We start from the raw sequence: 72,089 nt of genomic DNA, 5'->3' as shown, positions 1-72,089 counted from the left end.
AACAGCAAGCCACACACCCCCTTAGGAGAGGTTTTCAATGGGATATTATTCTAATCTGGACAGTTCCTGACACAGACAGAGGTGTCAGCAGAGAGCACTGTTGTCAGACAGAAAATAAATTTACAAATTTCTCTGTTTTATACAGCAGCTAATAAGTACTGGAAGGATTAAGATTTTTTAATACAAGAAATTTTCAAATTTGTTTAACTTTCAGGCACCAGTTGATTTGAAAACATTTGTTTTCTACTTGTTTCCACCGGAGTTCCCCTTTAACTCTTTCATGGTACAATTTCTGAAGAATGTTATCACAATTGCAGCTATAGTAATTATGACTTATTTACGTAAGTGTATATGATAGCAAATGAGTCATGTGATATTTACTATGTGGGGAGAACTACACGTACTTTATGGAGGAGAATTACCAAACATATTTATGACTTACAAAACCCATGTACCAGAAACCTACAAGGTACATCACATCATTTTATGCAGTGTCATTCTGGTCATTAAAATTTGTATACACGTTTTGATACAGTTTAGTCAGGTTTTGAGGAATTATTTTTTTTTAATCAAAATTATTACACCAACAAATAATACTCGTCTCGTCTACCAACAAAAAAGGACCAATTGTGTAAAAATATATAGCTTTATTCAACATATATCAAAAAGGACATACATTTAAAAGTAGAGAAAATGTTAAAATCAAGGCACATACAGCAACAGGGACAGGTGACTGGAGATGGTAGAGGAGGTACAGCATTACATGGAATACGGAAGAAGGACATATCAATTAATAAACTCTCTGGGCAAGTATTATAGTATCTGGATGCAGGGAAAGAAAACAGACTATATCAAGAGTCAGAGCTCATTGTAAACCGAAAATAGGTCCTACAGATACACAGGCTGTAAAAGAGGGAAAAAACAGCAATAACAGGAAACTATCCGTCATGGATGCTACCACCTACCAACTCCAACCCCAATGTACGTTTCGCGTTGTGCTTCGTCAGGGGGCGTCCCTCCGCACTAATCAGCAGTACTGGCTGGTATTGCGGGGGAAGCTGATCAGTTTGAGCCTTACCGTATCCGGATCCACTGCGCCGTTCTGTCGTAATCTTCTATTTTCGCTATATGCAAATGAGGTGCTAACTTGCAACGGCCGGGCTAACTGGCACTCTGATGTCAGCGTTTCTGGCAGCAGCGCTGTCCAGCTCATCAATATTCCTCCCCTCCCTCCACCTCTCTCTCTTCTCCCCGCTCTGTAATGAAGAGAGAGGGGAGGAATATTAATGAGCTGGGCGGCTCTCCGGCCAGAAACGCTGACGTCAGAATGCCAGTTAGCCCGGTTGGTACAAGTTAGCACCTCATTTGCATATAGAGAAAATAGAAAATTACGGCAGAAACAGCGGCGGATCCGGGCACGGTAAGGCACAAACTGATCAGCATACCCCGCACTACCAGCTAGTACTGCTGACAGTTTTCCTTTAAAATATAACATTAACGAAAACAAAAGCTTATTTAGGTGGTTCACCACCAATCACCTGTGTGTTTTCTTTTCTAGAATTGATGTTTTTTCAATAAAAAAAAACTAATTTGGATCATTGAACTCTCTTGTTGTGGTCTTTTAAAACAAAAGATGTTAATTAGTTATGGCAACTGTATGGGTTGTTTTTTCTAAACTTAAACCTCAGTGTTCTGATTTAATTGCTGTGCTGGCACTTTAAGGGGAAAAAAGTTGGCGTGGATTACGGTTTGGGCACTCGGGCTCAAAATGGTTCGCCATCACTGGTCTATAGCATGGTATGTTGAGTCTGGTTTCAAGTTACAATGGTCCAGAAAAGACCATTATATGTTGAAACTATTGTATGTAGAGGCCATTGGGGGATCACTGTATATGGTTATACAATTTAGCATCAATATTTAGACACATCCGAGATTGGATTCTAGGTTCTTATTGTTTCTCAAACTTCACATTAGAAGAGCAGTTAGCAGCCCCTTGGGACCTTTAAAGGGTTTATCCAAGAATTCAAAAACAGAGATAATTTCTCCAGGTTGGATGTGGTTCTGCAGCTCAGTTCCATTGAAGTGAATAGAGCCAAGTTGTAATACCACACCCAAAGTGGAGACAGACAGGAAGTGGTCTTTGAAAGAAAATAGGTCTGTTTTTCAATTCCTGGATAACCCATTTAAAGCATTACATCGTGCAAAATATTCTGAACTCCCATCACAACTTAAATATAGCTCTGTTGGTCAAGATACAGTCAGTACTTGGAAACACCTACGTAAACTGTACCAACTTCCATTCCGTATCTCACTCTATCTAATATTCTGGAACTCAGCTTCATTTCTTCACGGTAGACAAAATAAATAATTTTAAAGGCAATTAAAGGGCATTAAGACATTGTCTGACCTAATCTCACTGATACGAAATCCTTCCTGACATGGTCAAATATGCTATCACAATTTATTATTCCTCACACCGATTTCTTGGCTTAGCAACAATTAAAACATTTTTGCTTCTCTAGAGCCAATGATTTTAATAAATTATCCCATGAATCCTCTTTTATGAAAGTCTTTGGTTTTTCTGATTTCTGATGAAACACATATTTCCTCTCACAATTGTATCACACCCTAATAGAACACACCACTTTTAATATATCACAAACAATCTTAATGACTTTTTGGAAAGAGATCCAATCCTTAATAGACACAACCTAGGAGAGAAAAATACTTTTATTTAGCCTATCTAGGAGTGGCTTTAAAAAGGCATTTCAAGGTCCAGGAGTGGCCTAGCCAGTCTCCAGGTCTCAACCCTATAGAAAAACTTTGGAGGTAGCTGAAAGTCTGTGTTGCCCAGCGACAGCCCCAAAACATCACTGCTCTAGGGGAGATCTGCATGGAGGAATGGGCCAAAATACCAGCAACAGTGTGTGAAAACCATGCGAAGACTTACAGAAAATGTTTGACCTCTGTTATTGCCAACAAAGGGTATATAACAAAGTATTGAGATTAACTTTTGTTATTGTCCAAAACTTATTTTCCACCATAATTTGCAAATACATTCTTTAAATATCAGACAATGTGATTTTATGGATTTTTTTTTCGCATTATGTCTCTCATAGTTATACCATAGGTATACCTATGATGAATTACAGGCCTCTCTCATCTTTTTAAGTGGGTGAACTTGCATAATTGGTGGCTGACTAAATACTTTTTTGCCCCACTGTATGTAAGAAAAACTCAGGTTTTTAAATCTTCTGTGAATAACAAAAGTTACCATATTAAATTGTTCATAAATTGCGAGACATCGCATGTGGTATATTTAGCTACATGCAAATTATGTAATGTTCAATATGTGGAATGTACAATGTGCAAACTCAAAAAAAGCATATATGAACACATACATATTCCACAGATCTCCTTGACAACAACACACTCTGTATCGGGTCTAACAAAGCGCCTGAGAGATGTTCACGATGGTGGTGCGTCATGTCTGGAAATCACAGGCATAGAAAGAGTCCTTTCTCCCCGTAGGGGAGGGGATTGGTCACGGGCTCTTTTTATGCGAGAAGCATACAAAATTTTGCAGTGATGAAAGACGGGGAGAGAGGAGGAGGAGGCGAATAACCTAAGCTCTTCCCCATGGAGTGCAAGATGTCCATGGAGGAGGAGTATAGGCGGGGGGGTGTCAGCAGTTGAACCCAATTGGCGCAACCTTGGAGGTGTGACAACAATTTCCTGATCTTGTTGTGGTGGAGCCTTATTCTGCAGGATGTTGACCCAGTGGGCCATATAAGACATGTAATGCCCCTGGCCGTAGCTGCTACTCCACATATCAACCATGGCATGCACTGTTCTGCTCACAGACAAGTTCATAGAGTAGCCCACCCTCTCCATCACATGATTATGCAAAGCGGGGGTGGCTTTCTTTGCAAAATAATGGTGACTAGGTATGCTCCACCTGTGCTGGGCACACCCCATACATTGCCTGAAGGCCGTGGAGTCCACAAGATGTATGGGAGAGCCTGCACCACCAGCAACTTAGCCAGGTAGGAATTGAAGTGCACTGCAACAGGTTGACTCGGAGAATACTGTTGTCTGGAAGACATGGATTCCCCAATGGATAACTGACATAATCGGGGAGGAAGAGGGCATGACACAGATGAATCAAATCCCTAAAATGTGCTGTCTGTGGAAGAGACCTGGCTGTTAGACAGTTGGGAGGCATCTGGAGGATCATCAGTAGCAGCAGCGTTTTCCTCACGTTGTGGTGCATCTCAACTATCCCACGCAGCCTTGGAGTGACGCTCCATGTGCCTACGTAGAGACGTAGTTGCTACACTTGGACCCTGGCCATGGCTTATTTTCTGTTTGCAGAGACGACATATTGCCATGTTCTCTGCATCAGGTAAGGTGGAGAAGAAGTCATCCAAACTCATCAGACCAGCAGCCCTATGCCTGTTACATTTCACAGGTTTTCTTCCCTTAACTCGGCTACACTCTTCTTCACTGACACTACCACTTCCCTCCTGCTCTGAACACTTCAGCTCATACCCAGGTGGTTCCCACGTCCTGTCCAACACCACATCATCATCAACGTCAAACTCCTCAACCTCTGCATGGACTTCTTGGGCTCCTTGCTCTCCCTTAGCATAGCCACCTTACACTTTCCCAACCACACCTACCACCACCAGCCCCGCTTGTGCTGGGCTCAACCACTGATTCGACCTCCACCACCACGCCAACACACTCCAAAGCTTAACTGTCCTCACACAACTCCTCCTCGTGGCTAATGCTGTCCTTCTGCATAGCAGTAGGTGGGGAAGGCAAAGCCAGAGATGAGGAAGCACAGCATCTAGGATGGACCTTTCCACTTTCCCATGTAAGTGTAGACGTGAAGGAATACACTGACTGGTGGCTCACCATCATATTGTCAGAGTCTTGCTCCTCAGAAGTTGTATGACAGAAATATTCCAGTAACGCTGGATCATCCTGTGAAACCACATAACCTCTCTCAGGCAGGGAGAACTTGGGATTGCTGACACGGCTGCAACTAATACAAAACAACACCTGGCTGCTGTTGCCGCTACCTGTACTAGGACTGCCACAAACATTCTTACTGGGTGAGAACATGGAGGGGGTCTTCTGCCCTCTACCATGTCCACCAACTCTTTTTCCTGACATGTTTTTTCGGGTTACTCTTATCCTTTTTTGGGTGATTTTTCACCAACTTACTTGTGAAATCTAAGTTTCAATGCTTTTTGCATTGCACAGATGACAGCCCAATGAGTACTGATGGTGTTTGCGGAACAATATGAAATGCAACAGACTTGTATTAACACTACAGGCTACATATGTGTAACTTCAACACACATTTTGACTGACAGAGATTACAGCACAATGAGTACTGATGGTGTTTGCGGAACAATATGAAATGCAACAGACTTGTATTAACACTACAGGCTACATACGTGTAAATTCAACACGCTTGTTACGCCGAGCGCTCCGGGTCCCCGCTCCTCCCCGGAGCGCCCGCTACACTCTCCCCGCTGCAGCGCTCCGGTCAGATCCACTGACCCGGGGCGCTGCGATTCCGCTTCCAGCCGGGATGCGATTCGCGATGCGGGTAGCGCCCGCTCGCGATGCGCACCCCGGCTCCCGTACCTGACTCGCTCTCCCTCGGTCCTGTCCCGGCGCGCGCGGCCCCGCTCCCTAGGGCGCGCGCGCGCCGGGTCTTTGCGATTTAAAGGGCCACTGCACCGCTGATTGGCGCAGTGATTCCAATTAGTGTCTTCACCTGTGCACTTCCCTATATCACCTCACTTCCCCTGCACTTCCTTGCCGGATCTTGTTGCCATTGTGCCAGTGAAAGCGTTTCCTTGTGTGTTCCTAGCCTGTGTTCCAGACCTCCTGCCGTTGCCCCTGACTACGATCCTTGCTGCCTGCCCCGACCTTCTGCTACGTCCGACCTTGCTTCTGTCTACTCCCTTGTACCGCGCCTATCTTCAGCAGCCAGAGAGGTGAGCCGTTGCTAGTGGATACGACCTGGTCACTACCGCCGCAGCAAGACCATCCCGCTTTGCGGCGGGCTCTGGTGAAAACCAGTAGTGACTTAGAACCGATCCACTAGCACGGTCCACGCCAATCCCTCTCTGGCACAGAGGATCCACTACCTGCCAGCCGGCATCGTGACAGTAGATCCGGCCATGGATCCCGCTGAAGTTCCTCTGCCAGTTGTCGCTGACCTCACCACGGTGGTCGCCCAGCAGTCACAACAGATAGCGCAACAAGGCCAACAGCTGTCTCAACTGACCGTTATGCTACAGCAGTTACTACCACAGCTTCAGCAGTCATCTCCTCCGCCAGCTCCTGCACCTCCTCCGCAGCGAGTGGCCGCTCCTGGTCTACGCCTATCCTTGCCGGATAAATTTGATGGGGACTCTAAGTTTTGCCGTGGCTTTCTTTCCCAATGTTCCCTGCATCTGGAGATGATGTCGGACCTGTTTCCCACTGAAAGGTCTAAGGTGGCTTTCGTAGTCAGCCTTCTGTCTGGAAAAGCCCTGTCTTGGGCCACACCGCTCTGGGACCGCAATGACCCCGTCACTGCCTCTGTACACTCCTTCTTCTCGGAAATCCGAAGTGTCTTTGAGGAACCTGCCCGAGCCTCTTCTGCTGAGACTGCCCTGCTGAACCTGGTCCAGGGTAATTCTTCCGTTGGCGAGTATGCCGTACAATTCCGTACTCTTGCTTCAGAATTGTCCTGGAATAATGAGGCCCTCTGCGCGACCTTTAAAAAAGGCCTATCCAGCAACATTAAAGATGTTCTGGCCGCACGAGAAATTCCTGCTAATCTACATGAACTTATTCACCTAGCCACTCGCATTGACATGCGTTTTTCCGAAAGGCGTCAGGAGCTCCGCCAAGATATGGACTCTGTTCGCACGAGGCGTTTCTTCTCCTCGGCTCCTCTCTCCTCTGGTCCCCTGCAATCTGTTCCTGTGCCTCCCGCCGTGGAGGCTATGCAGGTCGACCGGTCTCGCCTGACACCTCAAGAGAGGACACGTCGCCGCATGGAGAACCTCTGCCTGTACTGTGCTAGTACCGAACACTTCCTGAGGGATTGTCCTATCCGTCCTCCCCGCCTGGAAAGACGTACGCTGACTCCGCACAAAGGTGAGACAGTCCTTGATGTCTACTCTGCTTCTCCACGTCTTACTGTGCCTGTGCGGATGTCTGCCTCTGCCTTCTCCTTCTCTACTGTGGCCTTCTTGGACTCTGGATCTGCAGGAAATTTTATTTTGGCCTCTCTCGTCAACAGGTTCAACATCCCAGTGACCAGTCTCGCCAGACCCCTTTACATCAATTGTGTAAACAATGAAAGATTGGACTGTACCATACGTTTCCGCACGGAGCCCCTTCTAATGAGCATCGGATCTCATCACGAGAGGATTGAACTTTTGGTCCTCCCCAATTGCACCTCGGAAATTCTCCTTGGACTTCCCTGGCTTCAACTTCATTCCCCAACCCTGGATTGGTCCACTGGGGAGATCAAGAGTTGGGGGCCCTCTTGTTCCAAGGACTGTCTAAAACCGGTTCCCAGTAACCTTTGCCGTGACTCTGTGGTTCCTCCAGTAACCGGTCTCCCTAAGGCCTATATGGACTTCGCGGATGTTTTCTGCAAAAAACAAGCTGAAACTCTACCTCCTCACAGGCCTTATAATTGTCCTATCGACCTCCTCCCGGGCACTACTCCACCCCGGGGCAGAATTTATCCTCTCTCTGCCCCAGAGACTCTTGCCATGTCTGAATACGTCCAGGAAAATTTAAAAAAGGGCTTTATCCGTAAATCCTCCTCTCCTGCCGGAGCCGGATTTTTCTTTGTGTCCAAAAAAGATGGCTCCCTACGTCCTTGCATTGACTACCGCGGTCTTAATAAAATCACGGTTAAGAACCGCTACCCCCTACCCCTCATCTCTGAACTTTTTGATCGCCTCCAAGGTGCCCACATCTTTACTAAATTGGACTTAAGAGGCGCCTATAACCTCATCCGCATCAGAGAGGGGGATGAGTGGAAAACGGCATTTAACACCAGAGATGGACACTTTGAGTATCTGGTCATGCCCTTTGGCCTGTGCAACGCCCCTGCTGTCTTCCAAGACTTTGTTAATGAAATTTTTCGTGATCTGTTATACTCCTGTGTTGTTGTATATCTGGACGATATCCTAATTTTTTCTGCCAATCTAGAAGAACACCGCCAGCATGTCCGTATGGTTCTTCAGAGACTTCGTGACAATCAACTCTATGCCAAAATTGAGAAATGTCTGTTTGAATGCCAATCTCTTCCTTTTCTAGGATATTTGGTCTCTGGCCAGGGACTACAAATGGATCCAGACAAACTCTCTGCCGTCTTAGATTGGCCACGCCCCTCCGGACTCCGTGCTATCCAACGCTTTTTGGGGTTCGCCAATTATTACAGGCAATTTATTCCACATTTTTCTACCATTGTGGCTCCTATCGTGGCTTTAACCAAAAAAAATGCCGATCCCAAGTCTTGGCCTCCTCAAGCGGAAGACGCCTTTAAACGACTCAAGTCTGCCTTTTCTTCGGCTCCCGTGCTCTCCAGACCTGACCCTTCCAAACCCTTCCTATTGGAGGTTGATGCCTCCTCAGTGGGAGCTGGAGCTGTTCTTCTACAAAAAAATTCTTCCGGGCATGCTGTCACTTGTGGTTTTTTTTCTAGGACCTTCTCTCCGGCGGAGAGGAACTACTCCATCGGGGATCGAGAGCTTCTAGCCATTAAATTAGCACTTGAGGAATGGAGGCATCTGCTGGAGGGATCAAGATTTCCAGTTATTATTTACACCGACCACAAGAACCTCTCCTACCTCCAGTCTGCCCAACGGCTGAATCCTCGCCAGGCCCGGTGGTCTCTGTTCTTTGCCCGATTTAATTTTGAGATTCACTTTCGTCCTGCCGATAAGAACATTAGGGCCGATGCTCTCTCTCGTTCCTCGGATGCCTCAGAAGTTGAACTCTCTCCGCAACACATCATTCCACCTGACTGCCTGATCTCCACTTCTCCTGCCTCCATCAGGCAAACTCCTCCAGGAAAGACCTTTGTTTCTCCACGTCAACGCCTCGGAATCCTCAAATGGGGTCACTCCTCCCATCTCGCAGGTCATGTGGGCATCAAGAAATCTGTGCAACTCATCTCCCGCTTCTATTGGTGGACGACTCTGGAGACGGATGTTGTGGACTTTGTGCGAGCCTGCACTATCTGTGCCCGGGATAAGACTCCTCGCCAGAAGCCCGCTGGTTTTCTTCATCCCCTGCCTGTCCCCGAACAGCCTTGGTCTCTGATTGGTATGGATTTTATTACTGATTTACCCCCTTCCCGTGGCAACACTGTTATTTGGGTGGTCGTTGATCGATTCTCCAAAATGGCACATTTCATCCCTCTTCCTGGTCTTCCTTCAGCGCCTCAGTTGGCTAAACAATTTTTTGTACACATTTTTCGTCTTCACGGGTTGCCTACGCAGATCGTCTCGGATAGAGGCGTCCAATTCGTGTCTAAATTCTGGAGGGCTCTCTGTAAACAACTCAAGATTAAATTAAATTTTTCTTCTGCATATCATCCCCAGTCCAATGGACAAGTAGAAAGAATTAACCAGGTCTTGGGTGATTATTTGCGACATTTTGTTTCCTCCCGCCAGGATGACTGGGCAGATCTCCTTCCATGGGCCGAATTCTCGTATAACTTCAGAGTCTCTGAATCTTCCTCCAAATCCCCATTTTTCGTGGTGTACGGCCGTCACCCTCTTCCCCCCCCTCCCTACCCCCTTGCCCTCTGGTCTGCCCGCTGTGGATGAAATTTCTCGTGACCTTTCCATCATATGGAGAGAGACCCAAAATTCTCTCTTACAGGCTTCATCACGCATGAAGAAGTTCGCGGATAAGAAAAGAAGAGCTCCTCCCGTTTTTTCCCCTGGAGACAAGGTATGGCTCTCCGCTAAATATGTCCGCTTCCGTGTCCCTAGCTACAAGTTGGGACCACGCTATCTTGGTCCTTTCAAAATTTTGTGTCAAATTAATCCTGTCTCTTACAAACTTCTTCTTCCTCCTTCTCTTCGTATCCCTAATGCCTTTCACGTCTCTCTTCTTAAACCACTCATCCTCAACCGTTTTTCTCCCAAATCTGTTCCTCCCACTCCTGTTTCCGGCTCCTCGGACATCTTCTCTGTCAAAGAGATCTTAGCTTCTAAAAAGGTCAGAGGGAAAACTTTTTTTTTAGTGGACTGGGAGGGTTGTGGTCCTGAAGAGAGATCCTGGGAACCTGAGGACAACATCCTAGACAAAAGTCTGCTCCTCAGGTTCTCAGGCTCTAAGAAGAGGGGGAGACCCAAGGGGGGGGGGTACTGTTACGCCGAGCGCTCCGGGTCCCCGCTCCTCCCCGGAGCGCCCGCTACACTCTCCCCGCTGCAGCGCTCCGGTCAGATCCACTGACCCGGGGCGCTGCGATTCCGCTTCCAGCCGGGATGCGATTCGCGATGCGGGTAGCGCCCGCTCGCGATGCGCACCCCGGCTCCCGTACCTGACTCGCTCTCCCTCGGTCCTGTCCCGGCGCGCGCGGCCCCGCTCCCTAGGGCGCGCGCGCGCCGGGTCTTTGCGATTTAAAGGGCCACTGCGCCGCTGATTGGCGCAGTGATTCCAATTAGTGTCTTCACCTGTGCACTTCCCTATATCACCTCACTTCCCCTGCACTTCCTTGCCGGATCTTGTTGCCATTGTGCCAGTGAAAGCGTTTCCTTGTGTGTTCCTAGCCTGTGTTCCAGACCTCCTGCCGTTGCCCCTGACTACGATCCTTGCTGCCTGCCCCGACCTTCTGCTACGTCCGACCTTGCTTCTGTCTACTCCCTTGTACCGCGCCTATCTTCAGCAGCCAGAGAGGTGAGCCGTTGCTAGTGGATACGACCTGGTCACTACCGCCGCAGCAAGACCATCCCGCTTTGCGGCGGGCTCTGGTGAAAACCAGTAGTGACTTAGAACCGATCCACTAGCACGGTCCACGCCAATCCCTCTCTGGCACAGAGGATCCACTACCTGCCAGCCGGCATCGTGACAACGCTTTTTGACCAGCAGAGATGACAGCACAATGAATACTTATGTGTTTTAACAATATGAAATGCACCAGAACTACAGATCACGGCACTGGCTACTGTAGCTGGTTGAGGAACACTATTCAGTTCAGGTATTTGCAGGTATGGATTTGGATTTGGATTTGTGGTAGCAATAGGCTTTGGATTTGTGGTAGCAATAGATGAGCCCTTTAGAGACTGTAAGAAGGATGTCCCCTTATCTGCTGTATAGGAGCCCCTATAGGTTTCTTGCATGGGAACTCCTGCTCAGACACACACAAGGGCTCTCTTTCTAATCTCTATCTATCTATCTATCTATCTATCTTTCTCTTTCTAATTAGTATCTCTTTCTTTCTAATCAGTAAATGTCCCTGGTTTTGTCTCTCTCTGCCACTATCTCCATATTGCTCTGGCAGTTCCTTTGGCTCTGTATGCAGTGGGTGGTGTCACTGCCCTCTTATCTGTGTAAAAATGCCCTCCCCCTTGCTTTGTTCTATTGGACTATGTGCTGATTGACACAGTAAGCAACAAATCACATTGTAGACCTGGGTTATCATGTGATATGCTGATGTCACTGATGTAATCTCACCGTCCCCTGCCTGCCCTGCTTCTTCCATCCGCCAAAAAACATGCTTTCTGTTTTTTCCGGTACATACCGAACCGGTAAAATCCCAAGTATTCACCAAGCCAGACAGACAGATTGTGAGGGTTCCCAGCGGCGGGACCCCCGCAATCATACATCTTATCCCCCAACACATTGAAGCACACAGGCTCCCTGTCAACACCTGACTAGTGATGTAATGTATTGGGTCGCACTGCAACCTAGGAAATTCACAACACTCATTATTTATACTGTTAAAAAAAATTGGAAGATCACATAAGAATTAAGAGAACATCCATCAAACACAGGTACAGGCACTATGAACTACACTAACTTTACAGCCTCAGTAGCATAGTCAAAAAGAATCCCAGAAAACCCCTTAAAGGGGTATTCCAGGCCAAAACTTTTTTTTATATATCAACTGGCTGTGGAAAGTTAAACAGATTTGTAAATTACTTCTATTAAAAAATCTTAATCCTTCCAATAGTTATTAGCTTCTGAAGTTGAGTTGCTGTTTTCTGTCTAACTGCTTTCTGATGACTCACGTCCCGGGAGCTGTGCAGTTCCTATGGGGATATTCTCCCATCATGCACAGCTCCTGGGACGTGACATCATCATTGAGCAGTTAGACAGAAAACTTCAGAAGCTAATAACTATTGGAAGGATTAAGATTCTTTAAGGAGTGAGCGTTTTAAAAATCATAACTCTTTCAATTCTCCATCTACAGACCCATATGAGGGCTTGTTTTTTGCGCCACCAATTGTACTTTGTAATGACATCAATAATTTCACCCAAATACTTATGGCAAAACCAGAAAAAAAATAATTGTGGGGCAAAATTGAAAAAAAAAATGCTATTTTGTAAATTTTGTGGGCTTCTCATTCCTTGCAGTGCATTTTTTGGTAAAAATGACACAATATATTTATTCTGTAGGTACATACAGTTACAATGATACCCAATTTATATAGTTTTTTTTATTTTATTTTACTACTTTAAACAAATTATATGTACATGCACCAAAATTAGTATGTTTAACATTGTCCTCTTCTGAACCCTATAACTTTTTTATTGTTCTGTAAACAGGTTAGTATGAAGGCTCATTTTTTGCGCCATAATCTGAAGTTTTCATTGGTACCATGATTGTTTTGATCTGACTTTTTGATCACTTTTTATACATTTTGTTTAGGGTAGACAAAGTGACCAAAAATACACAATTTTGGATTTTGGAATTTTTTTTCTACGTTTACGCCATTGATCGTGCAGTTTAATTAACATTTTATTTTTATATTTCAGACATTTACGCCCGCGGTGATACCACATATGTTTATTTTTATTTTTGTTTACATTTTTTTTAATGGGAAAAGGGGGGTGATTCAAACTTTTATTTAGGAATGGGTTAAACCACATTTATTCACTTTTTTTAAAGCTATTTTTACACTTTTTTTTTTAGCCTCCATAGGGGACTATTAGTTGCAATCTTTTGCATGCATACACTGTTCAGAGCATTGATCAGTGTAATCTGCGCTCGATTGCTCCAGCCTGGATTTCAGGCTTGGAGCAATCAAACAATGATTGGACAGGGAGAAGGTAGGTAAGGCACCTCCCGCTGTCCTCTCAGCTGTTCGGGATGCCGTGGCGGTCCCAAACAGCTCCGCTGAGCTAACCGGCATTGATTTCTAACATTTTAGATGCCGCAATCAACTTTGATCGCAGCGTCTAAAGGGTTAATACCGGACATCATCCCGATCGGCGATGTCTGGTATTAGCTGCAGGTCCCGGTTGCTGATAGCAACCGGGACTCAGCTGATAAGAAGCGCACCCAGCTTCTAAGCCCACTTCACATTATGGGAGCCGGCCACGCACGTAAATATACATCTGTGGTCATTAAGGGGTTAAAGTAAATGGGTTTACCATGGGCATGCTGTGGTGTACATCGGCTTACTTTTTTTCCCCGGTATCCTGTATTCTAGCGGAAGAGCCCAAGAATAATATCATGTCACACCACTCGCTTTTTTAGATCACTTTTTAAGATTCACTAAAAATGTTATTTTAAATTAGTCACTTTTTACCCTGCCTGTACTATTTGTAATAAATAGTACAGGAAGCCCATTCAGCTCCCACGTGTATATATACAGTGGATTTATTGAGAAATCATCTTTATTCAATAATGAACCTGACAGAATGTTTTTAATCAGAATTTTTTTGTGGGAAATTTGGACCCAAAAACTGCAGTGGGAATGGGTTCACGGTAAACCCATTCACCTGCATGTGAAACTTCATGCAGCGAAATGTTTAACTTCCCCGCTCTCCTGACCATCTTCGGCTGCTGCAAACAGGCCAGAGGAGCCGGAAAAAGTGGAAGTAAGGGGATAGGACAACCCATTTAATAGACTGCCACCATGTATACTATACTGAAACATCTTTTTTTAACCCTTTGCAGAGATATTACTGTTTATTATTGACATCAAGTCCGTGTTCCTGTGTAAGAAAAGTACAGTGACCTCACTGTGTGCATTGAGAAAAGGTATATGAGATGTAGATATTGCTGCTGATTCCCACCATAAAGCCAATAAAAAATACATTTCAACAAATCATGAATTTGTTTAGTATAATCCTTATTATTGCAGCATGCACCGCATTATTGTGTTATCTGTTTAGCACTGTTGGTTTTAGTATGCCTGTTGTTAAAACTCATTATGGCCTTTTAGAGGAATGACTTTTTTTCCCCTATAATTAGTACATAGTGAGCTACATAAAACGATTTTATATTGTAACGATATGCAATATATTATTGAAATTGGTCCCACATGAGACAAATGAAAAGGCAAAGCGTTGTTTCTACTACAGGCTTGTTTATCCACCAAAAGATCATTATGTTGAGTGGTGCAGCAAAACCTTCTGTGAATTACATAGTGCTAACAATGTTCCCAATATGAAGAGAAAATCATAGCATTATCCAGGTACAGTTGCTTTACAGGATTTTGCCTGAATGGTATTGCTTAATTACAAGCTCCCCTACGTTTTATTGATGATAGTCTGCACAGTGGAGACTTTCCTTGTATAATTAAGTTTCTATATGCTTAAAAACAAACATTTTGGAAAAATTTGACAAGTTGTTTGGGGTATTTTTCTAGCTTTCATGAAAAAAATATTCTGGTAAAACTAGAGGAAGATTATTATGAAATGTTTAATTCAGTGTTAACCCCTTTTTGATCCATGGTGTACAGCTACAGCATGGGTCAGGTAAAGAAGTATGGTGGGGGCTCAGGAGCCAAAACCACTCCGTACTCGATGGTAATGACCAAAATTGGAGATCACATCAATGCCAGTGATTTTAATGTTTAGATGCTGCAATCAATAGTGGTAGCAACATCTAAACAGTGGCCGTTAAAAACCACTACAATGTAATTGCAGAGTGCTGACCAGTTGTCAGACCGAGGCCTCTGCCAGGCCTTGGTGCTTGTCGAGACCGCTCTGATGATACTGTCTGCCTATGGCAGGCTGTACCAGCAGGGTGCCGATAACATAGATCAATGCAGTACATAGATCAATGCCACGTAAGCAAGCAAATTATTTCTTGTAAAAGATCCCTATGGAGGTTAAAAAAGTGTTACACAAGGTTCGGAAATAAAAAAAAGGTTTTTGAAAAATAAAAAATATTCATGACATTCATGTCTATTGGAGGGGCGTGCCGTGATGTCAAGACCACAGCCCCCAAATTCAGCTTTCTGAACATAATGTTCAGAACACCCGGTGTCTGCATAGAGACCGCAGAGGGTCCCGCAGCTGAATAGGGGATAAGATGTCTAGCAATGGAGTACCCCTTTAAGGCCAGTTTCTAATGCTTAATTTTGGGTCATGTGAACCCAGCGTTAACAAATCAGTTTTTCTAAGGCCGAGGAAAGGTTGTGAATTGATTAAAAATGTTAACAAATTCCCTACTTTGACAGGCAGAACAATGCTTGGGACAAGGATTTAAAATGATTCTTACTCTGATACATTAAATATTTTGTAGTGCTTAACCACTTCCCCACATTTGATGTATACAGTATGTACATCAAATGTCACATAGAGGTGTATGGAGCAGCCTCAGAAGCTAAGCCTGTTCCATACTTGGTGGGTGCCAGCTGCTTTCTGTAAGTCAAGTTGGATGATGGAAGTTTAAACCCCAGATAAAACAGTGACACAACAGTGGCGGATCCAGAGTCTAATCTCAGGAGGGGCAATATCAGGCTTTATTTGCAGGGGGGGATGTCAGCACTTGGAATAGTGGCAGGGAGAGCCCTCAGAGCCCTCCCCCCCTGATAGTAGAAATATACAGGATGCAGAGTAGCCAGTTGTAACGGCTCCCTGCCCTGCAGGTATCTCATTCCCCACTGGAGATTAAGCACACGGACCACCTAACTGTCTCCAGGACTGGCATAGGAAAAATCAGCCTGCATGCAGCCAGCATTAGTTGTACCTGCTGGATGACAGTGGTTCTTCTATTACTCATATATTCCCAACTTTATTTAACTGCTAGCTGAGTACCCGGCGTTGCCCGGTTTTTCCTTCCTAATCCTTGTTGGGGAGGAAAATAAACAAAGGAGGAAGCTTTTGACTTCATATCCCATCCTCATATATTGTTGTCATATCCCAACCCCATATCCTGTCCTCATATCCTGACCTCCTATCCCGTCATCATATCCCAACCTCATATCCCATCCTCACATCTCGTCCTCATATCCCGACCTCCTATCCCGAACTCTTATCCCAACCTCCTATCCCGTCCTCCTATCCTGACCTCCTATCCCATCCTCCTATCCCGACCTCCTATCCCGATCTCCTATCTCGACCTCCTATCCTGACCTCCTATCCCGTCCTCCTATCTCGACCTCCTATCCCCACCTCCTATCCCGACCTCCTATCCTGTCCTCCTATCCCGTCCTCCTATCCCGTCCTCCTATCTTGACCTCCTATCTCGACCTCCTATCCCATCCTCCTATCTCGACCTCCTATCCTGACCTCCTATCCTGACCTCCTATCTCGACCTCCTATCTCGACCTCCTATCCCGACCTCCTATCTCGACCTCCTATCCCGTCCTCCTATCCCGACCTCCTATCCCGTACTCCTATCTCAACCCCCTATCCCGTCCTCCTATCTATCACGATTCGGCTAGCTGGTTGTGGATCCTCTGTGTCAGCGAGGGATTGGCGTGGACCGTGCCGGTGGACCGGTACTAAGATGCTACTGGTATTCACCAGAGCCCGCCGCAAAGCGGGATGGTCTTGCTGCGGCAGTAGCAACCAGGTCGTATCCACTAGCAACGGCTCAACCTCGCTGACTGCTGAGAAGGCGTGGGACAGGAGGACTAGGCAGAGACAAGGTCAGACGTAGCAGAAGGTCTGGGCAGGCGGCAAGGTTCGTAGTCAATATGGCAATAGCAGGAGGTCAGGAACACAGTATGGACAAACACAGTAATAGCTTTCTCAAGGCACTAAGGCAACAAGATCCGGCAAGGGAGTGCAGGGGAAGTGAGCATAAGTAGGGCAAGGAACAGGTGCAGCTAATCAAGGTGATTGGGCCAGGCACCATCATTGGTGCACTGGCCCTTTAAATCTCAGAGCGCTGGCGCGCGCGCGCCCTAGAGAGCGGAGCCGCGCGCGCCAGAGCATGACAGCCGGGGACCGGGACAGGTAAGTGACCTGGGGTGCGATTCGCGGGCGGGCGCGTCCCGCTATGTGAATCGCATCTCCGCCGGCCATGTCAGTGCAGCGCTCCCGGTCAGCGGGTCTGACCGGGGCGCTGCAGGGAGAGAAACGCCGCGAGCGCTTCGGGGAGGAGCAGGGACCCGGAGCGCTCGGCGTAACAGTACCCCCCCCCCCCTTAGGTCTCCCCCTCTTTTTGTCGGGATGTCGCTCCACAGAGGACGAGGACATCGGGAGCGACTGTAGAGTCTCCCTCCGGGGGACAGCGAAGTCCTGGGTATGCCCATGCATGGCAGATAGTCCAGAAGGAGTGGGAATGGGGAGGGGGGGCAGAGGGTGAGGCTTGACACGGGGCAGAGTGTCACCAGGATGGGGACTATGAGGGGGCACGGCACGGTCCTGACAGGCCTTGGGGAGACCAGGCACAGGAGGGGACACTGAGGACCGACAGACGGGGCTGGGAGCAGACGTGAGGCACTCCTTGCGGCAAGCAGGACCCCAATTCTTGATCTCCCCGGTGGTCCAGTCAAGGGTGGGAGAATGGTGCTGGAGCCATGGCAGAACGAGGAGGATTTCAGAGGTACAGCCGGGCAAAACCAAAAATTCAATTTCCTCGAGATGCGGTCCAATGTTCATAAGCAGGGGCACTGTGCGATAACGCACAGTGCAATGCAGCTTGACCCCGTTGACCGAAGAAATATAGAGCGGCTTGATGAGACGGGTCACCGGGATGCAGTACGTATCAAGCAAAGAGGCCAGAATAAAATTTCCAGAAGAACCAGAGTCCAAGACGGCCACAGCAGAGAAGGAGGAGTTGGCAGAAGGAGAAATCCGTACGGGCACAGAGAGAGATGGAGAAGCAGACTCCGTACCCAGAGACGCCAGGCCCACATGAGCAGGTTGCGTGCGTGCATTTTCCAGACGTGGAGGACGAATAGGGCAATTCACCAAGAAATGTTCGGTACTAGCGCAGTACAGACATAGATTTTTATCCCTACGGCGAGACCTCTCTTCAATAGTCAGGCGAGACCGATCTACTTGCATAGGCTCCTCGGCGGGAGGCACAGGGGTAGATTGCAAGGGATACCGAGAGAGAGGTGCCCAGGGATTAAAGTCTTTTTCCTGGCGGAGTTCCTGGTGTCTTTCCGAAAAACGCATGTCAATGCGGGTGGCCAAATGGATAAGTTCATGCAGGTTGGCAGGAATCTCTCGTGCGGCCAGCACATCTTTGATGTTACTGGATAGGCCTTTTTTAAAGGTCGCGCAGAGAGCCTCGTTGTTCCAAGATAATTCGGAAGCGAGAGTACGAAATCGGATGGCGTACTCGCCTACTGAAGAATTACCCTGGACCAGGTTCAGCAGGGCAGTCTCGGCAGAAGAAGCTCGGGCTGGTTCCTCGAAGACACTGCGAACCTCAGAGAAGAAGGAGTGTACAGAGGTGGTGACAGGGTCATCGCAGTCCCCGCTATGCGAATCGCATCTCCGCCGGCCATGTCAGTGCAGCGCTCCCGGTCAGCGGGTCTGACCGGGGCGCTGCAGGGAGAGAAACGCTGCGAGCGCTTCGGGGAGGAGCAGGGACCCGGAGCGCTCGGCGTAACACTATCTCAACCTCTTATCCCGACCTCCTATCCCGACCTCCTATCTCAACCTCCTATCCCGTCTTCCTATCCCGTCCTCCTATCCCGACCTCCTATCCCGACCTCCTATCTCGACCTCTTATCCCGTCCTCCTATCCCATCCTCCTATCTCCACCTCATATCCGGTTATCATCTCCCGACCTCCTAACTCGACCTCCTATCCTGACCATCCCATCCTCCTATCTTGACCTCCTATCTTGACCTCCTATCTCGACCTCCCATCCCGTCCTCATGTTCCGACCTGTAATATGTGTACCAGGTATTGAAATATCTCCAGAAGTTATGTGAGAACATACATTTCCCATTGATTTGCATGGGACTTTAAAAAAAAAAAACCCGACCCTCACAAATGGGGGTAGTTAAGGGTTAAATTAACTATCCTATATTTTAAGTGGACATATAAGTAACATGTGACCAAGTATTATCGAAATATCTCCAGCCATTTGGTAGTTATGCAGTAACATATATTTCCCTTAGACTTGTATAGGACTTTAACCTCCCTAGCGGTACGATTCCGTCTGGAAATTTGTACCAAAAGCGGTACAATTTTTTGCATTGAAATTCCACATCTCCCCCCGTCACATTCCCCCTCCCTTGTCACATTTCCCCCCCCCCATATCACATTCCCCCCCTGTCACATTCTCCCCCCTTGTTACACTCTCCCCCCGTCACATTCATCCCCCCTGTCACATTCCCCCCTTGTTACATTCTCCCCCCCCCCTTGTTACCTTCTCCCCTCTCCATGTTACATTCCACTCCCCCCCTGTCACATCCCCCCTTTGTCACATTCCTCCCCCCTGTCACATCCCCCCCCCCCTTGTCACATTCTCCCCTCTGTCACATTCCCCCCTATGTCACATTCCCCCCTATGTCACATTCCCCCCCCCCTTGTCACATTCCCCCCCCCTTGTTACATTCCCCCCTATGTCACATTCCCCCCCCCCCTTGTCACATTCCCCCCCCCCCTTGTCACATTCCCCCCTATGTCACATTCCCCCCCCCTTGTCACATTCCCCCCCCCCTTGTTACATTCCCCCCTATGTCACATTCCCCCCCCCCCTTGTCACATTCCCCCCCCCCCTTGTTACATTCTCCCCTGTGTCACATTCCCCCCTTGTTTCATTCTCCCCTGTGTCACATTCCCCCCTTGTTTCATTCTCCCCTGTGTCACATTCCCCCCTTGTTTCATTCTCCCCTGTGTCACATTCCCCCCTTGTTTCATTCTCCCCTGTGTCACATTCCCCCCTTGTTACATTCTCCCCTGTGTCACATTCCCCCCTTGTTTCATTCTCCCCTGTGTCACATTCCCCCCTTGTTACATTCTCCCCTGTGTCACATTCCCCCCTTGTCACCTTGTCACCTTCTTGTCCTGCAGCAGAATACACTAGGTTTGCCGGGCAGATTTCAAACCTAGTGTATTTGCTGCAGAACAAGTCCTTTCCCCTTCAGCCAATCACAGGCTTTACACCACTGCGGCCTGTGATTGGCTGAAAAGGGAAAGGTCCTGTAAGATGAATAGAGCAGTGACCAGAGCGCACGGAGGGGAACGACATCTGCAGGGACCGGGACTAGGTGAGCAAAAGGTTTTTTTATTTTCTTCCTTCTTACTTTTACACTTAGTTCAGGGTTTTCTACCAGGGGGCCTCCAGCTGTTGTGAAACTACTGCTCCCAGCATGCCCGGACAGCCTTTGGCTGTCCGGGCATGCTGAGAGTTGTAGTTTTGCAACATCTGGAGGCCCCCTGGTAGGGAAACACTGACTTTTAGTATATGTCTTTACCTGCTCTGGCCGGCCCCCGCAACGGGAGCCGACCCGAGCAGATAATCACATATTTTCCCGGGGGCTGCATCACTACATCGCAAAAAGCAAAAATCGCGATTTGATTGCTTTTGCGATATACTGTGCAGCCCGCACAGCAACTCTGCAATTCTACCCCGAGCGTGACTCGGGGTTACCGCTTCTAGCAGCGAAAATTAACCCCGAGTCACGCTCGGGAATACCGCTGGGCTGGTTAAACATAAACCCCGTCCCTGGCAAATGGGGGTAAGTAAGGGTTAAATCACCTAGCCTATGTTTGTTGTTGACATATAAGTAACATGTGTGCCAAACTTCATGTTAATATCTTTAGCCGTTTGGAAGTTTTTGTGGAACATACATACACACACACTCACACACGTTGAGTTTTATATATATATATATATATATATATATATAGATCTAATGCTATGTTTGACCAAATTCTCTCCATACAATTTGGAAAGTAGGGCACTAGGTCATAATTGTTCAATCAGACTATCTTTGACCTACTAATGATATATGAGAACATAGTATTTCTGACTCTTAACCTTGTTTGCTGTCTGTACTGGATATTTGCATACTCCCTAAGGATGTCACGGAATGTGACAGAAATGCGCTAGGAGTGATGCACGATATTAGTAGTCACATGCAAATAGTTGCTATGTTAGGAATACCTATTTAAATGGGCACTGTCAGATACAAAAACTTTTGATATGTTGTAAAGCATGTATAACCAATAGGTTTTGCAATTGCTTTCATTAGAAAATTTTCATACTGAAAATGCCAGTCAAACTAATGCCCCCTTGCCTGCTTGGACACATACTAGTCCTGCTGTGTCCATGCATCATCACCTATGTCATGGACACACTTCCTTGATTGACAGATGTGAGTGCAGGGCTCACAGCTGGAGGAAAAATCCTCCCACTGTCAGCTTGTGTCCCGCTACTGTCAGTGAGGACAATCTGGGAGTTGTAGTTTTGCTAATGCTAGGAGAGATGTGAGCAGACAGCATACTGAGGGAGGGGGCGGAGACCTGCACAGTGAGGCCACGCCCCCTCCACTTGAGAGGAATTCAGACTAGTGAGCTAAATTAAAAGTGTAATAAAAAAGAAATAAAGGTGCTAGACACATAAAAATTAGATGTACATGGTCAGGATTAGGTACTGAGTGATATATTTAAAAAATGTCGGGTACGCTTTAAGCCTAATATGGATTGATAATTTTTTTAAATTACATTTTATTACATTTTCTTCTTGGTAGAGAGACCACACCTGTGACTGTGGTAAGTTTTAAATTCTGAAACTGCCAAAAGTTTTAGGCACCGCCCCTGTAGGATTACCTTGATAATAAGCTTCATCAAAAAGAAATATTTTTAGAACAGCAGTAGAGTCATAGCTTATATAAAATGCTACTATAAATGAGACTTGAAAGGGTCTTCCCATCTCATAAAATGAGAGCATATCTCTCAGATATCTTATCAATTTATGATTAGTAGGGTCCAACTTTTGGGTTCCCCACCGATTGTGATATTGAAGGGGATGCTGGAAGCTCTGCTGTACAGGAATATACTCAGAAGCTACACTGCATATCCATTCATTCTCATGATTAGTGAGGGTCTCAAAAGCTGATGGCATATCACAGACATATGCCATCGCTTTAGGAAATGTTGAAACATATTTAAAGTTTTCAGACCCTTTCACCTTTTTCTCATTTTATGTTGAGGCATTGTGCTTTAAATATGTTTTTACATCTTGATCTGAGTCCATCTGTGGTAAATTCTGTTATTTTGGACATTATATGGAATAAACCATATATATTTCCATGGTCTATGCATATTAGAGCAAAAAACAAGTCATCCTATACTCTTTATGGGGTATTGAGTACAGAATGATGGGGGAAGACATTTTTTTATTTAGCACAAGTCAGCAACAAAACAAAATGTTAAAAATGCATGCTTCAGCTGTAAATAGTTCTAGAACTGTTCATATAAGCACAGGGCGCAACATAAGAAAATTTGAGAAAAATGAATACTTCTGAAGACTTTCCAAATGCACTTTACCTAGTTTCACGTTCATCTAAAAGGAAAGAGCAGGGTAGTTGGCCAGTGACTGACACGTGTAAAATAAACATGACTGTATCTATATTTAGTCTAGATCGGATTCACAGCTGTGAATTTACTCAACATTGAAAAGCAGAGGTAGAGGGTATAGTTAGAATAGAGCACACATGCCCACAGCTGTGCACGATACTAAATACATTTCTAATAATACATTTTAGGTACAGATTCTATTCGGAGAACATCCAAGTTATGTAGCTTTGCAAGTACATTGCTCTGTTTTGAGATACATTCGGGGAGATTTATCAAATCCTATGTCGAGGAAGAGTGGTGCAGTTGTCCATAGCAACCAATCAGATCGCTTCTTTCATTTTTAACCTCTTAAAGGGGTACTCAGGTGAAAACCTTTTTTCTATTAAATCAACTGGTGGCAGAAAGTTAAACATATTTGTAAATTACTTCTATTAAAAAATATTAATCCTTCCTGTACTTATTAGCTGCTGAATACTACAGAGGAAATTATAAAAATATATTGTTAATTAAACCGCAAGGTCAATGGCGTACGTGCAAAAAAATTCCAAAGTCCAAAATTCCAAAGTCCTATAGTATTTTTGGTCCGATCAATACAATAATGGTACCAATAAAAACTTCAGAACACAGCGCAAAAAATGAGCCCTCATACCGGACTGTACGCAGAAAAATAAAAAAGTTATAGGGTTCAGAAGATGAGAATTTTTAACATATATATACCGTATTTATCGGGGTATACCACGCACCGGCCTATAACACGCACCCTCATTTTACCAAGGATATTTGGGTAAAAAAAGTTTTTTACCCAAATATCCATGGTAAAATGAGGGTGCGTGTGTGCCCGTGTATACCCCGATATACCCCCAGGAAAGGCAGGGGGAGAGAGGCCGTCGCTGCCCGCTTCTCTCCCCCTGCCTTTCCTGGGGTCTAGAGCGCTGCTGTCGGCCCTTTTCACCCCCTGGTTATCGGCGGCGCTGCCCGTTCTGTCCCCCTGACTATCGGTGCCGGCGCCAATAGCCAGGGAGAGAGAAGCGGTGCCGACAGCCAGGGGGAGAGAAGGGGCAGCGGCACCCATTGCCGGCGCCGCTGCCCCGTTGCCTCCCCCCATCCCCGGTGGCATAATTACCTGAGTCGGGTCCACGCTGCTCCAGGCCTCCGTCGTGCGTCCCCAGCGTCGTTGCTATGCACGGCGAGGCGCTCTGACGTCATGCGCCGCACCGTTCAGCGCATAGCAACGACGCCGGGGACGCACGACGGAGGCCTGGAGCAGCGCGGACCCGACTCAGGTAATTATGCCACCGGGGATGGGGGGAGGCAATGGGGCAGCGGCGCCGGCAATGGGTGCCGCTGCCCCTTCTCTCCCCCTGGCTGTAGGCGCCGCTTCTCTCTCCCTGGCTATCGGTGCCGGCACCGATAGTCAGGGGGACAGAACGGGCAGCGGCGCCGATAACCAGGGGGTGAAAAGGGCCGACAGCAGCGCTCTAGACCCCAGGAAAGGCAGGGGGAGAGAAGCGGGCAGCGACGGCCTCTCTCCCCCTGCCTTTCCTGGGGGTGTATCGGCGTATAACACGCACACAGACTTTAGGCTAAAAATTTTAGCCTAAAAAGTGCGTATTATACGCCGATAAATACGGTATATATATATATATATATATTTATATATTTAAGGTATTTACCTGCATGTAGTTATGATTTTTTTCAGAAGTACGACAAAATCAAACCTATATAAGTAGGGAATCATTTTAACCGTATGGACATACAGAATAAAGATAAGGTGTAATTTTTACCGAAAAATGAACTGCGTAGAAACGGAAGCCCCCAAAAGTTACAAAATGAATTTTTTTCTTCAATTTTGTCGCACAATTAATTTTTTTTCCGTTTCGCGTGGATTTTTTGGTAAAATGACTAATGCCACTGCAAAGTAGAATTGGTGGCGCAAAAAATAAGCCATCAAGCGTTATGATTTTTAGAAGGTGATGAGGAAAAAATGAAAATGAAAAAACGCTGAGTCCTTAAGGGGTTAAAGAGGCATTGTAAAAATGAATGAAGCAATCTGGTTGCTATGGGCAACGGCACCACTCTTCCTTTTAGACAGGTTTTGATAAATCTCCCCCATTGTATGTTATAACCTAGCGCCAAGCTAAGACTTGATGACTTCTACTGAAAGCAGTTGGCAGATTCCTGTCAGGCCCACCTGGAATAGCTTGGCTAAATGCCTTTAATTCATTGAACTATACCGAACTGCATTCTGGATTTGTTTATTTTTCTTACAGGTTTTTCTGGAATAATGGAAATCACTATTGGAAACTCTCTGCCAATGGATCCCTACCTTTTACCATAAGGGGACCACTGGAATACACCAGGGGAACCCCTGACAACAGATACATTGGCAACACAAACATATAACCTAATTGTATAAGGTAACAGTAGCGCTAGAAAAAGGGATGTGGTACCATCTGAATAGGCCCAACTAAGCTGCTTTGCTGAAAGTTCCCGTATCTCATACAATATTATAGAGTATACTTCTTATATATAACAGTAAGCACTACATGGGAATTTTATAATGTATAACTTGATTTTACATATGTGCATACCTGTGCGACTGCTGTGATGTAAAAAATGAACGTATTCACAGGAACAGTATATGAAATTTAAATAAGGACTGTAAGAGATAAAAATATATCATAAAAGTTGCGTGCCTAATAAATGTTAAGTATACATCTATATATATATGAAATTCAATCATTGGCCCACATTTATCAAACTGTGTGAGAGAAAAAGTGGAGTGATTTTCCCACAACATCCAATCACAGCTCAGCAAATGAACTTTGGTAAAGTGAAAGCTGAGCTGGGATTGGTTGCTGTGGGAAAATCACTCCACTTTTACTCTCACACAGTTTGATAAATCTGGGCCTATGTATGTGTGTATATGTGTATGTTACAGCATCACTTCCAAAAGGCTAAAGATATTAATATGAAACTTGGCACACATGTTACTTATATGTCAACAACAAACATAGTATAGGTGATTTAACCCTTGCTCACCCCCATTTGCCCGGTTCGGGGTTTTTGTTTAAAGTCCCATACAAGTCTATGGGAAATATATGTTAGTGCTTGGTCACATGATAATACTTGGTCACATACTACTTATATGTTCACTTAAAATATAGGATAGTTAATTTAACCCTTAACTAACCCCATTTGTGAGGGTCGGGGTTTTTGTTTAAAGTCCCATGCAAATCTATTGGAAATGTATGTTCCCACATAACTTCCATACGGCTGAAGATATTTCAATAATACCTGGTACACATATTACTTATATGTCAAATAAAGATATATGATAGTTAAATTAACCCTTACATACCCCCTTATATAAAAGATGGGTTTTTGTTTCAAGTCCCATGCAAGTTTATGGGACTTCCAGTACCTTACTCCACAAGCTCCACTCTGCATCTCCTGGTGAATGTGTCAGTCCGGCTTGCAAGCCACACCCCATCTCACAAAGACATGCCCACTGTTTAAGCCCCACCCCTTTTATGCTCTACCCTTTTTGTGCATCAGTCTGCCTTGCAAATAACGCCCAGTCCCACAAAGCCATGTCCCCTTCTATTTTCAGCTTACAATATCTTCATCACAAATCAGTCCCACCTGAGGACAGGTTATGAGGATGGGACATAAGGACAGGATATGAGGACGGGATATGAGGTCGGATTATGAGGACAGGATATGAGATTGGGATATGAGGACGGGATATGAGGTCGGGATATGAGGACGGGACATGAGGTTGAAACATGAGGATGGGATATGAGGTCGAGATAGGAGGACGGGATATGAGGGCGGACTATGAGGTCAGAATATGAGGACGGGATATGAGGTCGAGATTTAAGGATGGGATGTGAGGACAGGATATGAGGATGGGATATGGGGACGGGATATGGGGTTGGGATATGAGGTCGGGATATGAGGACGGGATATGAGGTCGGGATCTGAGAACGGGATATATGGATGGGATATGAGGTCGAGATAGGAGGACAGGGTAGGAGGTCGGGATATAAGGACAGGATATGAGGACGGGATATGAGGTTGAGATAGGAGGTCGGTATATGAGGACGGGATATGAGGACGGGATAGAAGGTCGGGATATGAGGTTGAGATATGAGGACGGGATATGAAGTCAGGATATGAGGACAGGATATGAGGTTGGGATATGGGTTTGGGATATGACAACAATATATGAGGATGGGATATGAAGTCAAAAGCTTCCTCCTTTGCTGATTTTCCTCCTCAACAAGGATTTGGACGGAAAAACTTGGCAACGCTGGGTACTCAGCTAGTATGTGATTAAAAAACTGTACAATATACCTTTCCTAGATATCGGATAGAGCGCCCTTAGTTAATTAAAATACAGTTTCCAAATGGTTCCCAAACAGGAAGATGAGCTATGAAAAGCAAAAATCCTATATGTTATATATGCCGCTATAGTCAATACTTGCCGCAGGTACAATTATACCGAGATAGGAATGGCAAAATAATTATTGACTATAGTGGCATATATAACATATAGGATTTTTGCTTTTCATAGCTTATCTTCCCGTTTGGAACCTGTATTTTAATCAACTAAGGGCGCTATAACCGATATTTAGGGCAGGTCTATTTTACAGTTTTTAATCACATATTCATATTTAATATTTATTAGGCACACAATTTTTATGATATATTTCTATCTCTTTTTTTCTCAAGTATCTTTTTATTAGTTTTCATGGAAATAACAATACAACAAGGCCTAACATGGCCTGGAAAATACAAGTATATAAGGCATAAAGTAGTGGGTATCAAATATGAATAACAACAATAAACAAAGTACAGATGCACATGAAAGTATACAATTGTTGGGGAGGGGGGGGGAGTAGAGGGGGGTGGAGGGATAAGGGGGGAAGTAAAGGGTAAGAGGCGGGGAAATATGGTAGGTGTGAGTGGGTAGTCATACATATCTAAAAAAAAAAGAGGGAGTATCGTTCTTCAGGCGTCTATCAATTTCTATCCTTACAGTACTTACAGGAACTTATCATGCGTTCTGAGTGTTCTATGATGCATCTCCTCAAATCTACATATCTGGTAGATTTTCATGAGCTAGTTTTTAACAGTGGGAGGTTCAGTTTGCAACCAGTGAAGAGGAATGATGGATTTAGCAGTGGCTAGCATATGTGTGACAAGAGAATGTGTCCCCGGCGAGTACCCTAGGCATGGAAGCCCTAAAGAACTGCAGCCGGAGAGAGCGGAATTCATTTACCCATAATACTTTCAATAATTTTGTTAACTTCTTTCCAGAACGTCTGTATGACCGGGCAGGTCCACCAGATATGGGATCCCACTTGCGTTTTACACTTGCCAACACAAATTAGTGTCGGACAGCTTATGTGTGTAGAGAAACTCAGGAGTCTTATACTATCTAATCACAACTTTAAAGTGTGATTCCTGTAGTCTCACACACCTTGAAAAACCATGTGAGTGGCTAAGTAGGAGGCCAATATCTGATGCAAGATGTCATGACTGTTTAACTCTATGTAATAAATGTCTGTTTTGTTTATGTTTTGAAAAACCCAATAAAAAGATTGTAAAACAAAATGAGGAGGCGATCCAGTTCCCTCACATGTGAGGAAGGATAAACACCTAGAGAGCTTTCTTTGCTCGGGACGAGTATCCAATAGTAATTCCTCAAATTTCGTCAGTTTTCTCAGAGGGCCATATTTATTCAAGAATTCAGAGCAGCAAGATATGAAATGGTTAGCATGCAGAAAAGAGTACCTATGCTGTGGTATAAGTTCCACCAGTGTCTCAGAAGTCGGCGACTCTCCATATCTGAATAGTTGAGAAACTGTGATGTGATGTAGTTTATCCCACATAGATTGGTAAGTGGGAGACTGTCTTCCCACGGCCGCTGGCAAAAGGCTGGCAGAAAGTAGGGGGGAAATAGGAGGAGAGAGAAGAGGGGAAAGTTCTGACCAGGTAGCAAAAACTCCCTGAAATAGTAGCTTAGAGGCGTCTGGTTTGTACCGTACCTTATGGGGTATCCAAACCTCTCTCAGGAGGCTTGAGTCGAGTGTCTCAGTGTCCCCATAGAGGGCTGTCAGGAGCCCCGGTGTTGGAGCTATGAGGTCCATCCATTTCTGTAACTGGAAAGCCTTATATAACCTTTTAACATCCGGCAGTCGCATGCCTCCCTCCCTTGGTCTCCTAACCAAGAGGCTATGAGCTATTCTTGGCCTCTGTTTTCTCCAGACATATTTGGAGAAGAGGGACCTAATCTGTTTAAAAAATTATTGGGGTAACCCTATTGGCAGCATTCTCAGAATATACAGAATTTTTGGAAGGACATAATTTAGTAATTTTTTCCGTTCGAACCAAGAAATCACATGGAGATCATATTCCTCCAGCAATACACTCACAGTTTTCAGCAAGGGCTTATAGTTGAGATCGTAGATCTCAGCTATATGTTTTGGAATACGTACACCCAGGTATGTAAGCAAGATTTTTGCCCATGGGAATGGTACCAAGTCCGATATTTTAGTCTCGTCACGTTTACTTTGAAATTCGAGACCATCCCAAAGTTATCAAAAATTCCAGCTAAATGTGGAAGACTCTGCAGGGGGTCACTCAACAGGAACAGCAAGTTATCCGCAAACGCTAAGAATTTCAGTTCCCCTCCCGGGATCGCCATACACCTGATTCCCTGCATTTGTCTAACTTTTTGTAAAAGAGTCTCTATTACTAAAACGAACAGTGTGGTGGACAAGGGACACCCTTGATGGGTCCTGTTTCCTATAGAAAACGGTGGAGAGATGGCCTCATTTACAAGGATAGAAGCTGTGGGTCTTGAATATAGGGAGAGGATAGCACTTATGACCGAATCTGGTACTCCAAATTTAAGTAAAACCGCCTTCATATAGCCCCAGCCAACTCTGTCGAACACCTTCTCGGCATCAACACCGAGAAGGACCAAGGGGGATTTTTGAGTGGATGCGACATGCATTCCTGTCAATAGCTTCCATGTATTCATACAAACCTCTCTCCCAGGTATGAATCCAGATTGTTCGTAACCTATTAAATGGGTAAGGTATTTTTTCAAATGGACGGATAAGAGTTTTGTCCATATTTTAAGATCGAGATTTAATAGTGAAATCGGCCTGTAACTGCTACAGTCAACTGGGTCTTTCCCTTTTTTCCCTTTTGCTAACAAGGTTATATGCGCCTCTTGTGTATGACTGGGCAACGACTGTCCCCTAAAAACAGCTGCACAGAACTTGGTCAATCTAGGGGTCAGTATGTATTTGTACTTTTTATAGTACGAGAGAGGAAGACTGTCGGGTCCCGGGCTCTTCCCCGGCGGAAAGGAGAACATAACTTTTTCTACCTCTTCCACTATAATGGGTCGTGCGATCTCCTGATCAAGAGATGGAAGATGTAAGTCTTGTAGGAAGGCGTTCATAAAATGCTGCCTCTCCTCAAGAATTGTCTCAGAGTCAAGGAATGGTAAGGAATGGTAAACTCTCAGGTTATTCAAGGAATGGTAATAATCTTTAAAGGCAAGAGGCATATTACTGGACAGCCGCTGGACCTCTCCCTTTGAGTTTTTAACAGCATGGACATGATTTTTCGCCCTAGCTTTTTTCACAAGTGAGGACATAAGCTTACCCCCCTTGTCCCCATGTGCGTATATTTTGTGCCGAAAATGGAGGTAGGATGTAGCCTATTTTTGCTGAAGGAAAGTTAGCAATTTTTCTCTAAGAGCGAGTAAGGCCTGCTGCCTTTGAGTGTTTGTGCATCCTCTCTAGCTTGGAGATATCCGAGAGGAGAGAGTTAATGGTGTGTTTACATTATTTTTTCATCTTGGAACCCCATGCTATGAAAATGCCTCTGATATAAGATTTGTGCGCCTCCCATACTATAGGTACTCGAGGGCCCGAGACCGAATTGACCTTAAAGTATAATTTCAAATGAGAGTCTATATCACTGCTGGCTCTTTTGTCTTCTAACACACTTTCATTTAATCTCCATCTTAGTGGGGAGGGAGAAGGGGGGGGGGGGGGGTAAGTGACAGAGAAAGATGGACAGGAGCATGATCAGAAACCGTAAATGAATCTATGCCAGCAGCCGTGAGAAGAGGTAGGAGCGAGGAGTGAACTAACAGATAGTCTAACCTTTGGTATGAGTTGTGGACTGTTGAAAAATAGGAAAAGTCCTTATCCGCAGGATGGAGATGTTGTCAGGCATCTAGAAGAGATAAGTCGGTTAATTTAGAATGCAGTTTTGCTATTCCCCGCTGAGAAATGTGGGATCTACCAGTGGTAGAATCCATAATTGGATTCAGTGTGATATTCAGGTACCCTCCCAAGACAATTGGTCCCTCAGCATACAAAGACAATTTATCTAGAGCATCCAGTAACCATGCTACCTGTCCCGGGTTTGGGGCATACATGTTAGCTATCGTGAAAATGTGTGTCTGGGATTGTACTACCAGATAAAGAAACCTTCCCTCTGCATCTCTGAGAGTGTCTAATACCTTCAAGTTCAGAGACTGATGTAAGGCAATAGACACACCTCTCGAGGCCGCCCCTGGGTTGCAAGAATGGAACCACCTATCAAAGTGACGAGTGGGTAGCCTGGGCACTCTGCCGTCTTTAAAATGTGTTTCTTGTAGAAGTAACACAGTCGCACTTAGATGTTTAATTACCTCAAGTATCGTCTTTTGTTAGGGGTATTAAAGGCCCTCATGTTAAAAGACAAAAATGTCACATCCGTCATAATGTACAATAATAGTAATGTTGCAGGAAGTATACTATCTGATGTAACCTTGAATAACTTGGGTGTGGATATACCCCTCCAAGAGGAAGGCGTAGGGGGTAGGGTATAGGAAAGGGGAAGGAACGTAGGTGGGTGGGAATGGAGAAAGGTAGGTAACCAATTAAAGTGTACTCAAACTAAAGCAAGGAACATAAACAATTTGTGTTCCACAGGAAACCTGAAAAGAAGCAAAACAAGATGTAAAATAGCGAGGATAATCAGAGGATGGAGAGTCAGTTCATTTCCAACTGAATCCTAGCCCGTGAGACACGGTCCCAACACCTATCTAGTAGGGCCAATGATAAGAAACATTTGACAAAGATTTAAGTCGGTATAAAATATACGTTTTCAAGAGAATGCCTAAAAGGGAATAGAGAATATCCATTGCAATGGACCATTGTTAAAAGGAAAAGGAAGGAAGTGAAGCGAACTAGGAGAAAGATATATTGGAAGGCACCAGAGGGATCCAAAGTCAATGAGGAGAGTATAGTACAACATGGAAGAGGGAAGAAAAGGAGTGGATAAAGTGAAAGGGAGGGCAAGAGGAGTGTGAAGGGTCTGAATTAGTGCGAAAGAGAAAAGAAGAGAGGAGGAGGGTGAAGGAGGGAGATTCAAAGGAGGGAAGGTGAGAGCACATGGTGAAGTTGAGGAGGTAAAAAGGGCAAACCAAGTTGTAGTTATCTGATAGCCTAAAGAAAGGGTGTCTACCAATAAACTCAGCATATAAGACATCAGAGGGAAAACAATCTTAACACTGACTAGGTATAGAGGAGGTGTTCGTGAATTATCAGGAATGCGCAGGTAGAAGGGAAACATTGCACATAGCATATACCTAGATAGCCCCTCTCTGTATTAAGCTCTAGAGTGTAACGCAGAGTAAGCGTGAGTGATAAATACAACCCCATATATCAGATACATTCTGTAAAGAATAAAACATCATAACTGTGAATCTAACACTAAGCTGCAATCCCACTAGCAGAGCGATCTGGGACATGTATAGAAGTGCAACCCCCTACTCACAGCTGTAACATCTATTATACCCGTAGTTGCGCCATCATTACACCTCAATGTTAAGTCTCTAACTCTAGAAAATCAAGTAGTTGGTCCCATAAAGAAGTGAATACTTAAGTCCATCTTCTGGCCAACTCGAACATCCCTCTTCTCACTACCGTGGCGGCGTCAACGAGGAGGTGGCAGTCCCTTAGTCAGTGTCTTCTTTGCTTTATTCGATCTGTGTCTGGACGATTGCCTTCATTCATCCTGTCTTGGAAGTACCGGTAGTACTGGAAGATCTGATATGGGTAGGCAGTTAGGAATTTCAAGCGGCTCAACATCCAAAGTTGCACACACTGCTGCAAGGTCCTCCGGAGACCGAACTGTGAGTTTCTTGCCATGCAGCAAATGGAAACAGCCAGGCATATGTGACATTCCTCTCTCTCAGCTTCTCCAGCAGCAGTCTTATCAGCCTCCTCTTAGCCAAAGTAGTAGGGGAGATGTCTTGACAGAGAGAAATTTTGTCCTCACCTAGGACAAGGGGTTTGTGGTCCCTTGATGCCTGTAGAATAGCAGCATTGTCCACATAAGACAGAAGTCCACATATGATGTCCCTGGGGGGCTCCAGGGGACGGGGCTTGGGGCGCAACGCTAGGTGTATTCTCTCTATGGTAATGGTCGCAGCCCTTTCTGGGCCTAGCAGACTTGTAAAGGTTTCCATGGCCGCATCTCTTAATGCCTCGGGTGCCCAGGCTTCAGGTATGACTTTGAATCTTATATTCTTCCTATGGCTTCTATTTTCTTGATCTTCAATTTGCGCTAGCGCTTCATTTATGTGCTGCACCAGTCTATTCTGCCTGGAGACTATGGCGTCCAAATGCGCTGCTATACCATTGCATGCCGCCTCTAAAGGAAACCTGTCACCAGATTTTTACCCTATATAATTACTGGAAAAATGTTATATAGGGCAAAATAAGGTTGGTTTCTTTACAGGTCCAATGTCCTAATTGGCACTGCTAAAGTGCAAAAAATTAAGTTTGAAAATGCCCCATGCCGTATTGTAATCAGCAGCAAGTAGTCATTGGGGAATATGGCTTCCACATCCTCCACGGAGTCTATTCCCATTGATGGGATTAGTAGAATCCTTTTGGATCTACAGCATGAATACACTATGGCCGGAAGGACTGAATGAAATGATTGGGAAAACTGACTCCTAACAAGGTACTTATATGGTTTATTATTATCTCATATGCCTTTTTTATGTACTCTCATCTATATTTAGATTCCCGGCCAGTTAAACTTATGCCTCCTGCAACCTTCTACTCCCTGTTCACACACAGGGTTTGCATCCTCTTGCTGTGTGTCTCATCCACACCACTCTTTGGTGCCACTCACAGCTCGGGCTGTGTGTTCCTCAGCAGGACCCCTGCCTCTCTTTATAGCCACCTTGCTGTCTTCTAGGGAGAGCCCAGATTATTCTGTTTGACTTCCATTTAAACATACTTCCCCTTTCTGCTACCTCAGTAATTAGGCCACAGGTGGAGGTTTCTCCAGGGTTAGCTAGGGAAATACACCCTTTCCTCGCCACACTGTCACATTATGTATATTTCCCTTGTGGGTATAATTTAATGATTAAGGAAATGCGTAATGTAATTTCCGGTTCTACGTATGTTCTTTGTCTATATTAGTCTCTGTATTCACTCCTTGTATCACGCCTAATGAAAAAGCCATAACTACTTTAAAACAGGTTGCTGTTTTTATCTAATAAATGTACCGTTGAGGAGAAATCCTGTTTGTGAATTACATATCTGTCAGCTCGATTAGGCTCCCGGTTTCCATCTTCCAGTATTGTCTCTATGCTAATGGACTTCTACTGATGCTTTTGTCCCCCCTTACCTATTCACCAATTTATACCATTTATTTCCGAAATTTACTGAAGTTTCTGGGTTCCATCCATCAAAAGCTTAAACCCTGAATATAAACCTGTTGGAATGTATGGTGAAATTGCTAGAAATAAAACTTTGATTTTTAGTGTCGAAATTAGAAATTCCCCTATTTGGGGATTACTCTTACCCCCTCTATCTCATTGTATGAAGGGTATACAAGTGAGTTCAAAGACTCTATATTCCCCTTGCCACCAAGGGGTTTTAGGTATGCCTAATCTCAAGAAACATTACCAAACTGCACAGATAAGGGCTGTTGTATGTGCTACTCATTGGGTGGCTATCGAGGTGCCTACAATTCCGACATGCCTTATTACTCTTATTCAATAAATCCCCTAGACATTGGCTTCTTGTGTAGTCTTTCTGCCAGATATTGGGACTTTTGCTGTTTCTTTGTGGATAATATATTGAGGGGTTTCTTGATTTTATTATTTCTGTACTTTTCATTCTCTAACGGATACAAAACATTACTCACACTTTCTGGCCAACTTCAAAAACAATAATGTTGATATTACGTGTCACACATTAAATGAATCTTTGTGTATTAATTCTCAATGGAGTGCAGGTTTTATATCGGCTATTTATGTTGAGTTTCTGGTTTTCCCTGGTGAACTCCCAAAATTGTTAGGGTACGTTCACATGTTCAGGATCTGCTGGATATTTTTGCTGCATATTTTCTGCAGATGATTTTGCTTCCCATTAAAGTTAATGGGTAGCAAAATCAACTGCACATAGTATGCAGCAAAAATATGCAGCAGATCCTGTACATGTGAACATACCCTTTGAGTTGGAAACCTGACTTGGGCAAGGTTTTTCAACCCAGGGAGTGGACCCAAATGTCTCTAACCACATCTAAACTCTCTTTCAATGTTTCTTTACAGGAGACAAGTTGGAAGATTTTGCTGCAATGGTATTAGGTATTATCTCTTTTGTATTCATTTTTGCATTTATACATAGAATGTGTCTGCAGATAAGAACCATTTGGCCTATCTAGTCTGCCCAATAATTTATGCAAGATTATTATGGAATGGATGTTTTTTGTTACTTATAGCTGTAATGGTTTTGCCAGACTTTGCTTGATTATGCTTGATTATGTTATTTACATTGCATATTATTTGCTTTGACATATTGTTTTTATTAAACTAAAAATCGCCATTGCGATATTTGACAAAAATGTTTCTCACAAAGAAAAATGTAAACCTAGACAATAATTTACATCTCACTAAACAAAAATATTCTGTAACAATGTTGACCCTGTGGTCTAGAAAAGGTAACTCATCTTCTAGTACAAGCACCAAGTGGATACCCAACTTTACAGAAATACTGGGTAAGAATTGATAGCAACTAGTTGGTATGAATACACCAAACAGACCTTATCTATAAACATGCTTTAGAAATAATTCTCACCATTAGAAGCAGCTTTCAGATTAAATGCAAATAAATGTGTACATTGGTCAGTGGAGAATTAAAAGCTCTGCAAACTTAACTTGTGAAAGATTGAATTTGCGAATTATATGCTATCAGTGTAATTAAATATGTGATAAATGATAGAAATGTATTAAGCAAATCGACTCTAATGAAAAAAGATTAAATAGCCAAAGATACAGTTAATGTCATGATAACTGCTAAAACGCAATTGCATTAAGTGATTCATGTGACCGGCACAGTATTGCTGCGGTTATTGAATAGTATAAAAGTGAGCCTCTCTTATTTATGATCTCCCCGGGGCTCATTTAAATGTGCATTAAATTTGAACAGTAAAATTGCTATGTACAATAAATGAGGAAATTAACTTCTTTCTTCCATTGATTTTCCACTTCTCATAGGTCATCCAAAGAAACCGGTGTTTGCAATCATTTTAGGAAAATCTGCTTAGAGGTTATTTACTCGCTATTTCAAATACATTCATAGAGCGTGATATGCAGAAGATATAATAAATGGAAGAGAAGAGGCCACAAAGTGACTGTAACATCCAATGAGAATGATTCGTAGAAATGATAGCAGCATTTAATAACATAGATGTAGAAATAAACTGACAATCGCGTTTATTGCAATCACTATCTTCAGGCATCTCTTGCTGAAAACCTCACTCTCCTGGCCTTATCCTGACCGAATGAATGCAATATGTGCAAGCAGGGGGTTATGTTCTGATTAAAATGAGTTTACATATTTATTGTATGAAAGCCTAGGTTTACACTGAAATTTTTATTCAGCATGTCGGACTGCATTCCGTTAGAAAAGATTCAAATAATTCTTATTTAACAGGAACAAGGTTCCTTTTACATAGTTACCCTTTAGAGAAATTTCCATATTATGGAATAATTCATTTCTCTAGATCGGAAGAAAAAAAAGTTTGTATTTAATTGGAATGTTTTAAAAAAAAATATTCTGTGTCAATATATGGATGTTAAAAAATTCACAGAAAATCATAGATAGAGGAAAGGTACCAAATACCATGCAGGAAAAATATATATCACTGAAGCAAAAGTATTAAACTATACCTTTTAATAAATACTATTAAATGAAGTACCCCCTTGTATACTTAGAAAAATGACCAAAATCCTTATGCTGCGTCCACCATACCTTAATGGACTAGCTAAAAGACCAAAAACAAATACCAAATTGCACCAAATTTTTGGCACAGGCAGTTTTATTTATGTCCCCCATTATGTTTTGAATGCTCTAACAGAGAAACATATCAACCATGGGAGAACCCCAATAAGTCAATGTTTCAATACCAGTGAAAACTGTTGAGTGTGAGCTACTTTTTCCGATGCTCCAATACAACTAGGAGACAGTGAATGCTGATCCTGCTCTTTAGCTAAGAAAGGGCCTTTAGGCTTTCTTATTCTTGGCACCAGTAGGTGTTTCAGACAGTGGACCTATAAGTATCTGAATGGCAAGCTATCAAAGTAAAAAGGAGGTTGTCAGGAAACAGCACCATTAAAACATCACTTGCAGGGTTAAGCAGGGTTGAGTTTGTTGACTGACATGATGTGCTATCTGTGTTTACTGTTGGACTGCAGGTAAACCTAACATGATAGAGCACATGTATCAAAGAAAATTTTCTTAAAAAGTGTAAAAATAATAACATTTGTGGATTCTTTTGATATAATGCAATTATATTTTGTAAACTTCCTTGAATTTTTTGTGGATATAGGATTGCCTACCTAGGCACCAGGATGAGGAGTGGGGCGCCATATGTCACATTGCCGCTCAGCCAATCACTGGCTGAGGCAGGATACCAATGTATCCAGCAATTCGCTGAGCTGCAGTGTGATGAACCAACCACAAGGACAAGTAAGAGGGAAGTACCGGAACATGGAACCAGGATGCTGGAGGCACTAGGGGAGTAGAGGTAAACATTTTTTTTTATAGCTGACAGAAATGGCATATTGTTGAAAAAACAAATCCTACTGCTGGATAGCCACTTTAAAGGGTTAGGAGGTATGTGAGAGAAAGAAATCTATGAGCAGGCATAGTTCACGCATATTTATGACATGTTATAGAAAATCTGTCGGTCTGCCTAAGGCCTCAACTCCTCCGACTAAACTCTACCTACATTTCTCGTAAAAGGTGGCAAAGGAAATTAAAAAAATGGCACAAAGTCATTCAAATATTCTCCCTTATATGTTTTACATGCAAGAAAATACCTTCTATACACAACAACTCAAACACTTTCAAATCCAAATACATTTTTTATTTTGGAGTTTCTTTCAACAAGCAACTTATAGTGACTTGCCGCTTCTTTAGCCAGTTTACATATTCCCTTTGTTAGGCATATGTGCAGTTATGTAAATCACTGTCTGTCTGATTTAGCTCTTCTTGTGAAAACAGCTGTTTGTATCATCAGTTTTCCCAACTTTTTCTTTTCTGATCTTTAACACTGTCACATTAAAAGAACAAGGTTCCTTTCATTTGTATGCAGAGTATATGGGTTTTTGTAACAAACTCTTCCAATGGCATCATTAGACATATTGCACATGCCACATCTTGTACTGGTTAATGTATGCCTGCAAGTTTAGTAACAGCTTTAGTGTTAAAATTTAATCAGCCAGCTCCTTGTTGATACTGGCTATACTGATAATGATGTTGTTGAGCATAACACATTCACTTAGAAGTCAAATGTGTTTCTTCTTATGCCAAAAGATTAAAGTACTTTAATACCCTTTGTACAGTAACGTGCAAAACTTGCTGTGAGTGATGAGCTCTGTCGTAGACATCTAAGGGGTAACATTTGTGGAATAATAAAATAGTATATTGTGATCTCACGTATGGACAGCTGTTACTCCAGTCTCATATTCAGTGTACTGCTGTTACAGCTGGAGTAGCTCTCAGGTGGCCTACAGGCCAAAGTTTGGTATTTCTTTTTTGTTTTACACTTTGTATTTGTTCCCCTTGCTGGGGGAATGCTGAGGAGAGCAGGCTGGGTGTTCACTAATAAGCCCGGAAATTCTATCTCCCTCAAAGAGGTAAGTATAGATTTTTCCATGTTGATCAAAAAACCTAGACAGGAAAGTAGAGATAGAGTCCATTGAACATGAAGGTGAATTAGATTCAATGATTGAGCCATAAGAAGGATGTTGTCTAAGTAAATGATGAGACGAACACCTCGGGCTATTAACACTGCTACAACCGGTTTGAGAAGCTTCATGAATCACCATGGGGCTGACGACAGGCCAAATGGTATGCTGGTGAACTGCCATTTTTGATCCTTCCATAAAAATTGGAGGTATGATTGTGATAGATGGTGCATAGGTACAGTGAGTTAAATATCCTTGAGATCCATTTTTGCTAACCAATCGTTTGGTAATAAGAGATCTCTCAATAAATGGATGCCTTCCATCTTGAAGTGTTGATAAGACACGTAATTGTTTAAAGTTTTTAAGTTTATGACGGGTCTGTAACATCCATCTTTCTTCTTTACAAGAAACAGATTGCTCAGAAATTCCGGAATATGATTGGGTACTCGAACAAATTGCATTTTTGGAACTTAGTTCCTTGATTTCCAATTCTATGAGAGTTTTGTTTTCCTCTAAAAATTGAATTGGTAGAGGCATAAGAGCTTGAGATGGAAGGCATGTAAACTCTATCTGATAACCTAATTGTTAGGATTCGGCAGGCTGGATGTGGATCCTCTGTGTCAGCGAGGGATTGGATTGGACCGTGTTGGTGGACCGGTTCTAGGTTGCTACTGGTATTCACCAGAGCCCGCCGCAAAGCGGGATGGTCTTGCTGCGGCGGTAACAACCAGTTCGTATCCACCGGCAACGGCGCAACCTCGCTGACTGCTGAGAAGGTGTGGGACAGTAGGACTAGACAGAGGCAAGGTCAGACGTAGCAGAAGGTCGGGGCAGGCGGCAAGGTTCGTAGTCAATGGATATAGCAAGAGGTCAGGAACACAGTTATGGCAAACACAATAAACGCTTTCTCCAGGCACAATGGCAACAAGATCCGGCAAGGAAGTGAAGGGGAAGTGAGGTTAAATAGCCAGGGAGCAGGTGAAGGCTAATTAGACTGATTGGGCCAGGCACCAATCATTGGTGCACTGGCCCTTTAAATCTTAGAGAGCTGGCGCGCGCGCACCCTAAGGAGCGGAGCCGCGTGCGCCAGGACGTGACAGCCGGGGACCGGGACAGGTAAGTGACTTGGGATGCGATTCACGAGCGGGCGCGTCCCGCTATGCGAATCGCATCCCCGACGGCAGTGTCAGTGCAGCGCTCCCGGTCAGCGGGTCTGACCGGGGCGCTGCAGAGAGAGGAACGCCGGGAGGAGCAGAGACCCAGAGCACTCGGCGTAACACTAATATGGTGTTTAGGACCCAAGAATTGGAGGTTATCCTAGCCCAGACATGGAAAAAATTTGCAATCCTCCCTTCTAATGGAATGGGAAAAGAATATATTAGTTGAAGACTTACCTTTGTCAGGTCTGGATCCAGGATAGCCGTGGTGTCCTCTGGCCCTCACTCCATTCATTCATTCATCAAGAAGCATTAAAAAATGAATAGAGTGAGCATGTCGACCGCCATTTTGTGCGGGGGTCGACACCCTCTGCTCCTGGGGACTGTGCAGACCCCCCCACGATTAGACATTACATTCCAAAGGATAGGGGATAAGTTGTCCTGCATGATAGTTATCCTTTAAGGGCCTAAGGCAAAGTGCAGGTAACATTTTTAAATTTCAACTTTTTTGCATTTTACATTTTAATAATTTTTTCTGCAACAGAGCAAATATTAACAATAAAAATTCAACTGAATATTTACTACCCCAAGGCTGCAGTGTCTAGAAATATTCCATGTGTGGTCCTAGTGCGCTGCCTGAAATGGCCTCAGAAATAAAGTTATCTTCACATGGATTTTGGGGCCTTCTTTTTATTTGGGTGTGTGTCTAGCAGCATTTGGTCTTGTTTTTTGCGAACCATGCTATAGATTGTATTGATACTTTTATAGGGAACATTTGACTTTTTGATACATTTTTAAATTTTTTAGTTTTTGTGAGGTAAGATGAAAAAAATAATAATTCTGTCATTGTTTTCTATGGCATTCAACATGCGGAATAAATTAAATCTTATCTTTACTCTGCGGATAGACACGATTATGCATGTGCCTGTATTCTGACACTTATAACCCATTTTTATGCGATGTCTGGCATTAGTCATCGGTATTGGTTGTTGATAGCAAAGAGGATCCACCAGTATGAAGCATGCTCAGCTCCTGATCCCAGGAGCTGATCTATTACCTAGTTACACTCCAGCAGCATAAACTGAAAAGACTTGAGAGTGCGTTGGGGTAAGCTTACATTATTTGCAGTTTCAATGTGTTTTCTTATCTAAAATGTTTTTTTTTTTTGCAGAAATTTTGCCATGAGGTGAAAGTGGTTTGGCCTATAATTACAATTGAGGTGTTTTATGAAGATATGTTCACATGGCTCATTTATTTGTAGCATTTTTACAGCTTTTTGGATGTGTTTTTGCTGTGATTTTCCAGAATGTTAAATTATGCTTTGATTTTTTATTTTTGTACCATTTTCCTGGGATTTCCCAAAAAATTACAAAAAATATGCAATAAAAATAGGAAGGACTCCCTATCTACCTACCAACTGGGGGCTTTGACCTAATAGGGAATGGGGAATTACCTACCTCCTCGGGGCTTCGAGCTAATAAGAGGAATTACCTACCACTTGTGCTTCTACCTAATGGGGGAGAATGGCAAGAGCCCATCAGAACAGAAGCCCTTATAGAATGTCTATCCGTATCTTTCTCATAAAAGGGGTGCTCTGAGCAGGGGACCCCCTATGATGTCTGTGCTCTTATGCTCTAATATGAAATTACCCAGTAAGCACTTTTGAGATATTTCTCAAAAGGTTTAATGCAGAGGTTATCATTTACTATAGAAAGGGTAAGGATTGGACCAGCATCACATCGGAGGTTGGAAGGACAGACTGATAAACAGAAGTCAAGTTGCAGAGATATGTAACAATCTATAGCAAATTAAAGAAGCTGACTGATGAAGAGTAGGTCACATAGAGGCCATCAAGGGGGATCCTATGCTTGGTACTCCACCTTATCAACCATGAATTGAATGGACAGCTCATTCTCTTCAGATCTGTAGTTTTATAACACAATGCACCATATAAGGCTATTGTGAGATAAGGAGCACTATTTCTGTTTTTGTGCTGATTACAGAGCTTACTGTCAGTCAGGTCCATGTATTACACTTTAATCAGTCTTCTACACTTCAGCAAATTTTAACTGACAAAGTTAAAAAAAAAATCTACAATTTCCTCTTAAAATTACTTTTTCATTGTGGTCCGTAACATGTCGAAAATCTCAATTGTATTGGTCATAGGAGGATGACAACTCTGTTATTGTCGCAGACAAGAGAAATATTGTTTTCTCAGCTAATAGACCATTCATCTCATGTAAATGAGAGATGTGACATATACCAAAATACTTGTGCTGACTGGTCAAAGAACAGAGAAAGGATGTAATTTATCAAGATGCACATAAATAACTTCATAACACAAGTGGAAAATAGAAAGAAGATTAATTATTTTGTTGCAAGAAAAGAAAACTGTCAAGTAAGACCTATGAACAGCAAATTTATAGCGTTGGCGTTTCAGTAACCTGACAGTTATATATCAACCTGTGTGGCATACAAGCATCCGGCTCCTATTAATACATTCACTTATTCACTGTGTGTAGTATACCTGGCTGTGATGTCATTTCCCAGTTAAGATCTTAATGAAATGATATTTTACAGCCACATAAAATATTAATTTGTAATTTGTATTCCTGGACTACTGCCTAGCCTTCAGTCTATAGTCTTCTTTGCTATGGGTGGAGGATATGCACTGACATTTCAGGTGCCACTTATTTGTCATGAAAGAAGGCAATGAATACACAATTACTAGGTAGATATATATATATATATATATATATATATATATATATACATATTGGGTCATGTTGCCCTCTTGTCTTCTTGGCCAGTTTGTATGAACAACAACAAAGACGTGGTCTCAAATGGCTGGAGGTGCTCAACCCCAAATGCAGTTGTGCAGTTATACTGGGGGAGCAGATCCTGCCCTTGTGGTCCGTTGCTAGGGGCGATCCCCAGAATAAAAATGCATACAATGGAGGATGCCTGCAACAGACTACAAGTGCCACAATAGAATCCTACTCCAGATAGACGGTGTGGATGTGTAACAATTAGAATAATACAATACAAGAATTTAGGTGCACTACTGTGGTAGATGTATACAATGACATTGGCTAACCCTCAACACTGATGTTAAAATTGAGACATTAGCCAGTATATCCTTATATGAAGGACATACCTGAGCCTGCACACCAACCGCACACTGGAGGATATCTGGGAGGAGGCTGTGAGTCGGCGTAATGCTGCCGTATTTGCCCACTGGCCCTTGATTTTGCTTATCATGCACAGGTAGGTTTAGTGTTAGGTCCCATGCCATTTGAGAAACCTTGGTGTTGGTGTGCGTGATAAGCAAAACCAGGGGCCAGAACATCTTCCAGGAAGCATTAAGATGCACCTGTAAGGCCATGCAACTATATCAGCCAAGTTAGGTGGGGCTTGTAGTCTGCCTCCCTCCTCCCATTGTATGTGTGTCCAGCCACACTGGAGGGTATCTGGGAGGAGGCTGTGAGTCGGTCTAATGCTGCTGTAATTGCCCACTGGCCCCTGGTTTTGCTTATCACGCACAGGTAGGTTTGGTGTTAGGTCCCGTGCCATTTGAGAAACCTTGGCGTTGGTGTGCGGGCTCTGGTATGTCATTCATATAAGGATGTACTGGCTAATGTCTCAATTTTAACATCAGTGTTGAGGTTTAGCCAATGTCATTGTTTACATCTCCCACAGTAGTGCACCTAAATTCCAATTTGTATGACTTTCATTGTGAGATAGGTGCTCTGGCTCCCAACTAATAGGTATGGTACTTACTGTACAATAATATCTGCATGTTTTAGTTAATAGTTCACATATTGGGACTACTCATGTTAGTTCAGTATAAATTACTAATTTAATGCTCATCAAAGTACTCATAATGTTGTGCTACCATGTCAAAATGTATTACTTCTTATACAGAACTGCCTGGTTTTTGTATCACCATCTGTAGTCCAGCCTATATGAGGTATACTATGGCACATGTTGTGGGTTATCAGTGTTACGCTATGCGCTCCGGCCTCACATGCTGGCCGTGAGCGCATGGTCCCCTTACCTTCTGCTGCCGACGGGGCTGGGACTCGAATCGCGGGACCCGCCCACATGTGAGCCCCAGTCTGTCACTCTCTGGATGTTTCTCCTGCCTCTGCCTCCCCCTCTCTGTTCCAGTGCTTGTCCCCGTCCCTTAGGGCGTGCGCGCACCGGAGCTTTAAGATTTAAAGGGCCAGTATGCTCATTAGTGTAATCCATCTGTGGCTTTTTTATAAATTCCTTCACCCTCCTCAGTTCTCTGCCGGATCTTTGTTGCCTTGTGCCCTAGAGAAAGTGTTCCATTGTATTGCCTTGCTGTGTACCAGATCTCCTGCTCTTGTGACTTGACCTTGAACTCCTGCTATGTCCTGACTACGCTACTGTGCCACCTGCCCTGACCTACTGCTATCCAGACTAGGAGTTGCCTCATCCCTCCTGTGCCTCGCATCTCCTCAGCCGCTTGTGTGGTCGAGCCGTGCCAGGGGTAGCGACCTGGGTGTCGTCTGCATCTGCAAGCGAATCCCACTTTGCGGCAGGCTCTGATAAAAACTAGTGGCACCTTAAACTCTGCTCCCTGGTACGGTCTGAGTCATCTGCCACACAGGTCCAGCAGATCCACATACACCGGAGTTCCTGTCTTCAGAAACGTGAGTGTTACAATCAGTTTACATAGCAGCCTTTGCTGCCCTATGATTGTTTCATGATTATGCTTATGGTCACTATCATGATTACTAATCTAAGGATTATCCATTTATTATTATGGGGATGGATGCCAAAATAGTGTACTATCCTTTTAATACGAAATTGATATAAGCATGATAGAAATAGGCTTGATATTTCTAACACCAATATGCCTTTTTGCTGCCTTATCTATTATTCTTTCTCTCTTACATCACTGTTTTGGATTTCCATTTTTCTTTTCCCTGAGCCAGTACTTTAACAGGCATTGAGGACAAAAATGCGTTGGGATTTGGGAAACTAATACTTGATTGCGAAATAAATCTGTTATCTATCTAGGCATTATATATTTGGTGTCTGGAAGTGGACATATGTTGTCCATATAAACATTACCGCTTCTATATCGAGCTCTGGAACAATTTATCTATCAGTCTTACCCATTGTAGTTGGGTCATCTATAGTACACTAATATATATTTTTTTATGGTGGAGGATTCATTGCATCACTGGTACTGGTAAATTTTAGACAATATTAATAGAAGTAAAATTTTATGGAACTTCTTGTCTGTTCTTTCCGGAAAACACACTTTTTGGTTTTTGATTCTTTCCATGAGGTTCAATACCTGGGGTGGACATGTTACCATGTACAATACACATTGGAGAAAATTTATTAAAACCTGTCCAAAGGAGTTTGCTTCTTTCATACTTGAAAAGGCTTCTAAAAAAATGAAAGAAGCGATCTGATTAGTTGCCTTGGTAAACCCAGCAACTTTTCCACTGGACAGGTTTTGATAAATCTCCACCAAAGTGTCTGGTTGCATGGAAAAATCCTCTAGTAGAAGTGGTGGCTTAAAATACAGTGAAGGAGTTTAAGTATGCATGGGATAGGCTTAAGGGGGTTCTCCGGTGCTTAGACATCTTATCCCCTATCCAAAGGATAGGGGATAAGATGCCTGATCGCGGGTGTTCCGCAGCTGGGGACGCCCGCGATCATGCACGCGGCACCCCGTTTGTAGTCAGTCCCCGGAGTGTGTTCGCTCCGGGTCTGATTACGGGTGACTACAGGGCCGGCGGTGTGTGTGACATCACTCCTCCGTCCCCATCTGACGTCGTGCTCCTCCCCTCAATGCAAGCTGACGGGAGGGGGCGTGATAGCTATCACGCCCCCTCCCGTCAGCTGGCATTGAGGGGCGGAGCGTGACGTCACACGGGGCGGAGCCATGCATGATCGCGGGCGTCCCCAGCTGCGGGACTCTCGCGATCAGGCATCTTATCTCCTATCCTTTGGATAGGGGATAAGATGTCTAAGCACCGGAGAACCCCTTTAAGGCTATCTTTTATATAAGATAGGGACAAGTGTAGTGGACTCATGTACTAATATATATATATATATATTAAAATGTCTATTTTTCCAAAACTGCATACTGAGATCCTCCTCCAGCTGAATTGCTCCTTCACCTGAAATGCTCCTTGCTCTTTCCCCCCTCCCATTGAGAATCAAAGATGGCGTTGGAATGTAGCAGAGATAAGAGATATCACTTTCTAGAAAATACGTAGAAGGAGTTTTAACCAATTAGCTGTTTTTCACACCCAAATTCACGTAACTTCCTGCACACAGCATTGTATAACCTATAACACCCCCCCCCCCCCCCTGTAGTCGCTTATTGTAATAAAGAAAGTATCAACTCTGCTGACAGGTGTCTGAGTGGTCTTTCTTAGCGCGTGGTCTGAGTGGTCTTTCTGATAAAACTAATCCGGAAGGGGAAGATCTTCATTGGGTACAACCATGATCTATTTCACAAAGACTATTCATAGTATTAAGAAAGTTGGGCAGACTGGAGGATTTTTATCTGCCGACACATTCTGTGTTTCTATGAGTGGTTGTTTCAAACTTCTTCCATTTAAGAATAATGGAGGCCACTGTGTTCTTTCCCCCTCATGGCTTGGTTTTTGCTCTGATAAGCATTGTCAGCTGTGAGACCTTATATAGGCAGGGCTGTGTCTTTCCAAATCCTATCCAATCAGTTGAATTTACCACAGGTGACTACGATCAATGTGTAAAAACATCTCAGAGATGATCAAGAGAAATGGGAGGAGCCAAAGCCAAATGGGTTCTGAATACTTATGTCCATGAGAAATTTTAGTTTTTAATAAATTTGCGAAAATGGCTAAAATTCTACTTTCTGATTCTCATTATATAGACAATGTGTATGTATAGCACAGGAATGATACTTGTAATCAGGGCTCAGCTTTCAGTTGGCTGTCAACCAAGCAGGGATGGAAATGGGAGGAGAAGTGAAGAGGCGTTCCAGCCCTCGGCTCTTAAGGGGCTTTGAAAATGCCTCTTTGACACCTGAGAATAACAGCATTTTTCTATGTTATGGAGACAAAGACAGATACATAAAAACAGGGCCAGTTTTCCGGGGGGGGGGGGGGGGGGGTTCGCATGGCCCCCTGAACTCTAGAGGCACATTACTATATTTTGCCATGATTTACAAATTGCCTGGGAGCTGCGCAGCAGCGCCGACTCCGGAGCTCCTTCCTGTTGCCATCATCCCTGCTGGGGCTTCTCCTCTGACTCCTGTACTGCGGATGCAAGTGGTGAGTGACACAGGGGGCTCACCTCCAGATTCTGCTGTGCTCCCTGGGGCTGCTTTGGTGCCCCCTCCGGTCATCAATCCTCATCCTCCCCCTGTGAATTGCCAGAGGCTCCCTCCTGGGCCTCGCTGGTGAGGACCTGGCAGTCTCCCCCTGCTGGCTCTTCACGGTATCCAGCTGCTCCTCACTGCTTGACCTCCCCCTCCTCTGTGACTGCAGCTCCTGGCCCTGAGCTGTGCTCCATCAGATGGCTCCCCCCTCTCAGATCAGCTGCTGTTACCCTGGTGCAAACCCCTCCTACTCCTCTGGACCCTCTTGCTGCAGCCTACGCTCCATCTGCCTCTCCCAAACTGCAACGGCATTGGCAGTCCGCCATGTTGCCCTCCGGAGCACACCATCTGTCTCCCCCCGGGGACTCCTTGCCCACCTCATGTGCCTTTGGCGTCCGCTGGATCAAATCCTGCTTCTGTGCCTTGGGATGCCGCTCCAGAGTCTGACTTGCCCTGCTCATGAATGTCGCTGCCTGCTTCTGCCTTCCCTGATCTCAGCCAGCTCTTATCCCAAATTCCCACCAAGGAAAACTACCGCTCCATGATTGCTGAGGTTAGGGATGCCTGCCGGGTGGAAATCTCTTTGATGCACCAGGATCTCCAGCATGTTTCAGACCATGTGGATGGCTTGGAGGATGCCCATGACCAAACCAGGGCCTACATTGCTCAGCTGTACTCTACTATTGCCTCTCAAAAGGACTTTCTCGGGCTCCTCCATGCTCATGTTGAGGACTTGGCCAATAGAGGGCGGCATAATAACATCTGAGTACGAGGTCTGCCAGAAGCTACCTGTGAGGAGGACCTGTTTGTTACTTTGGAGGCTATCTTTAACCTTATCCTCAGTGAGCCTGCTACACACAAGATCAAACTGGACAGAGCCCATAGAGTGCTTCAGCCCAAATCCGCTTCAAGCGATCTGCGGGATGTGATTTGCTGCGCGCATGACTTTCAAATCAAAGAGGCTATCATGGCCAAGGCCCGGTCCCTGCGAAATATGGACTTTGATGGAGCCCCTATTCAGCTCTACCAGGACCTCTCCTGGTTAACTCTCAGGAAGAGGCGACTGCTGCAACCCCTCCTAGAAGTCCTTCACTCTCACCATGTGCCATATAGATGGACCTTCCCGTAGAGATGGACGCTCCGCTGTCCTCTCTACCTTGGAATTGCCACGAAAATGGATTTGAAAGTTGAAACGGGCAAAAAACAACGACCACCCAGCCTGGCGAGGATTTAGCCGCTTGGCGGATTGGAGATAAGACAGACTTTTGTGATCTGTATAGATGGTGATGGGGTGAAGGGACCCTTCCAGAAGATGTCTCCACTCCTCAAGGGCCAACTTAATCGCCAATAGTTCACGATTTCCAATGGAATAGTTTTTTTCTGGAGTTCGTAGAGGAGAGGCAGAGGATAGCGATTTTTTATGGTAATTTTATTGAGACCGCGGTAATCAATACAAGGGCGGAGAGATCCATCTTTTTTAGCAATAAAGAAAAACCCAGTTCCAGCTGGAGAAGAAGATTTCCGGATAAAACCTCTTTTGAGGTTTTCTTGTTTGTACTCAGACATAGCTTGTGTTTCCGGGGCAGAAAGTGGGTAAATTCTACCACGGGGCGGTGTGGTACCAGGGAGCAGGTCGATAGGGCAGTCATAGGGTCTATGTGGAGGTAATACCTCTGCTTGTTTTTTACAAAAGACGTCCGAAAAGTCCTGATAGGCCTTAGGAAGACCTGGCAATGGAGTAACCGTGGAGACCTGGCAGGAAGAAACTGGGTTGAGACATCGCTTGTGGCAAGAAGATCCCAAACTCTTAATGTCCCCGGTGAGCCAGTCGAGGCTAGGCGAGTGACGTTGGAGCCAGGGCAAGCCCAAAAGAATTTCAGTTGTGCAGTTGGGAAGCACAAAAAATTCAATATGTTCATGATGGTGAACTCCAACACTCATGAGTAGCGGTTGAGTGCGGTAACGCACGGTGCAGACCAGTCTCTCTCCATTGACGGATGAAATGAAGAGAGGTTTGACAACACGGATAACTGGAATGTTGAATCTGTTGACTAGGGAGGCTTCAATGAAACTTCCTGCGGAACCCGAGTCCAAGAAGGCCACAGCGGAGAAGGAAATAGCATTAGCGGGTATAGCAATCCGCACAGGTAAAGTCAATCGTGGAGAGGAAGAATTCACTCCTAGCAACGACTCTCCTACGTTAACTAGGTGAGTGGGTGCGTTTCTCAGACGCAGAAGACGAACAGGACAGTCTTTTAGGAAATGTTCGGTGCTTGTACAGTATAGGCACAGGTTTTCATTCCTACGGCGAGTCCTCTCTTGTTGGGTCAGGCGAGACCGATCCACTTGCATAGCCTCCTCGGCAGGAGGCACAGGAACAGATTGCAAAGGACGTTGGAAGAGAGGAGCCTGGGAGGGAAACCGCCTGGTGCGAACAAGATCCTTTTCCTGACGAAGCTCCTGGCGTCTTTCCGTGAAACGCATGTCGATGCGGGTGGCCAAATGAATGAGTTTAGACAGGTTAGCAGGAATTTCTCGTGCGGCCAGGACATCTTTTATGTGACTGGATAAGCCTTTCTTAAAGGTCGCGCAGAGGGCTTCATTATTCCAGGATAGCTCAGAGGCGAGGGTGCGGAACTGGATGGCGTATTCGCCCACAGAAGAACTCCCTTGGACAAGATTCAGCAAAGCAGTCTCGGCTGAGGAAGCCCGGGCTGGCTCCTCAAAGACACTACGTACTTCTGAGAAGAAGGACTGGATGGTAGCAGAGGCAGGATCGTTGCGGTCCCAAAGCGGTGTGGCCCATGACAAGCCCTTTCCAGACAGCAGGTTGACCACGAACGCCACCTTAGACCGTTCTGTAGGAAATTGGTCAGACATCATCTCCAGGTGTAGGGAACACTGGGACAGGAATCCACGGCACAGTTTAGAGTCCCCATCAAACTTGTCTGGTAGAGACAGGTGGAATCTGGGAGCAGCCACTCGCTGCGGAGGAGATGCAGGAGCTGGCGGAGGAGATGGTTGCTGTTGTTGCGGCAGAAGCTGTTGCAGCATAGCGCTCAACTGAGTCAACTGCTGTCCTTGTAGCGTGATCTGCTGTGATTGCTGAGCGACCACGGAGGTTAGGTCAGCAACACTGGGCAGCGGAACCTCAGCGGGATCCATGGCCGGATCTACTGTCAGGATCCGGACTGGTAACGGGGAGGACACGGGTGGTGGATCCTCTGTGTCAGTGAGGTGATGGCGTGGGCCGTACCAGGGGAACGGAATCTAAGGGGTTACTGGTTTTCACCAGAGCCTGCCGCAAAGCGGGGTGGACTTGCAACAACTCAACCTCACTGACAGCTGAGACAGGCGCGGTACAGAAGGACAAGGCAAGAGCAAGGTCGGACGTAGCAGAAGGTCTGGGCAGGCAGCAACGGTTCATAGTCAGGGGCAACGGCAAGGGTCTGGATACACAGGCAATGGAACACACAGAAACGCTTTCTCAGGGCACAAAGCAACAAGATCCGGCAGGGACAGGAAGGGGAAGTGGGTTTTTATGGAGTGGGGAGTGCTTGGAACTAATTGGGCCAGGCACCAATTAATGGTGCACTGGCCCTTTAAATCTGAGAGACCCTTCGCGCGCGAGCCCTAGAGAGCGGGGCCGCGCCTGCCAGGACTGAGCAGAAGGACGGGCCGGTGAGTGACACGGGATACTACCCGCGAGTGGGCACGTCCCGCCACGGGGATCGCATCCCCGCCGAGGGACACAGAGCAGCGCTTCCGGTCAGACTCGCTGACCGGGGCGCTGCAAGCAGGAGAGTAACACCGCGAGCGCTCTGGAGAGGAAGTGGGGCCCGGAGTGCTCGGCGTTACACCAGTGTTTTTTGTTATCCTGTGTTCTCTTGTTATGGCCTTGGAGTAGGGCGCTTGCTCTTCCGGTGGTTGTCCTTCTATGACCCCTCTCGAGGCCGTAGCAATGGACTGCCCATGCTCTGGTCCATGGTCCACTTCGGTGGTCTTGGCCTCCGCATTGGCGTATTGGTCAATGGTTTATTTTATTGCTAACTGTTGTCTTTTATTTGTTTTCTGGTGTCTTGCTTGTTTGCTGTCTGTTTGTGTACCCTCTTGTTTCGCCCTGTCTCTCTTCCTCTTTTGTCTTTTTCCTGCCTTAGGTTGTTCTCTCCTGCTGCCTCTCCTCGTATCCCAGGTTAACCAGAGGTTCCTCCTTTGCTGCATGACGGCCCTATTGACTACTTTTGTGAGTATGCCCTACTTGCGCTCCCTACCTTTTCTTTTTATCCATCATGGTTAAGTGCGTCTCCCTGAATGTTAAGGGGTTGAACTCCCCCACTAAGAGGCGTGTATTACAAAGCATATTATTATGCTATTGAGAAAGGGGTCTCACTGAAAAGCATCTAGCCCTGTACCCACTCCATACAGACCACCTCTGGAACTATTACCCACTACCAACATTTGAAACAGCTGGAACACCCCATTACCGGGACCACTGTTCAAGACGTGTGCACGCTGTCGCGCACACAAGCATTGCCTGCATCCACTCACCAGCCTGCCTGTTTGACGTGATTCCATCTACAAGACCGAGCAATCATCTGTGTCCCACCGGAGGATGTTCAGGACCCACCGCGCAGACACATTCATTGTGCCGGCTGCCCAGCCGAGCCAGCCTGTGACGAGGAGCCAAGCACATCAGGGGCTACCATCCTGACCTAAACAGAGCGGTGAGTGGTGCAGTAGCACCAACAATATTTACTTGCTACAGTATCTCATTTGGATCCTTACCTGTTACATTATTTCCTGGATTACAACACCATCCAATTGCTACTGTTATTCTAAGACTGCCGCTAATACAGGATAGATAGCAGAAATGGCCGGAATTGACTTAATATAACCTAAGTTCTACAGAGGTGGCTGCTATATAAACTTTTATACTATTTTTACTACTATTTTTTACTGTCTTATTTTTCACTGTCTTATTTTTTACTGTCAATTTTACTCGTCTCTAGCAAGGGCCCTGCTGAGACCATTTATGTAACTAATCATTAAACATTATTTTATGGTTATCTATACAACTAGTCTGCACATTCTATTCTATCATATTCTACATATATATATATATATATATCTCATTTACCACACTCCTTATTTTCACTCATCACCCTATTCCATTTTTTTAACCACTATACACACTTTTAATGTAAACCTAGTGATCCTTTCCACATTTATATAGTAAGTTTATACCTTGAGGCCTGCAACCATTTTACTTACAAAGGGAATTAGTCGGGCTCCTTGCCGACATAGTCTTTCTCCATGAGACGCACTTTGATCATTCTGGATCCTTTCAATTTCTTCACCATCTCTTCCCCCAGACATACTCTGCTGTTTCTGACAGGAAGTCTGCTGGTGTAGCCATTCTGGTTTCCAGGTCCTGCCCACTTCAGGTTTCTTCCTCCTTTCTTTATCCCCAGGGGCTTTATGTCGTTTTGGAGGGTGTTTTGGGTTTGGTTCCAATTCTATTGTGTAATGTCTACGCTCCCAATACCTCCCAAACCCCCTTCCTTCCTCTGCATGGTTGCTGGGAGGGGACTTCAACCTGATCTTTTCCTCGTCCCTGGACTGTCATTCTCTCACATGTGCTCCTCCCACGCCGGCCCATTTGCGCTTAACCTCTATTTTCTGACGGCTTATCCGTGCTTCGTCGCTGTATGACCTGTGGTGTATCAACCACCCTATGGAGCGCTCCTTTAGTTTTTATTCTCACCCCATAAACTGCATACACGCATTGATTATTTTTTCGGTAACCTCCCCATGGTGCGCATGTTCTCCGCAGCCTCCCTTGACCGCATTTCCTGGTCTGATCACTGTCCTGTGCTTCTTTCTTTCTCCTCCTCCCCTTCCTCTCTCCGCACCTGCCACTGGTGGCTGAATGACTCCCTCCTGAAATCTATGCCTTCCCGGGAGTCGATAAAGAAGTCTATCACTGATTATTTCACTTATAACAAGGGCTCGGTTTCCTCCCAGGCTATTCTCTGGGAGGCCCATGAGTCAGTTGTAGGGGGTCATTGTATAGCTTTGGGCTCAAAGCTTAAGCATGATGCTCTGGCTCGCTCCCGGGAACTCCGGGTGGAAATTGCCCGCATCGAGGCTCTCTTGCTGTCTGCTCCCTCCCTTGCTCTTGCTGTCTGCTCCCAACCTTACGGAGCCTGGTGGGTGCCCGGTCGTGGTTGGGTGACCTGGCCCTTCATAGAGTTGAGCGTCAAGTGCTGTTTGCAAAGCAATGCTTCTATAAAAAGGGTAATAAGGCACATAAGATGTTGGCCAGGTGCCTCCTTCACCGGGCGGTTGCTCAATCTCCCTTGGCTCTAAAAGACTCCTTTGGTATCCTCCACTACCATCCAGCTGATATCTCTCACCTCTTTGTTAACTACTATTCTAAACTTTATTCTCTTCCTTCCCAATTCCCTTGTGATCCAGTGGAACGGCCTGCGGCCCTTGATTCTTATCTTTCGCGATGCGGCTTACCTGCTTTGTTGGGGGCAGATCGGGAAGTTCTTAATGCGCCTTTAACTGGGGATGAACTCTTGGAGATTCTAAAGTCCCTTCCTAATGGCTGTTCCCCTGGCCCAGACAGCTTCTCCTACCTCTACTATAAGACTTTCTCTTCTGTCCTAGTACCTAAACTTGTTCCCCTCTTTACCTCCTTTATGGGGGGGGAGGAGATCCTGCAGTCTTTTTTACATTCTCTTATTACCCTGATACCTAAACATGGCAAGGATCCTCACGATTGCCCTAGTTATCGGCCTATTGCCCTCCTTAACTCTGACCTCAAACTGTTCTCTAAGGCGTTAACGGTTCAACTTAGCTCCTTTCTCCCCTCCCTGATCCATAAGGACCAGGATGGATTAATCCCCTGTCGCCAGGGCGGTGATAGCACCAGGATGGTAGTGGACCTTGTTGATCTGATCAATCGGAGGTCTGAGCAGGCTCTCATACTTAGCCTCGATGCTGAGAAGGCACTTGATAGACTGGGGTGGCCGTTCCTGTTCGCTACCCTTCAGAAGTTTGGTATTACGGGTAATTTTTTGACTACACTGCAGAGTCTCTACTCATCTCCTACAGCTTGTCTCAAACTCCCTCATGCTCCTTCTCCAACCTTCCCCTTGTTCAATGGGACTCGTCAGGGATGTCCGTTGTCCCCCTTGGTTTTTGCACTTTGTATTGAGCCTTTGGCTGCTATGATTCGGGGTGACCCGGACATCACTGGCATTCCTTTGCACGACAGGGATTTCAAGATCTGTCTCTTTGCTGATGATGTGCTTCTTACTCTCACTCGTCCCTTGCTCTCTCTACCTAGTCTTTATAGGGTCCTTCACGCTTATGGTGAGGTCTCCAGCTATAAGGTCAACCTTTCTAAGTCGGAGATGCTTCCTCAGAATCTTCCGTGTCTCTCTCCACTCTTCTTCGCTCCAACTACTCTTTCAAATGGTCCCCATCTGCTATCAAGTACCTGGGGGGTCTATATCACCTCTCACTCGGTCTGGGAGCCCTGGGACTGTTTTTCTGATAGACAACCGCCTTGATATTCTCTTTTCTCTTGCTCTTTCCTCTTTTTCTCCTTCCAATCTTTCCTATCTACCTCCCTGTGTGTGGTACTGTCACTTTTTGTTGGTCTTGTGCTCTCCCCAGTTTGTTCTCCCCTGCCTTCCCTTGTTCGTGGCCTTTGGCCTTGTCCTATATTTGCTGCCGTTTGAATGTGCTCTCATTGGTTCTCGTTATTTGTTCCTATGGCTGCTGGTCATGTTTGTCTTGAAGGCTAATGGAACGTTGCTGTCACTGTACTTACCTGTCCGGATCTGGTCACTTGCTAATACGATTGTATGTATAGCTCTGGTTGTTAACGGGCCCTGGCCCATGTGACATTTGCGCTATGTTTATTTTTGTTTTGACTTGTAATTATGCAAACTTTTCAATAAAAATTACAGTAAACAGAACAGTATATGTGAGATAGGGGGATATATGGAGCAGTATATGTGAGATAGGGGGACATACAATGCAGTATATGTGAGATTGGGGGACATACGGAGAAGTATATGTGAGATAGGGGTCATACAGAGCAGTGTATGTGAGATATGGGGTCATACAGAAAATAATATATGAGAGAGGGTCATGGGGAGCAATGTGTGGAGGGGGGAGGGTCTTTTAGTCCAGTCTGGGGTCTGTTCACCAAAGGTCATCAACAATACAGAATATCTGATTGGTGAGACCTGACCCCTTGGCCCAGCACCGATAATGAGAAGAGAGGTTCCTTGTCCCCCAAATGAATGGAGCAGTTGCACACGATCACCTGCATCTCAATTTGTTCTCTATGGGACTTATAAACATTGCTCATCGCTGCACTCACATCTATGGAGACCCCAAAGAGAATGAATGGAGTAACATGGGATCATGTGTTGTTGCTCCAATCACCCAGGGGTTCCAGTGGTCGAATCCCACCTATTAGATTTTTACACTGTCCCCTAGGTATGCTGTAGACATGGTAATGGGGCAGCAGCAAGCACAGCATTAGTGAAGCAGGATGGCAGTGTAAAGGATGGGGGTTGTGTTACTATAGAGTTTTGGGTAGACTGCAGAAGGGGCCACAGATGTCTTGGAATAGTCTTCAGTTATCAGGAGACATCATCAGATTTGCCTGGGCTGGATGGCGAAGAGAACATATACAATCAGAGAAGACACCCCCTGTGATCACTGAATTTAATAGTCCTGTATGATGTGACTGCTTCTGATCAGGTGAGAGCTGCTCTATTATGGCCACAATACAGGAGTGTTTTAGGGTCTGATTTATTTTAATGGTTAAAGCACAACTGTCGCATAAAAATAAGTCAATAACCATCAGCACAGCCTGCGAGCTGATCACTGGTATACTGCAGCCGATGAGCTGATCACTGGTATACTGCAGCCTACGAGTTGATCACTAGTATACTGCGGCCTACAAGCTGATCACTGGTATACTGCGGCCTATGAGCAGATCACTGATATACTGCAGCCTACGAGCTGATCACTGGTATACTGCATCCTACAAGCTGATCACTGATATACTGCAGCCTACGAGCTGATCACTGGTACACTGCAGCCTAGGAGCTGATCACTGGTATACTGCGGCCTATGAGCAGATCACTGATATACTGCAGTCTACGAGCTGATCACTGGTATACTGCAGCCTATGAGCTGATCACTGGTATACTGCAGCCTAGGAGCTGATCATGGTATACTGCAGCCTACGAGCTGATCACTGGTATACTGAAGCCTAGGAGCTGATCACTGGTATACTGCGGCCTATGAGCTGATCATTGGTATACTGCAGCCTACGAGTTGATCACTGGTATACTGCGGCCTACGAGCTGATCACTGGTATACTGCGGCCTACAAGTTGATCACTGGTATACTGCGGCCTATGAGCTGATCACTGGTATACTGCAGCCTACGAGTTGATCACTGGTATACTGCGGCCTACGAGCTGATCACTGGTATACTTCGGCCTACAAGTTCATCACTGGTCATTCTTACAACATAGAAAACAGGGAGTGCCAAAACAAATGTATGGCTGTAGTATACCAGGCTTCTGACTGGTTGCTATGGGCAATTCCACCACTGATCCTCTGCACATGTTTTCATAAATCTCCCCCTATATAGCTTAGATTTGGACCCTATAATGCATTTGTGTTATGGCCTTCAGCTGAGATGCAGCACAATTAAACATGGTGATCTTTGGTCATTTGACCCATGGGCCCAGGGCCACACAGTCTAAAACCAGCCCTGCATAAAAAGTACCATGTGTATCCTTGTTCTAACAGCTGTTTAACAGTGCTAGCAGTTTGAAAAGTGAATTACTGCTGACAGATTCTCTTTATTTTGACTCCAAATATCAATATCACTCCAATATCTGATTATCTTAATAATATAATAATAATATTATAATTTTCTTCTGATAAAAGCATATAAATGTAGTAGGGTTACACTTGAGATTTTCTAGTACCTTTAAAGGGGTACTCCGATGGAAATGTTATTTTATTTTTTAAATCATTTGGTGCCAGAAAGATAAACAGATATGTAAATTACTTCTATTTAAAAATCTTAATCCTTCCAGTATTTATCAGCTGCTGTGTGCTCCACAGGAATTTGTATTTCTTTCTGGAGTTCTTCTGAGTCTGACCACAGAGCTCTCTGCTGACACCTCTGTCCATATCAGGAACTTTCCAGAGCAGGAGAAGTTTGCTATGGGGATTGGCTTGTACTCTGGACAGTTCCTGACATGGAACCTCTCCTGCTCTGGAAAGTTCCTGATATGGACAGAGGTGTCAGCACAGAGCTCTGTGGTCAGACTGAAAAGAATTCCAGAAAGAAAAGTAGATTTAGAGCTCTATATCCCTCAATAAAAGGAGGTCCAACACTAAGCAAACTATGTCATAAAATGAATCAGCAGAAAATTCTAGACCTATTTCAATGAAAAAAAAAAAATTTATATGTATGTTTTAGCCTGACAGTTAATACCATTAACCCCTTCACCATCCTCAATCACCAGGAATAATAAATAGATCATAGTCTCTAACCTACCCTAGAACTACAGGGTTAATAAATATGAAGAATAGATATTACCCACTCTAGACCACTAAATATATTAAATGCCTTCAATTGGTGGTGGACTGGTCCTTAAGGCAGTGTGGCAGTGCTCAATGTCCTGTGTTTAGAGGGACCTATGGTCTTTTGTTTCAGCTGTCACTAAAATATTGGTGCAGGGCATGCAAAAAACTAAAAGAATAGGGGTACTCCACTGGAAAACATTTTTTTTTAAATCAATTGGTGCCAGAAAGTTAAACAGATTTGTAAATTACTTCTATTAAAAAATCTTAATCTTTCCAATAGTTATTAGCTTCTGAAGTTTTCTGTCTAATTGCTCAATGATGATGTCACGTCCCGGGAGCTGTGCATGATGGGAAAATATCCCCATAGGAGCTGCACAGTTTCTGGGACGTGAGTCATCAGAAAGCAGTTAGACAGAAAACAGCAACTCAACTTCAGAAGCTAATAACTATTGGAAAGATTAAGATTTTTTAATAGAAGTAATTTACAAATCTGTTTAACTTTCCGAAGCCAGTTGATATATATATATATATATATATATATATATATATATGTATATATATATATATATATATATATATATATATATATATATATATATAAAAGTTTTGGCCTGGAATACCCCTTTAAATGCAATGTATCCCAACCAAGTGGATCATGTGTATAGTGGTTGGTAAGGGGACCATGATCTTTAATAATCAGATAACTCATTCTGACTCTAGTATCACTTAAACCATGTTATATAGGAACTTAGGATGCAGCATCGGTAAAGTGACAATAGGAGGGTTGAGGAATTTTGCCATCCAGTTGTGGGTACCAATGAATTTGGCAATTAACCTTAAAATCCAATATTTTTCTTTATGCAGTAAAAATTCTGCACACACCTCTTCTAGCAAACACAGAAGACAGTCTGCCATTATTGAATTCCATGGACCAGCTATGACTTCCACATTTCAACATAACAGAGTGGTGTCACTAAACATACAAGTGTAAAAGCCCATCATTTACAAAGCAATTCACACTGGTTTTTGGGATAAACTGCACCAAATAGTCACTCACAAATCATGAAATTTGCCTAACTTAGGCAAACAGTTTCTGCCAAATTTAAAAGAGATGAATAAAAGAAGAAATGGTTTACGAGTGGAGAGCCAGATAACGGGTATACATTTTTAGACAGGAATAGATTTCATTTTCAAACTTTTACAGTCCTAAAATCACCAAACTTATTAGAAGTTGAGCACCTTTTAACACATTTTTGGCACAAATCACTCCAGCTTTGTCCTTTTTTAGACTGGTGTAAGGTAGTCCAGCCTGAAGTTATGTGGGCCACAGAGCACACAACATTAAAGGGGTATTCCGCTGCTCAGCATTTGGAACAAGCCGTTCCCAACGCTGGAACCAGCGCCGGGAGCTCGTGATGTCATAACCCCGCTCCCTCATTATGTCACACTCCGCCTCCTCAATGCAAGTCTATGGGAGGGGGCGTGACATCCGTCACGCCCCCTCCCATAGGCTTGCATTGAGGGGGCGGGGTGTGATGGCATGAGGGGGCGGGGCTATGACATCACAAGCTCCCGGCGCCGACTCCAGTGTTAGGAACGGTTTGTTACAAACGATGAGCAGCGGGGTACCCCTTTACCTATTAGTCATGTTTCTATTCACACTATGATGACAGATGGCATGTTATAAATGAGTTACTGGTCATGATTTTCCCTTTGTCATCCATGCATTGCTTGGCATTACCTTCCTTTCCATAAATTCTTCTAATAGGTATGTTTACAGCAAGAGCACTGCATTTGATTTCCATTTCCCCTTTCCATTATAAATCTGATTTAATGAGAAGACCAGCTACTGGCCACTACCAAAACGTAAAGGGGTACTCCCATGGAAAACTTTTTATTTTTAAATCAACTGGCGCCAGAAAGTTAAACAGATTTGTAAATTACTTCTATTAAAAAAATCTTAATCCTTCCAGTACTTTTTAGTGGCTGTATACTACAGAGGAAATGCTTTTCTTTTTGGATTTCTATTATGTCACGAGCACAGTGCTCTCTGCTGACCTCTGCTGTCCATTTTAGGAACTGTCCAGAGCAGCCTATGTTTGCTATGGGGATTTTCTCCTGCTCTGGGCAGTTCATAAAATGGACAGCAGAGAGCACTGTGCTCGTGACATAATAGAAATCCAAAAAGAACAGCATTTCCACTGTAGTATACAGCCCCTAAAAAGTACTGGAAGGATTAAGAATTTTTAATAGAAGTAATTTACAAATCTGTTTAACTTTCTGGCACCAGTTGATTTAAAAACAAAAGTTTTCCACGGGAATACCCCTTTAACTATAGAGGGGAAATTTTTTTTTTTTTTTCTTGCAGCACAATGTAATAAGTCACCAAGAAATGTAATGAGATAATTTTCAAGTAGCATTTTCTTGGATCTCAACCTTTGCGATAAATGAGATATTCGCTGTGTAAAAAAAAAAAAAAAAATGCTTTGACATGTATACAGTACATTTTAGCTTTTGTAATTTTTTTCCTAGGCACAGGAATATATTACTTTCTACCTTCAAATGTAATTCATGTTTGAAGTGTTACATTTTCTGTACATGTGCATTTCTAAGATGATATATTGAACCGCATAATAACTCTCATCCTTTTTTAATCTTTGCAACTCTCTAGCCAATAATTTCCATCACAAAAGATCTAGAAGTGCCCATTACTAAGGAAAAAAATATATACCCTCTCTGTTCTGGATGCAGTTAGAAAGACCAAGCAGGAGATGGCACTGCTGCCTTCAGAATGGAATTTTCTGCTTGTCGCTTGACGTCTATAGCTATTCTTGCATTTCATATAATCTGGAATCAAATTCTTTTAATTGATTATCATAAATTAATCTGCTCAGATCTGATTGAATGGAATTTGGCGAGGCTTAGAGCGGCATGGTCTTTACACCACTAAGAATGCATGAACAGTTTATCACGGATTTACATGCTGTGTACTGTGTTATGACATGCAGTTGAAGCTTATTGTATCTTCACATGCATCAGTAATTTAATATCTGGCCACAGAAAAGATGTTTAGAATGTGGAAAGGAATAATCCAAAACCGAAAATCAGACTTTGCTATTATTACCAACAGTAAATGCATTATTATGTGTCATGTCTATGGATCCAGCCACCTGATTTACCTGATCCATCAAATGTCACAACAGAAGGGGAAAGGATTTGCTGATTATTTGTATAGATAAGAATGTGTTCACACTTCTTTTTGGGGTAGTAGTTTGCAGAGATAGGCGTGGCACAATTGCTCATGTTTTACTGCAAAGTGTTACAGTTTAATGGCACGTACAGGTGAACTGCATAGAAACCATAGGCTAAAGGCAAACTGCATAGAAACCATAGGCTAAAGGCAAACTGCATAGAAACCATAAGCTTTGCTTGTACTTGCTGTAAAACTGGGATTTTACCATGCAGTTCTTGACTGCCCAGCACCTACTGCCCCCAAGATCGCAACATGTGAACACATTCTTAAAGAGTACCTCTCATGATCTTTTATAATCCTCCCAGTTCACTGCCCCCATCATGTTAAACCACCCCCTGCCTTTATTTTTTATCATTTTTTAGTTTTCTACCTTGATATTGCTCTGTATTTTCTGCTTAGTCTCAGCCAGATTCACAGACTGGGAAGGGATGTTACCCAGCAGGCGTGACATCATCTGAAGCCATACAGGGGAGAACTTCCTCCCTTACTCAAAAGGATAGGCGATAAGATGTTAGATCGCGGGGATCCCGCTGCTGGGGACCTACACAATCTCTCCTGCAGCACCCCCATTTTTCAGCTGCACAGAGCGAGGATCGCACCTGTGGCTGATGACGGACGGTGCAGGGGACGGAGTATCGTGATGTCACGCCCCCCCTCATGACATCACACCCCACCCCCTCAATGCAAGTCTATGGGAGGGGGCGTGATGTCACAAGGGAGCAGAGCCGTGACATCACAATATTCTGTCCCCTGCACCGGCCCGTCATCAGCCACAGAGCGATCCTCACTCTGTGCAGCTGAAAAACGAGGGTGCTGCAGGAGAGATCGCATGGGTCCCCACCGGCGGGATCCCCGCCATCTAACATCTTATCCCCTATCCTTTTGATAGGGGACAAGATGTTTAGCGCCGGAGTACCCCTTTAATTTCTGCAACAAGTCAGAGCGAGTGGCGAGTTAGGGAGTGAAGCTCATAGACAGCTTGCCACAAAGGGAATGGTGAGGGTCTGGCTCTGCTCCTGTGCTTCATTAAGGGAAATCTGTCAGCTTTATGTCATGCTCAATGTCAAGGAAGCAATGCTAAGCTGCAGCGTGCTTGTCTCATCCCTCCCCAGAGCTGCTTCTCTGAAACGCCTCCTTGACACTTGAGCTTTGAGCATTATACAGAGATGACTTATTTCTCTTAAAACTAAAAGACGGTGACAGTGTAGTGCCACTTACTTTTCTAGTCCTGCAAGATACAAACATTATTGTAATCAGTCCTATAATATTTAAAGGAAAACTGTCACCCTGATCACCCACACTAAACCCAATACACTGGGTTTTAGCATGGGTGACCAGGAGTCCAAAGAGGGGTCACTTAATAAATTCGGTCCAGTTTTTCATGTTACATGGCCTTCAGACGTTCCGTTGCTGAATTCATTGCACACAAGTCTTTTATCAGTACAGTGGTCCCTCAACATACGATGGTAATTCGTTCCAAACGACCCATCGTTTGTCGAATCCATCGTATGTTGAGGGATCCGTGCAATGTAAAGTATAGGAAGCTGTACTCACCTGTCCCCGCCACTCCGGACCAGGTCCTCACCGCTCCCGATGCTGTCCATGGGGCTCCCGATGCTGTCCCGCTGCTCTGGTGTCTTCTTCGCGATCCTCCGGCTTCTTCCGCATCTTCTGCAGGGTCCGGGCCTCACTTTCTGGTGACGTTATTACGCTGCTGCACTGGCACGGTGTGCGTAGTGACGTTATAACGACGCCGGAAAGCGAGGCCCGGACCCTGGTGAAGATGCAGAAGACACCGGAGGATTGCCAAGTGGACCCGTAGCAGCGGGAATAGGTAGGCGAACCTGCCCGGGATGCTTAAACTGCTATCCGACAGCAGCTTAAGCATTTTGCGCTGTCGGATAGCAGTTAATACGATGGCCCCGACATATAAAAGTATCGTATGTCGATGCTGACATCGACATGCGATGGCCTCTGAGAGGACATCGTATGTCGATTTTATCATATATCTGGGCCATCGCAGGTCGGGGGGTTACTGTATTCTACATAAACGGCAACAGAGGTGCAGCACTGATAGCCTGGGTCCTTTACCAACCAGTTCAGTCTTTTGTTTGTTATTCAGTCCTTGTCAAGTAAAGAGTGGGAGACATGAAAAGACCATAAAAACATTTTGTTATAACACAGCATGTTCTGTGCCAGTTTATTGTACAATATCTAGCATAATCAAACCAATAGGTCCATATCACCTTGACACACAGATCAGCCTGTATCAGTCATTTAGTCATCAGCTATTGGTGTGTCTCCCAGGAACGTTTGTTCTTAGTTTCACACCATTCATTGGAAACATTCATTTTTGCCTCTGAGAAGCAATGCCTCCACCCAGTCCATCATAATGTAAGATACGATTTCCAGAAGTGCTTAAATACAGATGGTGTAGGGTAGAGCCATGTCTGTAAAACTGTCTTACTGCCTGAACCTCCTGCCTGTATTTTACTATATCTCCGCCTTTTTCTTGGGTACTGTTCAGGCTCTTCTGTGTACGACTTGGACCACTGACTATGCTTATTTGCCAGACCCACTGGTGCCAAACATTATTACCATCTGGTCCGCCACTACCGACACTAGGGTACATAGACTCTGCTCTTGGGTGTGGCCTAAAGCAAAACTGATTAGGTAGAACAGTCGGTTGACACCCATTGCCTTTTACAGTTGCTTTTGCACAGAAAGAAATGCATACCTACAGTGGCTTGCAAAGGCTTTAGGTAAAAGATGAATAACAACCATTCTATTTCATGTTCCCTGAGGGTTAACTACAAATAAGGAATCTATTAGGATGCAGGATGGCAAGGATTGATTAAGTCAATTTTCTGCATCTGTTGATTCAAATATTGATGTCCATCTGTCTAGATGGAGTAATCTTCAATTAAATCTAACAGGCAGTGTTATAAGTGTTATGTTACTGGTGCTTTATGTTAGGTTTACATATTGACTGCAGTCTATATCAATTAAGACCCTTCAAGGCTCGCTTGTTGCTCAAACAGCCTAATATCATGGGGAACATTAAAGATTTATATTAGAGACTTTTTACACATAAATATTGTACATGTATACAAAGGCTATAAACTGCTATCTAATCTATTTATCTAGCTATCTATCTTGTCTATTTATTCTATTCTACCTAATTATATGTTTTATTTGACAACACTAACAAAATTAAACTCTGCTACAATGTAGTGAATGCACTGCACAGTAGTGTTTAATGTGTCCCCTTAATATAACGCAACACGCAGCCATTAGTGTCTAAACCTTGGCAACAAAAGTGAGTACAAATTCGTCCCGAAGTGTCAATGACCCCCACCCCTTCAACCTCTGCAGCAATGCTGGCAGCACTCTGGCAGTCTATTTCCCAAAGATAACTTCTGGATATGATTCTGTGCATGTTCACTCAACTTCTTTGGTTGACCATGGCGAGGCCTGTTCTGAGAGGAACCTGTCTGGGGAAACCGCTGTATGGTCTTGTCCACCATGCTGCCGCTCAGTTTCAAGGTTTGGGCAATCTTCTTTTAGCCTGTCCTCTTTAAGTGGAGCAACATTTCTTTTTTTTTTTCAGATCTTCAGAAAATTCTTTGACATGAGATGCCATGTTGAACTTCCAGTCTCCCAATCACACTTGAAACCCTGTACCACTAACAAGCCACATGATATCGGGGAGGAAAAATTGCTAATTGGTCTTAATTTAGACATTTCCACTTACACTTAGTGTAATTTCATCAGTGTTGTCACATGAAAAGTTATAATCAATAAAAATGTGAAAGGTATACTGACTTATGTGAGATACTGTCTATATACACACACTCAAGGACACTTATCTTTTATGAAAAAGCAGCATATTCTAAGCAGCCTTCTAACCTGCAGGTCTTCCTCTCATATGGCTCTGTGCTCTCTTCACTGACCCTCCTTCTCTGTTCCGACTGAAGAGGAAGCAGTCTGGGGCCATAGGGAGGAGGGTAAGGGGGACTGGGGGCCCTGCAGACAGTGTGTGTGTGTCACAGTTTGGTGATAAGCAGTTTGTAAAGTCTGCAGCATTGGCCCCATTTTGTGTGTAACTGCACTGTATAAAGCTGGGATCACCACTATATGGGCACTGTTAAGGGGATTTAGTCTACAGTAGTGTACAGTAGATTATATTTAACACCTGAGTCTAGCATTGTTTTAAATATCATATCTGCTTTCTTGGGAGGGAGACTCCATTCCCCCCTCCCCTCTGATCCCCACCATGGGGTCTTCTCTCTTCCTGGCCCCTTATCTGTTTGATTATATGATGGGACCGGAGTGCATGACTTCAAAAAAGCCTTTGACTTCAAAGGAGATGTAAACAAACAGCCCGACCCCCCAATAAAATGCAATACACAAAACAATGTCTGAATGACCTCTCACCCATGTCTTGGATAAGACATTACACAGATACAATTATAATACACATATAGGATTTTAATAATCACGCCTTGGGCCTGACAGATGGTATTAATTAAGTACTGCAGTAGTAATACATGAAGTACCGTATTTATCGGGGTATATCACGCACCGGCCTATAACACGCACCCTCATTTTACCAAGGATATTTGGGTAAAAAAAGTTTTTTACCCAAATATCCATGGTAAAATGAGGGTGCGTGTGTGCGCGTGTATACCCCGATACACCCCCAGGAAAGGCAGGGGGAGAGAGGCCATCGTTGCCCGCTTCTCTCCCCCTGCCTTTCCTGGGGTCTAGAGCCCTGCTGCCGGCCCTTCTCTCCCCCTGGCTATCGGCCGACAGCCAGGGGGAGAGAAGGGGCAGCGGCGCCCATTGCTGGCGCCGCTGCCCCGTTGCCTCCCCCCATCCCCAGTGGCATAATTACCTGTTGCCGGGGTCGGGTCCGTGCTGCTGCAGGCCTCCGGCGTGTGTCCCCTGCGTCGTTGCTATGGGCTGCACGGCGCGGCGCATGACGTCAGTGCGCCGCGCCGTGCATAGCAACGACGCAGGGGACGCATACCGGAGGCCTGCAGCCTTTCCTGGGGGTGTATCGGCGTATAACACGCACATAGACTTTAGGCTAAAAAATTTTGCCTAAAAAGTGCGTGTTATACGCCAATAAATATGGTAATATCTTTCTGGTGTGGAGGTGATATTTTATGTTTTAAACCCCAACCCTTAAGAAAACCCTGTGTGCACCCTGGTGAGTGGTGATGCATACATTGTATATATCTCTACTTGCATACATTCATTGGCCCGGGATGGAAGGGGGCCATTAATGGGCTTTCTGTGCTGGAGCCATGAGTAGTTTACTCTTAAAAAGCACCACAATAGTGGAGCTTCATTTTAGGTTTTCAGAAAACAGATGGCCAAAGGGCCGTAATCTATTTTAGACCTCAGCCAGTATGTAAAAATATCTCTGAGAAAAAGACCATCTGGGAATAGAATTCTAGACACCTGGATTTTCTTTTTGATAAAAATACACATTTGTATTTAAGCATGTGGCTAGCTGATTGATTTTTGAAGCTGTGCAATGCCACACTGGGATTGCTATTATAATAAGATTTAGGGCTCTTCAAATGATCGATTTTGTATTTTTCGCTTTGCAGGTAAATTTAGATTTGATTTTTCTGCATAAAAGCCAATATAAACCTGAACAGCGGGGATGAACAGGGAATAAAGGGAAACAATTCAGCATTAAAACAATGTCACTTTGTAAATGAGTAAAATTAGGATAGTAATGCATGTGAAACATTTACTGCTCTATTCTTTCCAATTACGATTATTCGTTTAAGTAAAACTTGTCTTAGGTTGTTGTTAGAACAAATGCATCATTTGATTATCTTAGTTCTTTATCATACTTTCTTTGAATGTTAATGATAACTTTCACCGCCTTCAAATAAGACATACAGGATTACAGATTTGCTAATTTGTTGTATTGTTTTTATTCATCTTGCCACCTCACTTAACTTTTCTCAGATTTTTCTCTAATTGAAGAGAAATATGTTAGGCTTTAGATCTGTTAACCCTTAAGTGCAGAGTGCCATTCATGTGCAGCTTCTGCATTGTAACAAAAACTTAAAGGGGTATTCCGCCCCTAGACATCTTATCCTCTATCCAAAGGATAGGGGATAAGATGTCAGATCGTCGGTGTCCCGCTGCTGGGGATCCCCGGGATCGCCGCTGCGGCACCGCGCTATCGTTACTGCACAGAGCGAGTTTGCTCTGTGCGTAATGACGGGCGATACAGGGGTTGGAGCATCGTTATGTCACGGCTCCGCCCCTCGTGACGTCACGGCCCGCCCTTCGATACAAGTCTATGGGAGGGGGCGTGGTGGTCATCACGCCCCCTGCCATAGACTTGCAATAAGGGGGCGGGCCGTGGTGTCACGAGGGGCGGAGCCATGATGTCTCGCTGCTCTGTCCTCTGTATCACCCATCATTACGCACAGAGCAAACTCGCTCTGTGCAGTAATGATAGTGCGGTGCCGCAGCGGCGATCCCGGGGGTCCCCAGCAGCGGGACCCTGGTGATCTGACATCTTATGATGTCTAGGGGCAGAGTACCCTTTTAAGCAACATCAGGAGCTGAGCTTGCTTCATAGATGGTGAGTGATAGCTGTTCTCAGCAGCTGGCACTCACCATCATTGACTGACATCAGCAATCACTCTAATGTCAGTCATTTTACACAAACATCCTATGATAAATAGTGACAATGTCATTTAAAATGCTAAATGACAGGTGCCTGATTGGTACCCCACAACACGTGCTGTGGCAGCTGGAGACCTCAGTACCTGCTATAGTAATTCTGCCAATACAGTCTGCCTCAGGCAGCAAAGCACCAATCTAACTGATCAATATTATACAATAGCATAGCATTGATCAGTTTAAACAATCTTAAGAATGCTTATAAAAGTTCCCTAGTGGGACCTTATGTGTAAAAAAACAAAAAAATATTTTTTTAACCCCTTAAGGACCAAGCCCATTATGACCTTAAGGACCAGAGCATTTTTTGCACATCTGACCACTGTCACTTTAAGCATTAATAACTCTGGAATGACTATACTTATGTATTTGATTTCAAGATTGTTTTTTTTCGTGACATATTCTTTAACTTTCGTCGATACTTGCATAATTTCTTGGTGAAAAATTCCCAAATTTCATGAAAAATTAGAAAATTTTGCATTTATCTAACTTTGAAGTTCCCTGCTTGTAAGGAAAATAGACATACCAAATAAATTATATATTGATTCACATATACAATATGTCTACTTTATGTTTGCATCAGAAAGTTGACATGTTTTTACTTTATGAAGACATCAAAGGGCTTCAAAGTACAGCAGCAATTTTCCAGTTTTTCCACAAAATTTTCAAAATCTGAATTTTTCAGGGACCAGTTCAATTTGAAGTGGATTTGAGGGACCTTAATATTAGAAATACCCCATAAATGACCACATTATAAAAACTGCATCACTCAAAGTATACAAATGACATTCAGAAAGTTTGTTAACCCTTTTGGTGTTTCACAGGAATCGCAACAAAGTGAAGGAGAAAATTAAAAATCTTTATTTTTTTACACTCGCATGTTCTTTTAGACACATTTTTTTTTATTTTCACAAGGGGTAAAAGGAGAAAAAGCCCCCCAAAATTTGTAACCCAATTTCTCTTGAGTAAGGAAATACATCATATATGGATGTAAAGTGCTCTGTGTGTGCACTACAAGGCTTAGAAGGGAAGGAGCATCAATGAATGGGATTTTGGAGAGTGAATTTAGCTGAAATGGTTTTTGGGGGGCATGTTGCATTTAGGAAGCCCCTATGGTGCCAGAACAGCAAGCCCCCTCCCCCCCATGGTATACTTTTTTGGAAACTACACCCCTCAAGGAACATAAAAAGGGGTATAGTGAGCCTTAACACCACACGGGTGTTTGACGACTTTTTGTTAAAGTCGGATGTGTAAATGAATTTTTTTTCCACTAAAATCCAGTTTTTCCCCCCAAATTTACCATTTTTACAAGAGGTAATAGGATAAATTGCCCCCCAAAATTTGTAACCCCATTTCTTCTGAGTATGGAAATACCCCATGTGTGGACGTAAAGTGCTCTGTGGGCGCACAACAATGCTCAGAAGAGAAGGAGCCACATGGCTTTTGGAAAGCAAATTTAGCTGAAATGGTTTTTAGGGCCCCTATGGTGCCAGAACAGCAGAAAATATCCCACATGGCAAGCTAGTTGGGGAACAACACCCCTCAAGGAACATAACAAGGGTACAGTGAGCCTTTACACCCCACAGGTGTTTGACAAATTTTCACTAAAGTTGGACATGAAAATGAAAAATGTTTTTTCTTTTCACTAAAATACTGGTGTCTCGGACAACCCTTTTTTAAAATGACTGTTTCGGACAGCCCTAATCACCCTTTTTTCTGGGTCCAGGTTTGAATTGATTGGCGATTTGCGGTGCTTGCTGACATGGGAGGGGGTCTGCACGGGATGCCTGCTGAGAGATTTTAGCTGGCATCCCATTCTGTTCACCACCCGGTTAACGGTGGTGAATGGAAACATTCAGGGCATACAGCTATGCCCTGGGTCCTTAAGTCCCAGGACAACAGGGCAGGCCTGTATGCCCTGTGTCCAGGAGGGGTTAAAAACATAAATAAGCCCCTCCTCTAATAAAAATTCTAATCACCCCCTTTTCCCAGTTTTCAAATAAAACAAAGCAAAATAAAAATATTTGGTATTACCGCATTCAACTATGTACAAACTATTAAAATAAAAAAATAAGCATCTACTCTAAAATGATAACGATGAAAAATACAGATCATGTTGCCCTCATGAGCCCTTACACAACCCTGTAGACAGCAAAATAAAAAAAAGTTATAGGGGTCAAAATTAGGCACGTTTAGGCAGATTAATTTACTTATTTTGTAAAGTTTTACTTTTTTTTTACAGTAGAAAGATAAAACAAAAATGATACAACCTTGGTACCATTGTAATCGTACAGACCCATAAAATAAAGATAACATGTCACTTTTACTGTAATATGTACTGTGTAAAAATGAAAGCCCCCAATATCATATATAAATATATCTTTTAGTTTTAGTTTTTAATTTTATAGTAAAATGTAAGGCGTCATAACAAAGTACAATTGGTCACACAAAAAACAAGCCCTTATATGAATGGTGGAAAAATAAACGTGTTATGTCTCTTAGAAAGCAAGGAGGTAAAAAGGAAAACTCAAAAACAAAAATGATCCCATCTGCCAGGTTTCAATACCTAAACTAACAAATATGACTTATTTTACCACTGAACAAGGATAATGCAGGGGGTCAGTTTAAGATACAATTTCGATGGGCCTCTATTATTCCCTAGTATGCTTCCAACTGTAAAAAATAAAAATGATGATGTGTTATTTAGTTGTTTAGTCCAAGGGTAATTGCTTCTAGGGAAAATATTTCTATAATACAGCACCTTACTGAGACATTAGAAGGCTGGATGCTGCTTTGTAGAGATGAGCAAACTTTTGAAAAATTCTATTTGGCCGATTCACCCTATTTTCCCAAAAAATGTGTCAGGTCAAATTTATTTGCGGTGAATTTATATTAAAAATGGCTATTTCTGGCCTACAGGGAGCCTCAATAGGGGTATAGAACACTTTGCTATGTTCTAACATGCATATGGAGTGTGCTGGGGTAGTGAAATAATACTGTTATTCAGAATGACATGCAGATTACAGGCATTGCTTTTAGACCATATAGTGGCTGAATTACAGAGCGTGGAGGTGTTGGCAGCATGAGGAGACCATATAGTGGCTGAATTAGACAGCGTGGAGGTGGCTGAAGCATGAGGAGACCATATAGTGGCTGAATGACAGAGTGTGGATGTGGCTAAAGCATGAGGAGAGCATATAGTGGCTGAATGACACAACGTGGAGGTGGCTGAAGCATGAGGAGACCATATAGTGGCTGAATGACACAGCTTGGATGTGGCTAAAGCATGAGGAGACCATATAGTGGCTGAATGACACAGCGTGGAGGTGTTGGCAGCATGAGGAGAGCATATAGCGGCTGAATGATACAGCGTGGAGGTGGTGGCAGCTTGAGGAGACCATATAGTGGCTAAATCACACAGCGTGGAGGTGTTGGCAGCATGAGGAGACCATATAGTGGCTGAATGACACAGTCTGGATCTGGCAGCAGCATGAGTAGACACTAGGGCTTCACAATCCCTAAGATTAACCTCTTAAGGACGCAGGGCGTACCTGTAAGTCCTGCGCCCGTTCCTGGTATATAATGCGGGGTCACGCCACTAATGAAACCCGGGACCCTGGGCTAATAGCGCGCGGCACCGATCGTTGTGTCGCGCGCTATTAACTCTTTAGACACAGCGTTCAAAGTTGATCGGCGCATCTAATATGAAGCTCAGTCGGGC

At 44.3% G+C, this 72,089-nt stretch overlaps 1 long non-coding RNA gene across 2 annotated transcripts; it reads left to right on the top strand.

The window, feature by feature from the left end:
- Nucleotides 1-25,300: 25,300 nt before the first annotated feature.
- On the top strand, nucleotides 25,301-65,463 carry LOC130360992 (uncharacterized). 2 transcript variants are annotated; one of them, XR_008890872.1, is made up of 5 exons: nucleotides 25,301-25,361; nucleotides 35,600-35,635; nucleotides 36,545-36,596; nucleotides 37,879-38,076; nucleotides 65,262-65,463. It is a non-coding gene; the product is annotated as an uncharacterized LOC130360992 (long non-coding RNA). The 2 variants fall into 2 exon arrangements; XR_008890871.1 differs by lacking the exons at nucleotides 37,879-38,076; nucleotides 65,262-65,463 and having other exon boundaries at nucleotides 36,545-37,851.
- The last annotated feature ends 6,626 nt before the right edge of the window (nucleotides 65,464-72,089 follow it).

The sequence above is a fragment of the Hyla sarda genome, chromosome 1 (assembly GCF_029499605.1).
Source record: "Hyla sarda isolate aHylSar1 chromosome 1, aHylSar1.hap1, whole genome shotgun sequence".
Classification (NCBI taxonomy): Eukaryota; Metazoa; Chordata; class Amphibia; order Anura; family Hylidae; genus Hyla; species Hyla sarda.
This window is presented reverse-complemented; position numbering and strand designations above follow the sequence as displayed.